The sequence below is a fragment of the Tyto alba genome, unplaced genomic scaffold (assembly GCF_018691265.1).
Source record: "Tyto alba isolate M040663 unplaced genomic scaffold, T.alba_DEE_v4.0 Super-Scaffold_16, whole genome shotgun sequence".
Classification (NCBI taxonomy): domain Eukaryota; kingdom Metazoa; phylum Chordata; class Aves; order Strigiformes; family Tytonidae; genus Tyto; species Tyto alba.
The window spans coordinates 1-70862 of record NW_024881278.1 but is presented as its reverse complement, the minus strand read 5'-3'; the positions used below and the strand labels follow the sequence as shown (position 1 = coordinate 70862).

Sequence of the window (70862 nt, the reverse complement as noted above, 5' to 3'; positions counted from 1 at the left end):
TGGTCTTGAACCTGATTTTCTCCTACTTCATGGTTCTTCATTCTCCCAGTCCCTGCCTTTGCCTTCTGCAACTTGGGTGGTATGGCTGGAGCACTTGCCAGTGAAGACTGAGACAAAAGTCACTGGGTACCTCAACCCTTTTCATATCCTGGGTGACCAAGTCTCCTGTTTTCTTCTGGAGAGGGCCCACATTTTCCCTAGGCTTCCTTTTATCACTGATGTACCTATAGAAGTTTTTTTTGTTGTTCTTGATGTCCCTGGTCAGATTGAACTTTATCAGGGCTTTGGCCTCCCTAATCCGATCCCTGTCTGCTTGGCCAATTTCTCTGTATTCCTCCCAGGTTACCTGTCCTTGCTTCTACCTTCTGTAGGCTTCCTTTTTGTATTTGAGCTTGTCCAGGAGCAAATTGTTCATCCACGCAGGCCTCCTGGCATTTTTGCCTGACTTCTGCCTTGTTGGGATGCATCACTCCTGAGCTTGGAGGAGGTGATCCTTGAATATTAACCAGCTGCATTGGGCCCCTCTTCCCTCCAGGGCCTTATTCTATGGTTCTCTGTCAAGCAGGTCCCTGAAGAGGCCAAAGTCTGTGCTCCTGAAATCCAGGGTAGAGAGCTTGCTGTGCACTCTCCTTGCTGCCCTAAGGATCTTGAACTCCACCATTTCATGGTTACTGCAGCCAAGGCTGCTCGTGAGTTACGTATATACTACCAGCCCCTCCCTGTTGGTGAGAATGAGGTCCAGTGTAGGTTGTCTCTGCACTGGCTTCTCTATCACTTGGCGAAGGAAGATATCAATGCATTCCAGGAACCTCCTGGATTTCTTATGCCCTGCTGTGTTGACCCTCCAACAGATATCAGGGTGGTTGAAGTCCCCCATGAGGACCAGGGCTTGTGCACGTGAGGCTGCTCTTATCTGTCTGTAGAGGGCCTCATCTGCTTGGTCTTCTGTGTTGGGTGACCTGTAGCAGACCCCCACTATAACATTACCTGTCCTTGCCCTCCCTTTAATCCTGACCCATAAGCTCTTTGTTGGCTCCTCATCCATCCCCAGGCAGAGCTCCAGGCACTGGAGCTGGTCACTGACACAGAGGGTGTCCCCTGTTCTTGTCTCCCCTGCATGTCCTTCCTAAAGAGCCTGTATCTTCCATTCCAACACTCCAGTCACAGGAGCCATCCCATCATGTCTCCATGATGCCAGTAAGATCGTACCCTGTAAGTGTGCATACATCTCTAGCTCCTCTTGTTTGTTCCCCATACTATGTGCATTTGCATAGAGACCTGTAAGTTGGGTCCCTGATGAAGCTGATTTACTGGCTGGAGTAGCTGGAATTCTTTTGTGCTGCTCTTCAGGTGCTCTTCTGCAGACCTGTGACCCCTCTCCAGGCTCTGGGCATCTATTGCTGGCACTGGCATCAAACTGGCGGGAATGGAGTCAGATTCTCCTCCCCCAGCAACTTGAGTTTAAATCCCTCTTCACCAGCTTGGCAAGCCTATGATCAAAGATGCTCTTCCCCTTCCCTGACAAAGGGACCCCATCATCCCTCAGTAGACCAACTTTCTCGAAGCAAGTCTCATGGTCTAAGTAGCTGAACCCCCACCTGTGGCACCTGTCCTGTAACCAATTGTTGTTTTGCCAGAGTCGACTGGTCCTTTCAAACCCCTCCCCTTTGACTGGGAGGACTGATGAGAAAACTTCCAGTGCTCTAGAGTCCCTTATTGCCATTCCCATACTCTGTAATCCTACTTGATACTCCTTAGCCTGCTCCTGGCTGTATCCCTTGTGCCCACTTGAAACAACAGCAGTAGATAACAGTGGACTGTACGAGGCTGGGTAGTCTCTCAGTGACATCCTTGATACGAGCCCCTGGTAATGTAGCAAGCTTCAATATAACTCCTCTTGAACTGGATCAAAGATTACAAAAACTGGTAATGTACTGAATGCACTTCTGCTGGCTCCAGCGATTGGTCTTTTATGAGGTGGTCAGGCCAGGAAGGAGGTAAAACTCCCACTCCTCACTTATGTGGCAAAGAAGAGCATAGATCTCATGCTGGGCTTTCACAGGTGAAGGAAGTGTCTCTTGGCTGTCGAATCCCAGATTTTTAGTATTCCTGCTGAGGATGTAATAAAAACATTCCCTAACAGTGTCCAAGCGTCTCCCCTGACTCTTCTTTTTTTTTTTTTTTTTTAAGGGAAAGAATCAAGACTTTGGTTTCCAGCTTTAAAACATTTTTTGAAAACTTTTTTTCGTTTTAAAACTCACAAAGTAAGCATGAAATATTACTCATGGCAAATATCCAAGAGATTGTAAAACTGAATCATTGACTTCCAACACTGGGAACTATTTTCAATCAATAGAACTATTTTTATAAGCAATTACACAATTACCTGCACAGTTATAGTAATGCAAAGCTGCTTAGTCATATTAAGAGTGATGTGGCAATTTAGGGTCATAATAGTATATTCAGTTTAACTCAAGAGGGGTGTTAATGGGGAAAAACAAAGTAATACAGGGTTTGGAGGCCTCTTAGGTCTTTGTATTCATATGCTGCTATTAGCATTGTCCATCTGGAAGGGGCTGCTGGACTGTACCCTCTGCTAACTGTTTCTTCCCATACCATCTGAATTTGCTTAAATGAACAGAAAAAAGGACAAACCATGATGCTGCTTTAGACAGATGGGACACGCAATAGTGCATTTTTACTAGTAAAAACTGTTTTTGAGAATTTTATATGTATAGAAAAGCTTGCATAAATATCAGGCAAGAGCTGCACCAATTTCCTGTGGCAGTGCACTCTTGCCCATGAAGAACGGCTGTTGTCTGTAGCTTTCCAGTTTCCTTGGTATGGTGAGATATTTTGTTTTCTGCTACAAGCCATGAATCACTATGGCTGTTAGGTATGTAAATCGCTGGTCATCATTGTTACAATTTTGGCTGTGATCTTTAGGCAAATCAATCCCAAACTTAATATGAGCCACTTGACATAGGAAATGGATAGGTTCCCAGTCATTAAGTGTTCAAGGCAGATGGAATGGCAGTGATAGGTAGTAGCTTTCACTATTTACAACTTCTGAAAGGAGCTGGTACAAATAGCACACTTGGGAGTACAGATTATCCAAAAAGCCTTGCTAAAGCAAAAGTATCTATATACCAGCTCCAAGGTTTCTAGGTGCACAGAGGTAATGGTAAATTAATTGTGTATGCAATCATTCTTTAAAGCAGACATTAAACCACACGTGTTGTGGGTGGTAATTTATCAAAATGAACTGCTTTTAAATAAAAATGGTTCTGTGCAATTGGTGTTGAACATTTTTTTTGTTGTTATTGAAATGCTTGGATCTCATATAGGTGTTATAAGTAATTCTACCTAATTAGAAGTTTTTTTTCGTTTTTTTTTTGTTTTGTTTTGTTTTGTTTTGTTTTTTTTTGTTTTGTTTTTTTTTTTCCAAATTCAAAATGGAAGTGCTTTCAAAATCACCATTTAATGAAAATTGGGATTTTCCTTAATAATGGGATTAGATAATTTTTGGCCTGTGTTATTCCTTAGTTTTTATTCAAGTTATCAGACCTCAATTCTAGAGGATCTGCTTCCTTTCTTAAAAAAAAAAAAAAATAATCCAAAAAAGCCAAACAAAACCAAAACCCCTTTGTGTTTTCCTCCTTGCGGAAAAGCAGTTTTTTTTAAAAAATAATTCTTATCACATGTTTACTAGTCTTGGAAAATACATCCTAATCCTTCATTCTAAGAAGAGGGAGGACACCATGCCTTTGAGGTGGATGTGGTTTCTGTTTGTGGGAAAGTTTCAGATTATAGGAAAGGTTACTCCAGTTTGCCAGAAGAAAATATTCAAATAGCTCTCCCTAACAGAGGTAGCCATTTAAAGTCTTTTTGTCAGGAATAAGTAAATGCTGCAAAATTTGAATCAACTCTAAACTTCAGTGAAACTCACATTTAGGATTCCGTTTCAGTACTGTTAGAAGATGCATATTAACCACAAAATCCTAATCTCAAATTATGTTCCAACTCTCTCAAAATTAAGAATTATTCAAATGAATCTGAAATTGTACTGTTAGAATGCTCTTTGGTATTGAAATACACAACTGAGTTTAATGTGCTTAAGTCCTGGGTATATAGTGTTTTGGTTTTGCTTTATTAGAAAAAGATTAACTTTCTATTTCCTTCCTACTTTTTCTATGTGTAAGTTTTTTTGCAGGTGTTTTGGTAGCTCTGCTTTGCTTGTGGTACTAATTCTTTCTCATAGGATTGGCAGTCAAGTCTTGCTATGTTCATTGCATTGAATTTCTTTTTCTCAGCATCAGCTAAATTTAATCACCCCCCTGAGCAGAGATGGAAATTGAACTTGCCTCCAGCACACTTCAGCTCAGTAAATACTGGTGTGATAGGAGTGAGAGAATTAAAAAGGCTGCAAAACCCACTGCACATAATCCCTTAATCCAATATTAAGGATCTTGTGTTTGTGACTATTGAGTACTGTCCAAGAACATGAAAGAAGCAGTTCAGCATTAAAAGAGATATGAGCACTGTTCTTTCTGGGGACATTATTGGAAAAGAAAATATTTTTCTTCCACAAAAACTAGAGGTGTGGGTGGTCAGAAGCTATTTATTTGTACCATTATTATATGAAAATGTATTTGATGATTCCATCCTAGTCTTCCTTTCTTTGGCCCACAACTGTCCTCTGGTTAGATAACATCTGCCTTCTAACATTTACAATTGCTTTGAGTTTTGAGTTTGAATGATCTGACTATTTCCTCCTATTACCTGTGCTGGTTATAGTCTCTCATCATAATTTAGAGCCCTAATTCTGCATAGGAGCTGAGGCTGAGAAGAAGAGAAGGGGGACAAGGAGATAAATTTTATTGAGGGTGGGAAATCAACTTGTAGGCAGATATTTCACATTTTTATCCTAATGCAAATTCAGCTTCTCTGCTTTGCTTATGTTAGAATAAATGATGAGAAAATTTGAAGGATTGTTAGGTAAAATTATGAAACTATTACAAAGCCCCTAAATGTATTCAGTAAACCAAGTAATTCTGAAATTACTGAGACCCACACCTAATTTCATAACTGTACATTCATATATCCAAGGATGAGTTGGAAATAACTTTTGTCAGCCATATGATGATCCTAAAATATTAAAGTCCAGTTCTACATTTATCTGCCCAGATGTTCATCTGGAGTAATTCTTTTGAATGAAGTCTAATCGCTGGAGTGTCGTGAGTATGGAGGTGGTGCAAGAAAGAAAAGAACTTGTTATATATGAGAGATCCTACTGTCTTTCCTCTTACATCGGTGTACTTATGGTGGGGGGCAGTTCTTTACCCTGAGAATGATCTAGGAATGCAAGGTATGTTTCCATTGCAAAGTTAACCTGTGTATATGGCTGGAGGTAAATCTTGTAATTCTTTCTCTGGGGATGTAACCTGTAATTCTTTTCCTAGGTAATTCAAAGGATCTTTTTTTTCCCCTTCTGTCAAATATTGGAGAAGATTTGTCCATGTTTTTCCTTTTTTTTTTTTTTTTTTTTCCATGATGGGGGATTTGAAGTTCATTCAGGGCTCTCTGAGCAATGGGCTCATTTTATTCAGGGACAAGGATTCCGGCCATATCAAGTTAATTTATGACAACATTAAATCCATATTCTAACCTACGGATCGCATGATTAAAAGTACTTGCCCAGTTTTTCTGTACCTTTTATGGGTGTTGGAGTCTAGGCTGAAGTCTAAGCCTATCCTGGAGCCTTTGTACTTGAAGAGACTTACCTTTTGTTTAGCTTTTAAAATGTCAGGCCCTATCTGCACCTATGAATTTCAGCAGTGAGTTTAATGTAACTCCATTATAGTCAACTCTGGCATAGCTAAGAACAGATTCTGATTCTGAATTGGCACAGAATACAAGAACACTGACAGAAGACCAATATAGAAGAAAGTACCCTCTTCCTATATTTTGTTTAAAAAAGAATCCATTTTGTATATGTTCTTTTTTCTTTCACACTTTTCCAGGTGAGACTTCATGGTGGACTTCAGTGGAGGGAAAAAGTGTGGTTATTGGTTGGTCTTGGTATAAGGTACGTTTTGAACTGCTTTGCTCATTTCTCTGCACGTATTGGACAGTAACCTGAAAGTTGCACTGAGAAATGGCAGCAGTAACATTACGTGTCTGCTGTGATTTTTTTTCACCTATAGTTTAAATTCTTTCTATTCACACTTTAGTTCTGAGCCCTTATTTTAGATCTGTTCTTTTGGTTTTATGGATACTGATATCCTTCACAAAGACACTGGATTTGTTAGAATGCTGGCTGAAAGAAACCAATTCATAAATTTTCCTGAGATTCACTAATTCAATCTTTCAGGATCCTAATTCTTTTGATTACTTGTTTTATGATTTCACAGTTTTTTATAATTTAAAACTCTCGATTTTCTTAATTCTGAAATTTTACTTTGTGTCCATTATGTTGTCTCCTCCTTAATTTAAGGAAATTGTAGTCATAGATTTTTCCACAGTTCAGATTTACCCTAAACTACACAAGCAGGTTTTTAGTGGTGGTAGATCATAGTGAGTCTTCAGTCAAACAGCTCATAAGCTTCTCGTCCTTCTGGCTCCTTTCCTTTAATATTGGAGATATAGTTTTAATGCTCCTCATAGGGCAGTGCAGCATGTAATTTTTAATAGCACAGAAGAGCATCAAACATTTTTTGAAAGGTAGCAATTTAAAAAATGTAGTTTACAGCCAAATGAATGATTAGTACTTATAGCAAGAAAGCTAATAGCATCATGAATTCCACCTCAGGAGTGACAGATAACTCTTCAAGACTTTTAAGGAAGGCTTTGCATCTGTAAAGTCTAGATGTATGTACAGTTTGGGCTGTGGAGCCAGATGTATGAAATCTAGAGTTCAGATCTGCAAGATGCTAAATGCTCTGATCTTAATCTAATACAATAGGCTGTCCATGGCATCATTTGCCTTGAGATGTAATCTCTCCCCATGTGCACTTCAAGCTGTCCAAAACAATGTACTTCAATGAGTGTGGCTCTGAGCCTGAGCCAATAACCCTTGTTCAGGAGTATACTGCCTATGGTCAAAAGCTGCACCCACACAGTTACATATATTACAATTGGCTGCATGTAAGCAGAACTGCCCAGAGAGCAGGTAGAATGTCAGCCTGTGAGAGATCAGTTAGACACCCCCTCACTTACTTAAATTTAAGCATAACAATAATTCCACTGACGCAGCATACTACAATGAACGTGTAATGTGCCACCATGAATATAGGTTTTGAATGTTTCACTGGAGTGGTCATAAAGAACACTGGACCCAGCAGGGTTATTCTCCAGTGACTACTTCATTTTGCTTGTGTGGGTTTTACTCTCTCCTTCCTTCCCTATTGTAAGTAAATCTGTCAGCCTTTTTGCAAAAAGTGGTTATTCATCAAAAGGAGAGGTGAGCTAAAAATTTTATCAGTACTTGGTTGTTAGTCTACCTATCCAAATAAAGCCCCGTATTTCCTATGTTACAAGGAATCTTGGGCAATTCTTCATCATTGTTTTTGTTGTTTCTTACGTTGAGCTATAAATGCTGTAGGGAAATTGTAGTTGTTATCCATTATACTATATATTATACTTCATCTTTTCCTCCAGAGCAGGAAATATAGGTCACCTTTACTGTTCTTGAGCTGCATACAATATGCATTTGTAGTTTACTTAGCATAGAATAGCCACTTAGTTGGAGAATTGGAAGCATGAAGAAAATTAGCCACATAGCATCCTTGGGAGGAGGAAGGGAAGTAAAAGGTATCGATTTCCTAATCACTAGCAAATTGAGATCTGGTTTTGGCTGGAACTTAGGTAACAGTGTAAAAAAAAAACTTGATAAGTAACATGCCTGTCATCCAGTTTTTCTGTCTCTCTCTTTCAGCCCAGACCAACCTCCCCCACCCTCTTAAAAATACTCTGAAAAATGAATGTTTTGTTTTCCAGAATGAGACTCCTGAATAGATCTGATGGGTTTTGGTAGTTTTTAGGCACAAAATAAAATGGAATGTTACTGAGAGGCAAGGAAGATACAAAATGAGTTTTCTCAGTAGAGCAGTGAAATGCCAAATAATGCTAATGTGCTTTTATCTGCTGTCAGCTTTCAGGTTCTGTACTTGCCAAATCTCCTTGTGTAAAGCTAGCAGGATGTTTGATCAAATCTGCAAATTTAGATATGCAATTTATCAAAAGAGCATGTATAAACACAACAGGTCTTTTTCTGTCTGTAGACTAGAGCCTTTTTAATTTGTCAGTACTTTTAAAATCAGCTATATGTATAAATGGGAGTAATAGAAACCATATTCCATTGCTTGCTGCTTTCACACAGATGTGTGGTTTTGGACTCCACACAAGGTGTTACTTGTGTTGTATTAGTGGTGTCAGGTCACCTAGAAACATGGTAGTGTTGCAAGATACAGTTAGTGCTGGTGATTACACACTAGCTGCTTTCTCATACCTCCTATTAATGAATTCACATTCAATGATGGTGTTAGGCATATGGAACTCAATGAGAGATTCAGCTGGAACTTGTAGATATGATGAGCCTTTAACAGTAGGTAAGCTGGAAAGATAATATAAAAAAGCCTGTGAGAAAGGGTCTCAAGAATGTTGGGCAAAGTCTATAAGAAAAGAACTATGAACCATATTTTTGCCAAAATCGGATTGGTATGGCAGCATTTTGCCACCATCCCTAGGTCTGGTTCTTAAAAATATTGTTGCATGCCACTGAAAGCAAAGAGTAGGTAATGTCAGTAGCTGTGTTAAACTGATCCAGGTGTTTCTCCTCACCCACTGAGCCTGATTTACTGCTTTCTCTGTTCCTCCTGTGCTGCTGTGCTTGACAATCAGGGACTTAGGAAAACTGTTTTATTGCTGTTTTTTTGTTTTCTAGAGATATGTCTGTGGACATTGTACTGAGATATTGTGATAGTTTTGTAAGCTTTGTTCCAGACTCATGAAAAGTTACTAATCTTTTACTGCATGTTGTCTTTGTGGGGTTTGCTGGGGTACAGAGGGATAGGAGAGCAGACCACTGTTTTCCAGCAGCTAAAAAGCCACATGAAACTAATTAGCAGCAGACAGGTATCTAACACATTTTGAAAAATCAATATACTGATTTATCTTTCTGTGCTCCCCTTGACATACTAAAATTGTGTCAAATAAGCACTGTCAACTTCAGATTGTATTATGCTTTCAAGCATGAACATAAAGTTAATACACCATTTTGGCTTCTTATTTTTCCAAATCAGTTTTCCTTTGTGTTAGACATGGAAATTGCATAATCTATTTAGTAGATTTGTCAGGCTTTGAACTAAATAAAAGCAAAATATAAGCAAAAGAATAGGCCTCCTAAGCCAGAGCCAGCCGCTTGACTCTTGGCATGTCAAAGCAGAGTGTACCTAATCTCCTGCTCAGGTTTTTTTTGCATATTTCATTTCCATATTTGAATGACTGCCTAACACCTCTTGACTTTAAGAAATATGCAAAGAAATTGAAGTGTTTGAAAACTAGCAGTTAGGCTTTTCCCTCACATTTTCAAGCCTCAATTCAACTTGATCAGAACAGCAATAAGATTATGCCAGATACTTGGTTGGAACCTTGCGTTGATTGTTTCAGAGCATGTGTTGAATGTTGTGCACAGTGATATATTAGTAACTGTGGTGTACCAGCAGGCAGCTATATGGCTATATATTTGGTGTATTGATTTGTATTTATCCATGGACAAAACAATGTGAAAATTTTATGTGGGTCTTTATCAGTGATTTATTAGCAATGCTAGTACTGAAGTATTTTTCAGTCACATTTTTTGTGGCTTTGTATAATCTCTCTCTCACTAGGTTAGTGAGAAAGGATGGAATTCCAAGTGTTTCACTATGCTCACACTAGGAGAGGTTGGATAACAGGCAAAAACTGGAGCTGACTATGATTTGATTTTACTGGCAGGTAAGGTATTTTAAGGTGACTTGCAAGGAGTTAATTTTAAGTGCAGAAAGATCACAAAATATAACTAATTATTGCAGCTCTTGCTTTTCTGTCTGCTTGGAAGAAGGGAAGATATCCTGAGAATCTAACATTTCCAAAAAATGTATATCTTACTGGGATTTTTGAATGGAGTAATTACTAGGAATAGAAATCTGTGCTGAACTGGACAAGGAGCTCTCTAAAACAACCAGACCTGGTAGTGGTTTCTGTTTCCCTACTAGAACACTCAGAAATCTGATAAAAATTTTGAAATAAATTAATCAGGTTCCATTAGCTGTACTTGGTAAAATTTAATCCATGGCATACATATATAGCTTTACTTTGCTAGTCTTTATAACCCTTCTGCTCTGTTTTGCTTTCTGACACTTTTTAGCTGTAAACATATTTAATTCATAAAGCTTTCAATAATATTATTTGGAAAAACTACTGTGAATATTTTTGATGTGGTAAACTTTCATTGTATTATCAAAAGACTATGCTTTTGATGCTTTTGTGTGTAATTATTTTAACATAATGCATGCTCTGTTTTTGCTTTCATTTCTCCTCAGTATATTTTGGCATGTTTTTTTTTTATACCCTGAGACATTGTTGCTACTTAAATGCACAAAGATTTTTTTTTAACTTGAGTTTGGAAAGTATACGAGAGTGGTCTCTTCGTGAATTTCTAGTCTTTTATCAACATATCCTTAGTCAGCTGCAGAGTTTTCCACACTCTAAATTTCTTCCAGATCTGTAGAGCTCAATTCCTAATTACACTCCCTCTGCTATGCTGAGTGCCCTAAAATTCCATGCTCTGTAAATGGCAATGTTTTCCTCAACATAATTATGGCTGGCATGCTGCTAATAGATCTAGGGGCTGTTAGCTGCAGACGCTGAAAGATCTCAGCCATGTATCTGAGGTATATAAGAAAACAAGCCTGTTAGTCACAGAAAGGTTTGGATAAGCACAAAATTGTGCTTAATTGGCTTCTCAGTAATCCATAGACTGGATTCACTTGGCTGTAGATTGTACCGCAGGAGAAGCCATGAGAAAGGATAAGGCTCCCTGGAATTTAGAAGCATCTCAGTTATGAAGTCATGGCTCTGGGCTCCTCTCTACTGACCTAAGCAGCTGCTACAGTCACCACACTGCACATTGATGTGGGTCTGTAGCAGTCTGTAGGTTAGAGTTGCTAAACAGGCAACTGGAAAGCATAGCAAGGGGAAGACTTGGTGTGTTTGTGTTGTCAAGGCACTTAACAACTCTGAAGTAAGGTATTTGCATTTAATTGTTCTCTTACTTTGTACTAAAGTGTGCCCTTAAAATAGTATCTTCAGATGTATGATGATGCTCCATCCCTGACTCCTTACTTTTCTTTCAATTTTTTTCATTGAAAAGAGGTAATTTGGAAAGTAAACACTATAAGAGTAGCAGACTAATGATCTATTATGTATATGAAAAGCAGCAACAGTATAAAAAGAGAAAGTAAAAAATCTTCAATGGGTCCTTATATACACAAACCAGCTTCATCTTGCAACAGAAGTTGAAGCTAGCTTGTATTTTAAAAGTATCACACTTGAACATGCAAATATGGAAGTCTTATTTTTCAGGTAGTTCTATTTTGTGTTCATTGGGACAAAAGAAAATAAAAGTGTTATGAATGAAGTAGGATAAAATCATAGCAAAGTGATTTGCACAATTGAGGATCCTGACTTGGAAGAGAGGGGGGAGGGAAAGCAAGGAAGTGCCTGAAAGTGATAGGTTTAGTTAGGGCCTTGTGTAGACTGTATTTTGAAAGGGTAGAGAAGGTGAGGGGCATGGGGTTGGTGATGAAAGGCTAGTGAAAGAACAGATGAATTAGCTTAAATTCAAAACCTTGTGCCTGATGATATAAACCAACCTGTAGGACTGAAGTAAGCATGTAGTGTCTGTATGTGGAGCCTACTGGATCATTGCATACTGTAGAGTTTCTTGAGTTGTGTCCAAGGCCTCATCAGGCAGAGAACTAATCCACTAATACATGGCAAGTACATTCCCATTGTTATATGTGGTTAAAAGATAATTTGCTGAATGTTAAGAATTTAACATTTTAATTTCTTGCTTTGCTTAGAAAGATCAATAGGTTGTTCTACCTATGGTTGGGGGTCCCTGCACAAGATGTTTGTTCTGTAAAACAGCTTGTGCTAACAAAATTTGTAGCTAACTGATTTGATGAGATTACATGGAGCAAGGAGAAGAAAGAAGAAGATAAGATTGCAGAAGAAGCTGGTAGGCGTGCTGAAGATGTTGAAACCGGTGACTGTGTAGATAAAAGGGGGTTTGAAACTTAAACAATTTGGTGAGCCTGGATGGAGCTGCGACTCCTCGGCCACCCCAGCGCTGCATTTGCTCTCTTATCTTAATAAAGATTCATTAATCCATATTTGGATGTGATTGGCCTTAATCTACCTATAATGTCATGAAAGAAATCATCATGTACAAAGCTATTAGAGCTTGTAAATAGAAGTTTCTTCTAAAGTGTTATAAATTGAGACCACAATGGATCATAATCCAATTATAATTTTATTAATTATAGCAAGTAGAATATGAGCAAAGACAGCGCTGGACGGCAGGGGAGTCTGCGCTCCGCCAACTGCCGTACTGATCAGTTCAAAACAGTTCCTTTTTATACATTTTTACATCCGTGGTTGTCTTTGATCAGTACCCCTTCTGCTTGCACAAGTATCTGGTTTGTGTAAGCAATTGCGGTTATCTTGTCTCACAGGTTATCTTGTCTCACAGGTTATCTTGTCTCACACAAGCGGCGTCTGGCAGCTATTTGCATAAGCAGTCTTTCTGTCTTTTGCCGCCTAACCTTTACATTGAGCTTAACATAAATTTCAATAAACAATACTCTTAGTTCATAGTTTCTTACAATCCCCCCTTTTTCTTTTATCCTATTATTGTTTATTAGATGCTACTTTCATTTTCGTCACTGCAAACAAACCTTTTTCCACAATTCCAACATTTATCATAACACTCTCAAGATAATACCTTACAATTACAATCATAGTTTTCACGTGGCATAACGCATTCACAACAATCTTTTCCACCAGGAAGCTCCTAATAGATCATCCCACCATTCTGAGTCTAACATTGAGGGTGTTTTCAGAGCACCATAGGTAAAACAGCTCTTATTCTATCTGCTATGTGCAGTTGTCGCCTTAATGTTTTTGCCGTGTGTTATTTATTCCTTGCTTTGTTCAGTTAATCCAACCAGTTGTGACCAACATGCAATTTGCTACTACTGTTTCACCTGTTGGTGTTAAGCAAATTCGAGCTGTGTGCCGAACTGCACAGTCAACCGTACTATCAGACACTCTGTAAACAATAATCAACAATTTATTAGCAAACAAGAACCTGAAATAATTAACTGTATAACAATCCAGCAAAGTCCCACGCGACACAATCAGAAAGAGAAAAAGTAAGAACCAAAGATATCAGCACTGTCCTTTGGATGTTGTCCTTCGATGTCTTGTTACCCTTACTCACGGGGCGATAGCGATAGAAAGATAGAAAGAGTCCAAGAACAACAGTTACATGCCGCGCGGTAACTCCTCTGATCAACAACATTTTCTTCTTTGAACTATAAGTCTGTTTCCATCACCTCATCAAGGTTTCGAGGGCGTCTTAGTTGTCTTCGTGATCTTGGAGGATTGGGGGGAGGAGGTGATCTCCGACACCAGCCACGAGACATTCCCTCGCATACCGCGATGGCAACGACAGTCACCACCAATATAATGAAAAATCCTAACAGCAGGGCGGCGCACACAGGATCGTCCCCTACTCCCATCTTCCCAAGATTGCAATCCAGCGGGATCAGTAAGATTAGTGGGATAGTCCAGCCCCAGGCTAGCGGCTTGACCGAGGAAGGTCCAAGTGCGCAATGAGCGGAAGTTTCTCTTCCACCCAGAATGCCTGTGCTGCCTAGATCTGGGCGGGCCTGGCAGTTGTTTTTGCCATCCGGGTATAGCCGAACTTTCGAGATCCTCCAACAACACATGCGCTTTGGACTGGGGGCGTGGAAATCCATTTTCCTGCTGCGTATGTGGACCCTGACTCCTGATCCCCACAGACCAGGCAGGTTCGCCACTCGCGCTCTCACTCTTGTACCTCCGATACCGCGAAAACAATGGAGCGTGCTTATGCATGGGCAGCAATTTATTGTGCAGCCTTGATGTTGGTAGCCCTCACTTTGTTTGCCTTTTTACTACATATCTTTTGCCCTTGTAAATGTTCCTCTTTCAAGTACCCATGTAGTTGTATCTGCTTATGTAAACCACCATCTCCTTTGGTTAACCATGTTGAAAATTCTGTTATAGGTCTTTTCGGCGGTTTTGGTACTGGCTGTTTTACTTCTGTCACATCTTTTACTTGGATTCTCTTCTTCCCACTAAAATATCTCCATCCACCCTTCTGTCTTTGGGAAAGCAAAGCCACTCTGATGTTGGACATAAGAGTAAAGCACTTGCTGCACAAATTTGCCACTATTAAAGCAAACCATACCAGGATGATTAGCAGAGGTCCGGTATAACATATACTCCCACCTCTCATGCCTATGGGGTTGCAGCCCACAGCTGAGAAAAAGGTCTTCTTGGTGGCGAGCACAGAGGTTAACCCGGTCTTGGCCTCTACTGTTTAACAAATCCGTGTGTTAAGAGTTAGTCAATTCAAGTGCAGCTCCTTTGTAGCCACTTCCTTTGTTTCTAAGCAAAGCAAAATTTTGGCACTTTCCGATAGTGTCCTCCCATCAACTCTCAGGGACATCACAAATTCTGGGGACTAACCTCTTTTTCCCCGTAAATCAAGGTTACAGTTCATGCCCCTTCCCTATACAGTTATAAGACAATTTTCTCCATCTGCAAGAAATACCACATCCGGTAACACATTTCACATTCACACAAAACCCACGCTTCATGACATCCATACATACACTCGAGACAAGGTATTACCCAATTAGGTTGATTTTCTAGCAATGCCTAATTGACTCCAAAATGCTCATAATCTCACATGTCTGTCAGTTAATGCTCGGTAAACGCCAGCTTTTCCCTGACAGTTTTTTTGTTTGGTTTTGTCTGTTTTTTTGTTTTTGTTTCCTTATACAGCAAGTAAGTAAATGAATAAGTAAATTTTCACAGTGTTACCTCTGAACCCAGTCAAAAACCCAGTCAAACCACTGGTTAAGAGTCATTCAATCCCCTCCTGATGAATTTACTTAGTCCTTTGAGGGTGACTTGTAGTTGGTCAGTTGATGGTACCACAGTCCACTCCTGAGGCTTTTCCACCAGTCCTCTTCCTCAGGAGGCAAGAGTCCACCCCTTTTCTTTTGTTCGGATCGCTGTCTCGGTGGTCAGCAGCACCTGAAATGGACCTTCCCACTCGGGAGTTAATGATTAATCTTTCCACACTTTTATCAATACCCAATCACCTGGTTTTACATTGTGGATATTAAAAGCCAATGGTGATATTTGAGGCAGAAGTCCTTTCTTTCTCAGTTTCATTAAAGTGTTACCAATTCTTATTACATACTTTCTTACATACTGATCTCCTACTTCAGGGATGACAATATCCCTGTCATTACTCATACATAGTAATCCAAACATCATTTCATAGGGAGAAATTCCCAGGTCTGTTCGTGGCTGAGTATTGATCCTTAATAAGGCCAACGGCAGGCATTTAATCCAAGACATCTGAGTCTCAATCATTAACTTAGTCAAGGTTTGTTTTGAAGTTTGATTCATTCTTTCTCCTCTTCCAGAACTCCGAGAATGCCATGGGGTGTGCCATGCCCATTCGATCCCTAAGGCTTCAGATAGCTGTTGTATAATTTTTAAAATGAAATATGTTCCTCCGCCCAAGTCTATTCTTTCTATTAATCCATATCTGGGGATAATGTTTTCCAGTAACACCTTGGATACCATGCTTGCCATTGCCCTTGGTGTGGGGGATTGCTTCCACCCAATGAGTTAAGTGAGCCACTAATACCAACAAATACTTTCACCCTTGTATTTAAGGTAGCTCTGTTAAGTCTACCTGGAGGCTTTGTATGGCTAGCTCCTGTTCCGCAGACACCTTTTTTTTTTTTTTTTTTTTTTTTTACCTTTTTGTTCACTTTTTAACAAATTAAACATCGATCAACTAGTTGTTTAGCTACCGTATATATTCCTATACACCCATATTGTCTAAGAAAATGATCACAAAGTGATTGCGTTCCCCAATGTATTTTCTAATGTATTAATGACAGAATTTCTCATGATCTTGTTTTGTTTAACATCTGCCTTCCATCTGCTAAAGTCCATTTTCCTTCTGAATCTTTTCCCCCCTTATTTTTAAGTATATCCTTTTCTTGTTCTGTGAAATTTGGGGCTAAATTCTCATAATCCCCTGGTATTATTACTAATAAAACTACCAATGATGATTCTGTAGCTGCTTCTCTGGCTACTTAATCTGCTAAATTATTCCCCCTTATTTCCATTGATGCTCCCCTCTGATGTCCTTTCACATGCACAATTGCAATTTCTGTGGGGAGCTTCAGGGCTTCTAAAACTTCTCTGATCAGCCGCTCGTGTACTAGCTCCTTCCCTTTTGTATTTATAAGCCCTCTTTCTTCCCATATTTTTCCAAATGTGTGGACCACTCCAAATGCATACTTTGAGTCTGTGTACACTGTCCCTTCCTTATCTCTCAAATATACCAATGTCTGTTTTAGGGCATAGAGTTCACAGACTTGTGCTGACCACCCAGCAGGTAATTTCCCCTTTTCAAACACTTCCATCTTCTGCCTCTCGATAATTACATAACCCAATATTTTTCCTTCTAGGCATCGAGAGGACCCATCAATAAATAGTTTTTCTCTATAGGGCAAAGGTTTATTTAACAGATCTTCTCTTATTTTCGTTTGATAATTTATAAAATCCAAACAGTTATGCTCTGGTTCTTAAATATCCTCCCCGATTCTCCTCCCATAATTCTAGTAATTTAACCACTAGTTTTCCTTCACCCAGCACCACACCTATTCCTAATTGCACTTGTAAATCTCTACCTAGCAAATTACATCCTACCCCTGGCATTAACAACAAATCATTAACAGCATATTGATCTTCCCCTTGTATTAACACATTCTTTATAACTGGGACCAAAAACCCCTTCACCTTTAGCCCCTACAGCCCAAGTTGTATCTTTTACATAATCTTCCTCCTGGGGTCTTAATTTCAAATTTATCAAGGGCTCTTCTGTTGGTATATCCCCCAGGAGGTAGAGTCCCTGACACCCCTAGTGATTACCACCCTCATCCTGTTGGGTTACTTCAAACACCAACAGGTCCCGTATTCTCTGGGGGCATTCTTGTTTATAATGCCCCCCCTTCCCACAATGAAAACATTCCCTTGTGATTTCCCTAGCCAGTGGTGCCTCTTGGTTCCGCCTTCCCTTTCATTCCCTTGCCTGTTTCAAATTTGTGATTTCCCGTCTGAGATTCCTTGTGTTTGTTTCTAACAGCTTCTTGTGCAGTTATCATAGTTTTAGCTTTAGTTTTAGCCTCTTCTTCATCCTTCCTAATATCTACTTTCTGTGCTTCTCTCAGGAGTTCCTCCAGACTCTTATTATAATGACCTAGAGTCACTCATATCTCTCCTCCGCTCTTGTTCATTCTGATTCCACTGCAGAGGGGTTACAGGGAGTTTCCTTTCCCCGGGTATCCCCTGCTGATTTTCTCTCTCCCATATCCACATTCCAACCGTTCTGATCATCTGTCTTTCTTCAGGAGAGAAAAAAAAATTCCCGTAATCGACTGCATCTCCTCCCATGTATATATATACTGGGTCCCAAAAATTGATCAGTCTTCTCTGACAGCCCCACAGGGTCCTCTAATAACCTCCTAAATTCATTCTTATACGCCCTCACTTTTACATTAGTGAGCGGCACATCCACAAATCCCATCCCCCCTTGAATTCCTGCCGCTGGGACTTCCCCGCAAGGGATTAACCCTAGCCGCCCCGTGCTCCCTTAAACGATTTCCCTTAAATCATGTACGAGCCGATATTTCCCATTTGGTTTCTTTACAGGCAGAATGGGGGTGTTAAAGGGTGACATACAAGGCTCTAAGATTCCTTGTGCTAATAATCGATCAATTTCTGGTTTTAATCCTCTCCGTCCGTCTAGGGAAATGGGATATTGCTTTACCCTCACAGGTATGTGGGGTTCAGAAACTTGGATTTTAATCGGTGGGATTTCCAGTCTACTAATTGTGTCCGGAGAGTACCAGACATCGGGGTTAATTTGTTTTTGCTCATCCACGGTCAAAGGATAAGTAGACACTGTTAGCTCTTGATTTTTCACTTTAATTTCTAATTGTAATTCAACAATTAAATCTCATCCTAGCAGATTAAATTCTGCTTCAGGGACGAGCAAGAGTTCACCCATTCCAAATTTATTTTCAGTTTCGAATACCACATTTTTGATTTTGTTTACTTTAAATGGTTCTCCTTTTGCCCCAATTACTTGTACTTTTTCCGGGGAAATTTTACATCCCTCAGGTATTTGTTTAATAGTCGATTTTTCAGCCCCAGTGTCTACTAAAAAGGTGAACTCTTGTTTATGGGGACCTATTTTTAATTTTATCAAGGGCTCATGATGACTCCGGTCCCCTAAGATATAGAGCCCCTGGCTCTCCTATTCCGTTTTCAATATTTCCTCATCCCTGATCCTTTCTCTGCAATTCTTCTTTATATGTCCCTTCTTTCCACAGTAAAAACAACATCTCTGTTCCTTCTTTACTACTACGTTCCCTTGTTTCGTTCCAGCAGATCTGTGTTCACCAGTTCGTCCTTTACGGTCCTCTCTGACCGCTGCTACCATCATTTTTACTTGTCACTTGCTGCTCTCTTTCTCTCGCCTTACATAGACTTTCTGAGCTTCTCTCAATAATTCATCCAACCCTCTATTCTGCCAGTCTTCTAACTTTTCAATCTTCTTTCTGATATCTTCCCATGATTTTGCCACAAACTGAGTTTTGAGGAGTGCTTGCCCTAAAGGGTCGTCTGGATTTATCCCAGAATACAGCTGAAGGGCTTTCCTCAGTCGTTCCAGCCACTCAGTAGGGCTCTCATCTTTCTTTTGCATTTCATTAAATGCTTTATTAATATTCTGGCCACAGGGTACTGCTTCTCTAATTCCCTGAATTACTATAGTTCTCAGGTCCTGCATATGAGTTCTATGCACCGGATCCTGATTATCCCTATTAGGTCTTTGGAGTGGCCATTTAATATCCGCTTGAGGTCCCTGGGCATGTTGAGCATCCCACAGTCTCATTCCTGCTCGTCTAATCATATCTCTTTCCTCGGTAGTAAATAATTGACCAAGGATAGATTGCATCTCATCCCAAGTATAAAGGTTTGGTCCAAAAAATTGATTTAATCTTTCTGCCACTCCGAGTGGGTCCTCAATTAAGTTTCCCATCTCGGTTCTTTTAAAATCTCGTAGGTCAGCCGAGTTTAGGGGTACGGAAATATATCCGATCACGGGTTGAGGTCCCCCCATGGGTATTTCCCTTAGGGGGTACATCTGAGCTGCCCCTTTTTGGCTTCTAGTTACACGTCTAGGAGGAGGGGGAGACTCTTGTTCCGACTCCGGTGGGGGAGTGGGCGCTCTGGGGACCTCTGGAGGGGCTGTGGGAGCAGGAGGGGAAATGTAAGGAGGGGGGGTTAGAAGGGTTTCGTCTAACCCTTCCTTCTTTTTCTTTTGTTTAGTTTTTATTTCATTCAGCGGGTAAAGTCTAGCTCCCAGTCTTTTTAGCCACACTCCCGCATACTGACTTTCTTCCGGGTTAAGGTTTTTTTTTTTTTTTTTTTTTTTTTTATTAACCCAGAGATTTAATTGTTGCCTTTATCCAATCTTCTTCTGACCCGCAGACTGGCCAAAAGACATTTTTAGAAATCTTCTTCCCTCCCCATATCTTAGTACAATATTCTATCATTTTCTGCTTATCTTTCCCTAGTGTTCCAGGGAAATATCTCCAATTGTCTAAGATATATGCCAGAGGGGTATTCTTAGGTACAGTGGGTACCCTTCCCATGGGAGTCGAAGGCTTGCTGCCCTTCGCCCCCATCTTCTGGATTATCCACAAACACACACTCACTTGCTCCCCTTGTTCCTGGCCCAGTCCCTCGCGGGAAATGGGAAACGCAGTACTTAAGGGTCCGCACTCGCTTGGTTCAGTATATCGAACCTCTCATTCGTTATAATCCAGGAAACCCAATCCCGCCCGAACGGTAAACCCGCGAACAAATTCGCAATATACTTACGCGTCCTGCGTCTTCGTCCGGACTCCCGTGCAAAGAATTTTTATGGGATTTTACCGGTTTCTCCTTTGCTCATTATTCTAGAATTTAGGTTCGTCGGTAAGGATGGGGTGGGCTATCAGTCGCGGGGCCGCGGATTGCCGCGGGGCGCCTCCCCGGAGGACAGAAGCCCACCGTTCCTTATCCGAGTCACGGCACCAAAATTGTTATAAATTGAGACCACAATGGATCATAATCCAATTATAATTTTATTAATTATAGCAAGTAGAATATGAGCAAAGACAGCGCTGGACGGCAGGGGAGTCTGCGCTCCGCCAACTGCCGTACTGATCAGTTCAAAACAGTTCCTTTTTATACATTTTTACATCCGTGGTTGTCTTTGATCAGTACCCCTTCTGCTTGCACAAGTATCTGGTTTGTGTAAGCAATTGCGGTTATCTTGTCTCACGCGGTCATCTTGTCTCACAGGTTATCTTGTCTCACACAAGCGGTGTCTGGCAGCTATTTGCATAAGCAGTTTTTCTGTCTTTTGCCGCCTAACCTTTACATTGAGCTTAACATAAATTTCAATAAACAATACTCTTAGTTCATAGTTTCTTACAAAAGTGATCCCTGTCCTGCATTCTCTATCAAAGAGGGAATTAACATGTGTGGAAAGGCTATTTTAGCTCTTCAGTTGAATGCTTCTTCCTGGGGGATTGTTTGTAATTCCACACCCAAAGACACTCTCTTCTAGAAGAGGATGAAAAATATTTCGATGCACCAGAGAAAACTGTTCTTCATCCATTCTTATTTTTAAAAAAATTCTGCACAAAATATTGCTTTCTACTTAACTCTTAAGCAGTAATTCCTGTCACATAATAACCATCTCATTACCGCATCACATACCTAAAAAGCCCATGAAAGCTCAGTGCTTCAAGTTCCAGTTCATGCCACCGTTTCAAGTATAAAAAGGTATGTGCTTCCTGCTGTGTCTCTTTTTGAAAATATGTCAAAACACAGGTCATATGCCCAGGACAATTAGCAGTTTCTCATCCTGCTGGGCCTAATACTGTATAAAGAAACACCACGCACACTGCAGACTGCACCAGGTACTTTTAACGCTATTTACATTCCTCTCCAGATGTCTGGGGGCTATGAAATAATAAACCTTTTATTTCTCTTGTCTTCCCAGAGGAAGAAAAATCCTCTTGATTAATAGCTTTCTTTTAAACAAAAAGTTCTTTAAAAATGTTACCTGCATAGATAACAATCTCTCATTTGAAATACAAAAAAAAAAAAAAAAAAAAAAAAAAAGGCTACTTTTCCTTCTAATACTCCCTTCCAAATTCCCCCCAAAAGCAGCAGAAAGGGTTTCAGTTAAAATATTACCTTTTCACTGGTACATCCAACCTTTGGCTGATTTGGGGGTGGGGTGTAAGGGGAGGGTTGGTTGCGGCTTTGCTCCTATTCTGACCTGATTTTTTAGTAGATAAGTAAAGTTAAGCATTTTTTATGGAACCAACTGCTGATACCCGATGGTTAGTCTACAACAGCACTACTCTTTCAATGCACTTAAGTGACTCCTCCAGCTTTGCGTTTTGGAGGAGAAAAGATCACTCTTCTCATCCATTTCCACTTAGTGAGTCACCCAACTGTTACACTTCTATACACAAAATGAGAAGATGGGAAAAAAAAGCAAAAGCAAAATCTGCATGCAAAATCTGTTTGCAAGTTATACTGTTTAATAACATGACCTTCACACAGAGAGAAGAAAAACAATGTAGAGATTGTCATTAAAAAGCTTCATTAATAGAGCCAAGTGTGCCTGTGAAATGTTTTTATGAAGGTGTTCAGATGAGTTCCTGTAACTCACACTGCACCACTGCTTTTCGCCCTCACTTACCTATTTCGTACATGTAATTTTTCAAGGCATCTGTTCATCCAGCCTGTCTGGCTTCGGTCTCCTCTGGGTCCTCTCAGCTTATTATTCCAGCTGGGTGGGATTTGATTTTTCTCGGTATTTTTGTCAATGAAGCCGAAGGCTTTCAGGACAGGTATTTTGTTTAACAAGACAGTTTAGCAGTGATGTCTTGCTTAAACCTGCCTCCCGGCTCTTTTGTTGCTCCTTTTTTATCCAGAGTAAATCTTACAGGTAGTCACTTCAAGATTGTTATGCAAATAAGTTCTTCAGCGGTTTACAAACTCTTCAAAATAAAAAAGTTTTTTTTTTGTTGTATTTTGTTTTCTTCCCTGAGTTTCAGATTTTTTTCCTGAGTGACTATTCTTCATCTCATGTCCCATGACAGATTTATCACTGTGCATATGTATAACTCTGTATACACACTATACATATAGTGTGTGTGTGTATATGTGTATACTATATATATACATCTGCTAGTCAACAACCTGCTAGACTATGAAGACTAGAGTGCATGAGTACTCTGGTCCCTGAATTTAAAGGAAATACAAGCAAATTAAACAGAGCCCAAAGGAAAAATTAATTTAAGAAAAAGGAAGAAAACCCTGCAATACTTTAAATTATTTCATTAATCCTGTTTCCATTCCCTGCAATGCAATTCCTGTTGACAAATTACCCTGTAGATAAAAAAAAAAAATATCAGTTATGTAGTGGTCACTCACCCATTAATCACAGCTGTTTTTCTCCATCTGAGTAAAAATGGATACATCAGCTTTTGTAATCAGCTTTAACTCATTCCTTTTATTTTATTTTTTTTTTTTAAATCACCCTCCAACTACAGAAAGGCAGGTATTTAAGCACTGATATAAGTGCACTCTTCCTTTCAAAAAGATCTACTCTTTACTATACAGTACATGACCTTTTAATTAATTATGCTGCTCTTATACTAACTATTTCCCAAAATTCAGTGAAGAGCTGGTGTGAATATGTGATGAGACTGGCTGTATTACCCATACAGCAGAGAGGAGTCCTCCCCCTTCTTGATGAGAAAAGAGCATGAATCCAGGTGGGAGTGTGTTGCTGTTGGGAGGAATGAAACTGGATTTGTCCCCAAGAGAGATGGAGGAAAGCATGGGATGCTGTGACTGCTCTCTCCCTCTTTAACACCTTTCCTTCTGCGTGCACTCAGTCTGTTGACTTGTGTAAGGAAGTAGAGCCTAAATCCACCCTGTTAAAATCCATACAGTGGACTACTGACCATCAAACTTCTCTGTCCCAGGATGGGAGGCTTTTGGTTCTGCAGCAGTGACTGAAATCTTCCTTTGTTTCTTTTAAACTGGGAGGTGTTTGTAATGGAGGGCCGATCTTAGCAGGTTCATGGAGAACGGTGAGGTGCTTTTGTCGTTTCTGTCTCAGCAAGGGAACTGAATCTTCAACCCATGGGAGACACCTGTGGTACTACTGACCCGTACAAATTAGTTGATATAATTATGTCTGCATAATTACTGAAACAATGCCAAATTGATATTTTTAACAAGAATGGAAGCAAACTAAGGTGTTTATCGCTGTACTGTGGAAAATGATGACAGTGAGCTCGGATTAAAAAACATTTCACTGTTAGGAAAGGTTTTCGTTGACAGGATACAGGAGGGAAAAGTCTTTATCCAATGTTTTTACTTAATTTAAAGGAACGCTGATTCAATGTTAGTTTTACTAATAGTAAACTGAGGTGACAGTTAATCCATTGTAGCATGCAATGTAGGACAAACTTTCTCGGTGGCAGTGGCAAGAGTCATGTTCCAGTTTCTAGTACCTGATGCCATAGGCATGGCTGATGCTGTTTGTCAGGATGCTGCCTCATTTGTGGCTGAAGTTTCTAGCTTTCTTGTGCTTTTCTGGTGTGGGACCTGAAGATGATGTAGCAGGTGATGGGCACCTGCTAGACGGCTGTCACTTGTTCAAGGCCATTTAATGTTGCCCCTGGAGTGGGTTTCCAGCCTTTGCCAGCGACCTGAGTGAGGTGAGAAATCTGAGAGAGGGTCACTAATCACTTGTCCCTGATGACCTGGTACCTGTCTTGAACCCCTGGAGCCTGGTTGGCAAAGTCACCATGCTCTCACAGTTGAAAATGAGCTGTTTAGGCGTGTCGTGGTTTAAGGCATCTGAGTACCACCCAGCCACTCCTTTGCTCCTTCCCCCTCGGGAATGGGGAGGAAGAAATAATAAAAAAGGCTCAGGGGTTGGGACAAGGACAGTAAGGGCTCACTCACTAATTATGGTCACGGGCAAAAGGCATACTCAACTTGTGAAAAATCCCGGTCAGCTTAATTTGAACACCACCACCACCACTAATTTACCAATCAAAACAGAGTAGGACAGTGAGAAATACAAACACATCTTAAAAATACTTTCTCCCCCTCACACACATACACATCTTCTTCCCGGGCTCAGCTTTCTCCCAATTTCTCTCCCTCCTCCCCCACCAGTGGCACAGGGGAGCAGGAGATGGGGGCTGTGGTCAGTCCCTCACGCCTTGTCTCTGCCACTCCTTCCTCCCCAGGGGAGGACTCCTCACACTCTTCCCCTGCTCCAGCATGGGGTCCCTCCCACGGGAAACAGCCCTCCATGAACTTTCTCCAATGTGAGTCCTTCCCAGGGGCTGCAGCTCTTCACAAACCACTCTAGCTTGGGTCCCTGCCGTGGGCTGCAGTCCTCCCAGCAACAGACTGCTCCAGCACGGGCTGCCCTCAGGGTCCTGCTCTCCTCTGGGCATAGACACCTCCTCTGGCTTGAGGTCCTCTATAGACTGGAGGTGGTATCTGCTCCACCAGTGACTTCAGTGCGTGCAAGGGACAGTCTGCCCTCTCACCACAGGCTTCAGTGGAGTCGTTTTCTCCTCCTCCTCCCATTGACCTTGGTGTCTACAGAGGTATTTCCCTCGCTGGTTCCCCTTCTTAAATACATTATTACAGAGGTGCAGCCACCATCACTGACTGGTTTGCCCTTGGCCAGCAGTGGGTCCAACTTGGAGCCAGGAGAGCTTCTAGCAGCCTCTCACATGCCTCCCCTGTAGCCCCTCCCCTGCTACAAACACTCTCCCACACACAAACTCAATACAGTGTGGTATAATTTGAATATTGTAATGGTTTATGAAGCAGCAGGTGTTCCCCAAAATCAAGACCCATATTGTTTACACTACACCTGTGGCTACTATCTATTTCAGTGTGTTTCAGTTTCCACATGTAAAAAAAATTAGATGACAGTGTTCTATAACAACCTGTCTACCTGCTTAGAGAGCAATCTGGATTGCTTTTCAGATCAGAGTAGGATTCTCACTCTGCTTTCTTTTGGATGAGTGCTAATTTATCATGAAACTCAACCAAATTTCAAGCAAAACAGCCTCCTTATCAGAGCCTCGCACCCTTAGTGCAGATGCTTCTTCCCTCATTCTCCCAGCTGAAAGCTCTCGTCTCTTCTATCTGTCACACTCAGCCCTTTACAGAGAGCACCTCATGGTTTCCTGGCTGGAGCTGGTGAGGTTGTTAAAAGGCTGACCGCTGCCCAGTCCAAAACAAGCTACCTTCTTACCCATCGTATCATCTCACAGGGGTGTTGTACAAACAGATGTCATTAATATTTGAGAAGCTCTCAGATATTACATTGTGAGTGCCAGAGAAAACCCTTTGAAAAAATGAATAATTCTGTCTTCAGAGCAGCATGCAATAAATAAGGGATAGAGCAGCATACTGGATCTCTAGGAGAAAGTGAAAATATGGAATTTCTGCTTATTCAGGGAGCAGTGTCCATTTGGAGAGACAGAGGGATCCTGTAGGACAAAGTGAATATTCATGTCCTGAAGACTCTTCTGGACTGCATATACACAGGAGGCGGGAGCAAATTGTCATCATACAAATAAGATGAATTCTGGCATTTTCTAACTTTTCCAGGGCTTGGATTCACTGCCTTAATAATGCTGGTTTATTACTGTTTGTATGATGGCCATGTGCACTCGGTTCCCTCTGTGGTCTTCTGTTCCCATAATGTAGTTTTGATGGAACCATTCAAGAGAGCTGTTGTCTTTCCTGTGGGCCCTGGTGGAGCCATGCTTATTATAAATGTATTTACGTAACGAATAAGGTTACTTTGGTTTGGGGTAAAAATGTTTTCTACGTCAACAAACCATTCCAGGCAGATGCCATGGTACAGCTGAGGAGCAGTTTCGTGGTACAAAGCACCATTCCCATGTGAAGTGATAACTGGGGCTGTTCTGTCAGTCCTGCAGTCACATCACCTGCTCATATTTCAGGGCATCATAACTGTCAAAGTTTTACGTCTAATTACCCAGGTCTCCATAGATTGAAACGTTGGAACGTAATTAAAGGGCGAGTGCAACCCTTGGAGCGAAATGCAGGTGCAGTGTGCTAGCCAGCTGTACGGCTGGCGTGGGAAAGCTCCTGCCAGCGCCGGGCAGCTGCCGGGCAAGGAGCTCTTCTGCTGGATAACTGCCCCTGGTGACTGCTGCTCTTGCTTGGAACAGGCATGCTAACAGGCTGATGAGCAAAGCGCGCTGCACTTCCAGCCTCCGAGCCCCCCAGGAGAAAGTTGATATGTATCCTGCAGATGTAGCTTTGCACTGCGCCAAGTGCACCCTGGAGATGGAGCTGCTCGGCGGAGTTGCTTGTGTGGAAAGCGAAGGCACTTTGTGCTCTCTCCCCTCCCGTTGCAGCGGTACTGCGACAGTGTGGTTCACCACAACTTCAGGTGCGGTTTTGTCTTTTTCAGGGCCTTTCTGTATCCTTGCCCTGGCTATGTGTCTTACATTTTGAATCCCATCAGTAATCGTGCTTTACTTTCCATTTTAACAAATTCATCCTGATCTTCCCTGTCAAAAGCCATCTGTATCTGCTCCGTAACATCTCAGGCTGAAGAGTTTCTGCCCGGTGAGACTGGCCCAGGCTAATCACATTCCACGTAGGGGAATTTGGATTTGCATTAGAAAGCAGCAGTGGTGCATCTGTTTCAAACACTGGGCCAGGAAGAAGAGGTTGAGATGTCTCTTCCCAAGAAGCAGATTCTGAAATACCTGCTTGTAAAGTTTAGCTTCACTGAACAAGTGCACAGGTAAAAGAGAGGCAGGCCAGTGAAATGCCACGTGCGGTACAAGGTCTGTGAGAGTACGGAGCACTTGAGCTAACTTGGAGTTTGAGGAATATCTAGTGCTTGGGGCGTGTTTTAACAATTTAGGAACTATGTGATGTTTACTACATTAAGGTAAAATTTAAGATTGATTGTCCTTCACAGTAAATAGCAACCTAAAGTTTGCCTCAGTAACTGTTTGGCTTACACACACTGATGTTCACCAAACCAAGAAATCAGTACATGTATTTTAGAAATACTCTCACAGTGTTAAGTCACGAGCATGCAGCTATTCTGCTACAGGATTTAAGTACTATAACAGATTTTACCTAGTGTGAGATCCAGGAGAAAATTACTATTCGCCTTCCGAGATGCGATTTATAACTTTCCCTTGATTTATCTGCAAGACCCATCATGTATTTTTCCCTTAGTGTCACTTGGCTAATTGAGGCGGTGTTTCCCACTCTAATATTGTATGCTGGTGTTGGGTGGAGTGGAGTTAATTTTCTTCACAGTGGCTGGTGTGGGGCTGTGGTTTGGATTTGTGCTGGGAGCAGTGCTGATAACCCGGGGATGTTTCCGTTCCTGCTGAGCAGGGCTCGCACAGAGCCAAGGCCTGTTCTGCTCCTCACCCCATCCCGGCAGCGCGGGGCTGGGGGGCACAGCCGGGACAGTGACCCCAACGGACCCCGGGGACGTCCCCTAGTGTACAACGTCATGCTCAGCATGTAAACTAGGAGAGAAGTTGGGCAGGGGCTGCTGCTCAGGGACTGGCTGGGCATCAGTTGGTTGGTGGTAATCAGTTGTTTTTCATTTACATCTCTTGTCTTTTTTGGGGTTTATTTCTCTCTTTTTTTTTTTTTTTTGTTATTTTCCTTTTCATTACAATTTTTACTACTAACATTATTATTATTGTTATTATTGTATTTCATTTATTAAACTGTTATCTCAACCCACAGGTTTTCTCACTTCTATGCTTCCAATTCTCTTCCCCCTGATCCTGCGGGGTGGAGGTGGGGGGAGAAATGAGCAAGCAACTGTGTAGTACTTAGTTGTCAGCTGGGGTTAAACCACAACATATTGCTAATCTCTTTGGAGATGAAAAGGAGACTGAATAATATCACTTGATTATTTTTGGCCATTGCTGTGACAGGATTTTACTGCAGAAAGAAACCACCCCCATTTCTTTGCAGTTGTATTTATTAACTTGAGAAGGAGAGCAAGAACAGTATGGTCACATCTCCTGCAAATCGGGCACACTCAACAGACAAAAATGTTATATTGACGCAGCCTGAAGTAATATCGTCATTTGGTTTGTCTCTGAAATTACCTTAACAATATTCATTGCTGTCTGTAGTCATTTAGACTTGCAGTATTACAATTAATATGATGCAATTTGAGTAGTATCTGTGAGACTTCAGTACCAGATTCACGAACCAGTAAAATAAAGAAAATCTATGTTATAAAAAGTCATTAAGATACTATATTTCCTTAAGTAGATAAGGCTAAATTTGCATGGGCTTGCATAGCCATTTTTCACCTCTACCGAGTGAGGATAAAACATTAACCTGTCAGGCCTTATATGTGACCTTTCGGTTTTACTTGATGAAAATCACTGACATACTTTTGCAGTTTAATAGGACGAGTGCATGAGGCTAATGCTAAGCGGGTACGTAAGACTAGGGGGAGGGAAGGGCAGCTGTGGTTTTGGTCTGCAAAGTCTGCTTAAAGAGCGGGAAAGTGGCTAGACAGAGTAGGAGGTGCTGGAGTGGTACATACCTTGCTCACGACAGCATCACTTGGGCTAGTAACTTGGAGTAGGTTTTTTACCTTTATTGTGAAATTGCTTGAGGGCCATGCATGAGTGCATGTGTACACTGCTCTGCTGCCTGTGAATGCTATGTGAAAGTTGGGGTTTAATACTGCCTGTTCTTTCTATTAACTACTTTTAAAGTTTTTAGTGTTCTGTAAGCAAGACTCAAAAAGAGAGATCAGGAGGAAGCACTTCGTCAGAGGAGGCTCCTCAGAAGGTTAGTGCAATATGCAAGAGTACCATGTTGCTGCTGGTATGATTAAAGAACTCACTTAAAGCCTGCAGAAAAAAAAAGAGAGCAGCTTTCCCAGTTTAAAAACATCAAAAATGGAAAGAAAAAAAGAGGATTAGGAAATAAAGCTGGAAGGCTGTAATAAACAGATTAAAAAAGCATAAACTTTTAGTGAACGGAAACTTGCCAAGGAAATAAACAGAAACAATAAGATTATATTAAGTGATCTGTGTGAAAAGAGTGGCCAGCAGAGAGGAGTGTGTGTGTGTGTGTGTATGTGGCAGGGGGATAAGTGAAGAGGAGAATGGAGAGAGAGAGAAATTAGAAATTAAAATCAACTTCTCTGTGTAACTCTTGTTGTCTTTAATCTTTAACACCCAGCTTTTCAATAATGTATGAGAAGCCACTGGATACTTTAAAAGTATACCATATTATCTCCCTATTAGAAAAATGATAAAACTGTAATATATATCCACAAAAATAAATTAAAAAAAAAAAAAAAAAGAGCAGATACTACCTTACACAGTCATTCTAGTGACCATCATTGGACAACGCTGCCAAATACAGTGCCATATGCGATTTTAAATTCTCCTTCTTGTGTTGTTCTAGCTCAAAAGTAAGTCAGATAAATGTTAATGAAGGGCATGTTCTGTGCTAGAAAGAAATTATTCTCCTAAATTAGGAATCTTATAACAAGAGAGAATTAATAGAAACATGCCTTTGTTTATCTTAATACAAGATTGGTACAGGGCTTCTGCATATGGCAGGGTGCTCAGACTTGAATAGGTATAAAGGGGTAAGTATAATTTAATGATTTCTTTCTCCTCAGACTAGGTCTGTCATGGATTGATTATTTGACATGGTTATGATTTAGCAGCAATTTGGGATTTATTAATGGTGTGAGGTGGATCAAAAGGTTGAATTTTAGCAGCACTTAATGATTGACCAGTTTAAAGATCAACAACGTGTTGTGGTTTGAGCTCAGAGGGCAACTGAGCACCACACAGCTACTCACTCCCCCCTTCCCCCCCAGTGCTGAGAAGGAGAAAATAAATATGGGCTTGGGATTCGAGATGGGACTGGGAGGGATAAATCTGAGAAGTCTGACTTTGCCCTCGCCTTTTGTTGGCTTTGTCAGCAGATGGTCTTCAAACCTTGAGGCATCTGTGCCTGGGAAGTGTCCCAGTTCAAGGGACATGCTGGTCACAGCCCGCTGCCATCCAGGAGAGCTCAAAGGGTCTCACTTAGGGTTGCTATTTAAAGGGTCCGAGATAATTGACTTTCATCAGGTAGTTTTTCATTTCAGTCCAACTCAGATGACAAACTACTCTCATACTTTCCACTAGATGCACAGCCCAGAACCTGCTAGATCTTGAGGTTCTGGTATCTCCCCCTTTGGGCCACGATGAAGGTGCAGAGGTATGGGGCTGGCAGGAGGTGACTGATTGTCATTCCCATTCCCAAGTGGCAGGGGAAGCAGGAGCTGGGTGTATCAAGGGGGTGCCTTAATGCTCTGGTCTGCTGCCTTCCCCAAACCATCTTGGGTTGGTGTGTGGCCCGGGGTGAGGGAATCGCACCAAGCACCGAGTGGCCCAAGAGCCAGGGGGATTTGCATTACCATAAGGCCCAGAGGGAGGGGAGAGCATCTTGAAACGCTGGTGACTGCTTGCTTCTTCAGGAAGCTCACTAAGCCATGTGCTTTAATTGAGCTGTAATGTGGCAGTGCCTAAAAAAAGCTCAGCTTGTGTGCCAGGGCACAGAGACAAATACTAACAAGATGCACTCTTTGCTTTGCAGCTCAAGCTTTGTTTTTTTCTACTTTGAGTACTTTGTCCTCACAATGAGTCTAAATAGCACAGACAGAGATCTTGTTGTCCTTTTAACTACCATCTCACACAGTTACCTTCTGACTCATATCTTCTGCAAGAGGGTGGGGAAAAAACGGAGCAATAACTAGAGAAATGGTGCTGGTAAGTGTCTGTGTAGAAATTCTGTGGACAGAATGCTCTCACGCTCTCAATTGCTCTGTGCAGTAGAGGTAGCCCAGCACATGATAGTCTTTTTTTTCAGGTGGGTTCAACCAGGAGCCTTAGGTTTGGTGTGTGTATCCTGGATCTGTTCTCTAATCATTAATGAGTAGTGAATTAAAGCACAAGAAGTGTGAAATTCTGCAGGGTTCTACCTACTGTTGTGTGTCTCACTCTTGGTGTAGGGTCAGGGTTTGGTGAAATAGTCATCATCAGTTTTCTTAGAGCTGTCAGAAAGGAAAATGGTACAAAAGCTAGTTTTTCACCAAAGACATATTGCCTGTAAGAGGGCAGGTGGGTGGTCATCACCAAGATACCTCTCATTCTTTTTCCTCAGTTGTCTTAACCACATCGGAGATGGGCTTCTTCAGTGTGACAGATTCCTGTACCTTTCCTGTCAATAGAGTTGCCTTTCCTTGTAGGAACTACGATGAAAACAATCATATCCCAGTTTTTCTTTTCCTCCTCACTTTACACCTTTTTGCCAAGACATTTTAAAAAAAAAATATTTAGCCATGCAACATGCCCTCTTCCCCTTCCAGCTTGACACCAGCAATGCTTTGGCTAAAACATCATTTAGCCCATGTTGACTGCTGCTGAAGCTACAGCTAGAATTAGGTCTTTCACAGATTTCTTTAGTAGCTCTTATTGAATGTTGGGGACAGTAACAGAGTGAAATTTTACAAGTTAGACTAGCTCCTTCAGTCCATATTACATCTTTGTCCTTATGAAATAGCTGTTAGAGCTGGTATGTTGCCATCTGTTGAAGTGAACTTCCAAGTGATTAGACACTAGTGGTGTCCCCAAAAGCACACAAGGAGCTTCATTCCTTTTAGTAAATTACAGGAAAGAGAGCTCTCAATGATCATCAATTACACTAGCCTCTTTGAAGTGCAATTATATGACATTTCTGACTCATTATCAGGTAGAGGTAGTGCAGATCACACATAAGAAAGAGGAAGGAGAGAAAGTGCTTAATACAGAGTGGTGATAGCACAAGATCATCTTAAATTTTCACCTCTCAGGCTATTGTTTGAGGCTCTAATACAGCTGGTTTTCCCCTTGAAGGCTAGAAATGTCTTTCTTATATGCAGTCCCACGTTCACTGATTTGAATGGTGTCCTGACTAACACCCTTCTGATCCTATTGACTTCAGTCCTCCCCCAACAGAAATTTATGCATCCACTTTTTAGAAGGATCAAAATGTGGCTTTTCTTACTTTATAGACACCAGGTAACTTTTCTCTTAAAAATGTTGCACCATCTTACACAGTCAGCAAGTTCCACTCCTAACCTAATTAATCTACAGCCATTCTTGTACTCATGTTTGCTCAGGAAATCCATCAGGCTTTTCTGCCTCACTCATCCAGTTTTCCAATGTAAGGAATGTCCTTTGTCATGGCCCTTCTCTGATGTTTTATACCTGTAAGGTATATTATTTTATTTCTATTCGAATTAATGTTTCTTAATTTAGTGACTAGCAATTGTCTGTAAAGATTTTACCAGATTAGTCATCCAGATTACAATTGAGATTACTAATCCTAATAAAGACCAAATCAATGTCAAGAAAGTGGCAAACTGCTCCAAGTGATTTAGCAGACTATTTTAAATCAGTTGTCGGCCCAAGTTCTGGTAGTTTAGTGTCCAAATAATAAAGCAGAGCAAAAGATGTTATATTTGGTGATGGATATAACTGAGGCTATAGGAGTCTAACACTGTCTCTGGAAAAAGTTGTCTTGCACTTTGTGAGCCTTAAACCAGTCCAGCATAGCTGTTTGTGAGAGCATTCAGCTTTTACAGAAGAATATTATTTTTCTGTGCCATTCTTAACAGGTGCAACACAGTATTTACTTTCATGATAACAGCAAGACTCCTTGCTTAGGTGCTGATGATTGAAAGATTAATCTGGACAGTAATGGCATTACTAGGACTGCTAAGCAGAGTTTCTCTAATACAGTGCCTTGCTGGCATAGCCATTAATCGAGAAATGGTGGAGAAGTAAGAGATTTTACAACCACGGCAGGGAAATCTCATTTTTTCACTGAGATTATAATGTTGGTACCAAATTATTCTCTTTCACTTTGACACAGGGCAATCTAAGGGAAGATTTTGGAATGCTCTTACATGAGCAAACAGGCAGAAAATACAGAGGAAACGACCCACAGAAAAAGTATTTTCTCTTCAGGCAGAGTCTATGTCATTGCATAATTAGCTAGATTACTCTCCCAGGTTAGTTTTATTTTTCTTCCAGGAAGATAAATTGACTACTTGTGCCACGAGGAGCCCCCTCATAACTCACATTAGCCTAGAAAGGCTTTAATTTCCCTTCTGGCTCACTTAATGTTCTCTGTCCCTTTCCTTTCCCACGTTATGGCCCAGCCGTTAGTTTCCACAGCCCTCCTTAGCCCAGCATCTTCACCCATATCCTTTGCTCTCTGCTTATTTTCTGTGACAGCATGTTCTGCAAAAGCTCAGCAAACCTCCTTCAGGAGCCAGGCAGCCAAGAGATCTACCGAGTGTTGCACATGACTGATTTCCCACATTTCCAAGTCTCTGGGCTGATCTATCAGAGTCAAGAACTACAGCAAGATTAAGTGCTTTGTGCAAATACCTGAGCTGGGATTACCCTAGCTTTACGGTGCTCATTAAATATTATAGGAAACAGATGTTGTTTAAATTATTTCACAGAGAGTAACAAAGGAGAGTGTTGTAATATTCTCGTGGATTTTCAAACTGTTTTGCCTTCCATTAATTCTTCTGTCTTCTTTTTTTGCTTTTGTTAGTATTAACATTTAATTCAAACCAACCTGGTAACTCCTCTTTTACATTTTTTTTCTCAGCACTTTCTAAGTACCTGATTATTTAGAAATTAAATATTTACTCTTTGGGAGAGGTTACAAACATCGAAACATTTTCCAAAATTGATTACTCTTTTTCTTCCTTAACATGACCTAAAACATTGGAGACCATGGCCTTCAGCTGTAAATTTTATCTATTCTCTACCTTCAAAATAACATCTAGGATATTGACTTTTTCATTCAAGTTTGAGGAGCCAGCATTTAAAAAATACTTCTTTGGATAATAGAGTAAATAATTGAGACAGGAACTGAGTTACTCAGTGATCAGCCAGCATAAAAACTGGATTTACAAATTGCCAGTTCTAGAATGGGAGAGATGTGATATTTGCCATTTTCTTAATTGCTGTCTTTTAGTGTTTCGCCACATTCACTCGCAACACAGCATGCTTCAGTTTGTTACTGAGGGAAGCGTAATGACAAACTAGCTGTTACTAGATTCTTCCTGATGATACTCTGTTGAAATCAGTATAGTAGCAACAGGGACAAATATGGCTCAGTGGGAGGGAGAAGGAAAATTGCTTTTACCAAGAACATGTCTGTGCTAATAGAAAATTCTAAACTCAGGAAAAGTGTCTCTCTTCCTCTCTTTTTGTCAAGTTAAAAACTGTTCTCCTCCTCATTTGTGATGCTTCAGTTCAATTGTGCACACATTAACATGAATTTATCTTCTCCATTTATTTACTCAAAACAGGCTTCAACTCACTGTTTAATATATTCAGTGGCATTCTTTTTTGTGTTGCACCTTGAGTTCTTGCTGGGCTTTTCTGAGCAAGACATTTTACAGCACATAACAAAAAGACAATCCCTGCCGCAGCCAGACTTTTTGTATCATTTAAATTGACCAGAATTTTTAATGTAGTTTCTTTGTGTGTCTGATGTATTTGCCTGTAAGCAGTTAATGGCTTTGCATGAGTCTTACAGCATTGCCTCTGGACTCTGGCTCGGACTGAGGTCCTGCTGAGCAAAGTGGTGCCAGCACTAGGAAAGGCAAGTGGTTTGCAGGTACAGCTGCTGTACAGCAAGCATCTCTGCTCTGCCCTGACGGCTGCATCAGGGCAGAACTCAAAGCGGGGAGGTCCGCAGATGAAAAGTGGAACCGCTGAAATTCACCCCTTTTTTATTTTTTTTTTATTTTTTTTTTTTTTCTTTCTGCTGACAAACCAGATACCGGATTTCCAGCATGACATATTAACTGTCTTTTTTGCTTTGTCATCTCTTGTGCAAGACAATATTGCCTTAGTCACCTGGTTCTCAGGATTTAAATGGCATGCTTTGTCATCATGGAGATCGCATGCTTATGTGGGATTTCCTGTGGTTCCTCCTTTTTGATTCATCTTCCCAGACATCGCAGAAGAGGCTATTGCCCTCTTAGTCTCATTCAATAGTTGTTACATCTCACTGTTGTTAAGAGCTAAAGGTTCCAAAACCTTGAACCTGGGACCAGACCTTAGAAATTTTTTATTAACTACTTATTCATACACCCCACCACTGCATAGTGATGCCAGAAGAACCTCTTTCACTTTTTAAACATGGTGATTGTTGGTTTTATCCAGAAAATTAAAAGTACAGTTGACATTATATGAGACAGCCTTGTATATGCATATCCAGTGTATGACAGAGATTAATAGTGGAATGTAGATCATGATCATCAGCAAGAGGCTTGAGAGGCAGGCCTGTGCAAAACTCATGAAGTTCAGCAAGGCCAAGGGCAAGGTCTTGCCCGTGGGTTGGGGCAATCCCCAGCACAAACCCAGGCTGGGCCCTTGAGGAGTGGCTGGAGAGCAGCCCCAAGGAGAGGGACTGGGGGGGTTGGTGGGGGGAAGACTGCCCATGAGGCAGCCCCGTGCGCTGGCAGCCCAGAACCCACCCGTGCCCTGGGCTGCAGCCAGAGCAGGGGGGGCAGCAGGGCCAGGGAGGGGATTCTCCCCCTCTGCTCCGCTCTGGGGAGACCCCCCTGCAGTGCTGGGGCCAGCTCGGGGGCCCCCAACAGCAGAAGGACACGGAGCTGCTCGAGCGGGGCCAGAGGAGGCCACGGAGATGCTGGGGGGGCTGGAGCAGCTCCCCTGGGGGGCCGGGCTGAGAGAGTTGGGGGGGTTCAGCCTGGAGAAGAGAAGGCTCCGGGGAGCCCTTCGAGCGGCCTCCCAGGGCTTAAAGGGGGGACAGGAGAGGTGGGGGGGGGCTCTGGGTCAGGGTGTGGGGGTAGGACGAGGAGTGACAGTTTTAAGCTGACAGAGGGGAGATTTAGATGAGATCTGAGGAAGAAATTGTTCCCTGTGCGGGGGGTGAGGTGCTGGCCCAGGGTGCCCAGAGCAGCTGTGGCTGCCCCCTCCCTGGAAGGGTTCAAGGCCAGGTGGCACATCCACATGCCATCCCCACAGGGTTTGCAGGCGGGGGCAGAAGGAGCCACATCTGGCTCGAGTGAGGGGTTTCAGGATTAACAATTCTGCAAGACCTAAGGCAATACACCCAGGTGCTTTGAGCAACCAGCAAATGGCATTTTTTTTTATTCTCTTTCTCATTTTCTAAAAGAGAGAAATTTTTGCAAAGGGAATGAGAAAGACCACTCTGCAAGGAATCTTTTTTTTTTTCAATGTTGTGACAGCATTTTAAAAAAACAACATGTTCTCACGATTTGTTTTTTACAAAAAACAAAAAATAGCAAGTCACAGCAATTGGCAGATCCCTGCTGTCAGTATTTGGTGACACCAGCACTAGCTGCAGCAGATGGAAAGATGCAAACATTCTGGAAACTCAGTCAAACTGATCTTCTTGAGCTTCAGAAAATAGCGCTGTTAGATGCTTCTTCTTCCTCAAGTGCAAGCTTTCTTAATAAGTAACACTTTCTGAGGAAAGGAAGTTGGGATGTGTCAGTGCTTTTGGGACCAAGCCAGATTTCTATCCAGCAAGCTTCTCTTTCTGTTGATGGTGGCTATTTATGAAGTATATGCCAGGAACATTGCAAAGGCAGCAGCAAAAGTCAGTTTGCTTATAGTTAAAGGGAAGGAGTGTGTTGCTTTAGTAATTGTAATCATTGCAGAATCTTAAAAACACAGACCTCTGGTGTCTCAGATTGGTACCACTTAAGAGTGAAGTGAATGTTGATGAACTACCATATGAAAGACAGCCTGAGAAGCCTATAAAAAACATCTGCTCCTATGGTGTTTCTCTAGTACCGTCCTGACTTTCTGGGAAGTTGACTGCCATTTCTATAAGATAGCAAGTATGGTGGGGGTATCAGAGAGGGCAAAATGAGGAGGTTATTTTTACTTTAACAAAAGCACCAAAAATAGACAATGTTTATAGACAATTCTGTTTGGAAACTCCTTCTCAGAGACTGTAACATGACTTTGTTTGTTCTGTAGACCCCCAGAGATCTAACCCTAAAACCCAGGTGATTTTGGGGTTGCTGAAGGTGACCTGTTGGGTTGGAATGGAACATGATATAGGACTAAGGGAACTTGACAGACCAGACCACTGGTTACTGGATCTGCAACGTTACATGCAGAGTCCCCTATCACAAGGAAGCACATAGGTCCTCTAATCCTAGAGTTTAGCAATAGGGAAAATGATCTGAAAGTGCTCAGATCAAACTAAGCTGGAAATACATGAGATCCTACTCACTGGACTAATTTCAAGTGGGCAATGGCATTAGTAAAAGAGTATCAGCCACCTCTGTAATATTTGCATGGGGTACTGGACTGGTTGTCTCATTCTGCGTCGTGCAGTCCCCTGGTTCATCTTTCTTAGGAACATAAATAAGTGAAAAGACAGAGTGAAAAATCAGGGGAAAGTAAATTAGAGCTGAGGAATACTTAACTTTTCAGTAATGCCCTAACAGAAGTGATGGAAGTCCTTAAAACTGTCACTAATAAAGCTTTTCTCCCATATCCAGGCAGTTCGTTTCTCTGTGTCTGGAAAAGGTGGTTTAAATATGTAGCAAAATTTGTCTCCCTCTTTCCTGTGTATCTTAATTTTCTCACCCAGCAGGGTTCTGACTCCATGAGGAAAATGAAATTCCTTGTGCTGGTTAAACAGCCAGCAGCCACGGAGGATATATGGAGGATGCATGGGCTTATCTAGTCATTGCTTTCTCTTTCAGGGACCAGCCATGGACATATTTTATTTTTTTTACATATAATTTTTATATTATTGCTTAAAGCTCGGTTTGGAATGTGAATATAGACTGAATAAAATAAATATTTACATCATCATTATTAATGGAGATTACTGCTGCTTATGCAAAGTTGTTTTTGCTTTCTGTTATAGAACTCATCCATGTAATGGTTCTTGTCATAAACTAAGCCATGATCCCACATGTGTTTTAGTTCCTACAGACACCAGTGACAATGGGAGAAGCTCTCTGGTTGTGTGCTCCTATCCCTACAGCCACTCATGAAAGTGCACCAGAATGGATGTTTGCAGGGCAACCTGAGGAACCAGACAGAAGACCTAAGGAGAACCAGAAATATTCCCTCTTTTTTAAGGTTAGTTTTAACATGGACCAGTGATGGCAGGCACTGCTGCTGGAAGAATATCTGAGTCCATTGGGGTAGAATATGGAGCTTTTAGTGAGCAAATACTAGCTTTTTTCAATTCTCTCTAGTCATATTGGTGGGATTCTTACTGCTGAACTATCCGTTACATGATTCTGTATTACAGAGAAGATGAAAAACTTACACGTTTTAATGAAACCTACATATAGAAATAATATATATGTAGGTATGTAACATATACATGATGCCTTTTCATTAACTTTAGAAAGATTATTCTCCTTTTTGTTGGAGCAAATAGAGAGTTAGGGATGATCTGCCATGAACTGCTCTATGTGAATAAGATTGCTGTGGAGGAACAGTGAAAGACTTGACAGCTAATTATTATAAACTTTTGCTGAATACTGGCCAAGGTGAATAAAACTTTATTGGATCTTCAAGCAAAAAAAGGATGTAGGTGACCTGACTTTATGTGTCAGGACAGAACAGGCAAAGCCGCAATCCTAGGGCACTGTCAGTGAATTGTGCTGACAGTACTTCTGACTACTTCGGGCTCTTCTCTCCTGTTTGAACTTGATGTATTAACTGAGTAAGTGCCAGTGACAAGTAGAGTACTGTAGGAGGCCTATGCTGCAACTCACTCTGTTTAACATTTCTATCAGTGACCTGGAGGAGGTGAGGGAGTGCATTCTCATCATAACTGTGAATGACAATAAACTGGGGAGGTGGAGGGGTTTTACATCTTTGAGGGTTCTCAGGATTTGAGTAGGATAAAGCCCTGAGCAGCCTGGTCTGGCCCCAGAGCTGGCCCTGCCTTGAGCAGGAGATTGGCCTACAGGGCCTCTCAGATCCCTTCCAACCTAAATTATCCTATGAGCCTGTGTCTCTAGATGCAGTGCTCCTGTCTTTTTAGAAAGGCTGATCTGTGCCACTAGAAATTTCCATTCTTTTCCGGTGGCTTGGTGCTCTTGTATGACACTCTGAACTGCAGCAATGTGACCTGTGGTGCTGAAATCAAGAGTAAGTTGTAAAGTAGGAGTACTGGAAGGCTTTGCTTGTCTGATGTGGAAAGCCAGAGCACAGCATTCAGAAAGGCATGCTCCCCAGGAGACAGGCTGAACCTGAAATACCCTTCCCAGGTCCTTGACAAGTAGGTTTTACAGTCTCAACTGAAGCTGACATGGTTAAAACTGCATTTTTTATTTTGTCCAGGGTTATGTTGCCACAGTCAGGAGCTTTTCTTAGAGCAGTTTCTGCCTCCTGCCCTCTGGGGTCTGTAGCTGCATTTCTGATGTACATAGTGTCCCCAAATGCTAAAGCTGTCATGGCACAAGAATGTGAAGAAGTTTAGAGAAAATTATTGCAATCTTGCTCTTGAGGGTTTCAAAAACAGGGTCTGAGAAGAGGCAGGACCAGACAGCAGAAGGAGTGAGAACCAGCTTCAGCCCACCGACATTTGATAGATAGAAATATATTTACGGTTTATTTTACCTAAGAGTTGGGAAACCATAGACTATGAAGCTTGCAACTTTTTTGTGATTCTGTTCTTTACGTTAATAACTTCTTTGGCTTTTTCTATTGAGTTTTATGATTAAGATCCAGTCTTAGGCTATTTTAACTTACCTCGTAGTCCCTTGTACTATTAGGTATCCTTGTTTTTGTTTAATGTTTTCTGGTATTAATGGTGAAGGTGATGTCTGCTGGTTAGCAGTGGGATAGAACAGTAGCAAGATCTCAATTGTTGTTTTCTTTTTAAAATGCTTTGTGTAAAAAAATTCTTCAAGGTCAGAGAAGAGCTGTACTGTCTGGTTTGAGCAATAAACATAAGCCAGTTTGTCTTCAGAACTTCAACTGATGTGAATCCCTAATGTTGTCAGGTGTTTATGTTATTGCTCTCCAACAAATTCTTCCCAAGACACAGGAGCTGCAAACTGGACAAGACCAGAGTTGCCCTAACCTGTCTCAAATGGCAGCTGATAGCAGCCTCTGCAGAGGGATACCTGGAAAATCTCTTATGCATGCTTCTGGAAAAGCATCTACTTGGAGGCTCTTTACTTCTGGTCTGAAATAGAAGGTGAATTATTAGACAGACTAAAATTAAGAGAGCTTATGGATAGTTGATGGTAAGTTTTGTGCCTGTAGTAATGTGATGAAGAGAAGGAAAAGAATATGAGAAGTATAATTTTGTGTTATGTGGGGAACAGAGCTACATATCTCAGTGAAGAGCGACAATATTAAAAAATAAACAACTCATTCAGCATCTTTAAGGAAAATATAAAGCATGAAAACTTCTCAAGACTTTGGCACAGGTTCAGCATTGTCTCGAGTCACCATAAATATTTTGAGTCTATCTATGCAAATTTGAAAATATTCTTTTTTATATTCTTGGAGAATTTGCATTGAAAGGACTCCTCTGACATACGTGTTCATCCTTATCTGCATGGCTTTTGGTGCATGCAAACAAGTTGTCCCCCATGGCTGTATAGATTTTTATAACCTCTGGGGGACTTGCTCTCCAGGAGCTCTTCTGTACTGCCTTGTGCTGTGCACTTACCTGTCTGCAGCGCTCAGGGTGAGGGAACAGAGTGGGTGTTTGTATAAATGGAGCTCTCTGTTTGCGTAGAGCTTTCAGTTGCATCTTCAAAGAGCGGTGAAGTGCATCGGATTGTGTGTTCATGCACAGATGAAATAGGCCTAGTCAACTTTTGGAAGACGCCTGCTTTATTTATTTTATGTTTGACTGTAATGAGCAATTACCTCATTCTTCTCTTGTTCAGCACTTCACCTGTCTCACGTTGATGGTAATGGCTGATCTTAAAATGTTACTAGTTCACAAGCAATTAGGGAAAAGATATATCAACAAAAGCAACTTTTTTGTGTGTTAAAAATTAGTTACAATTCAACCCAAATAGTATTAGAGAGAATGGAAAGTGTTGAGAACATGACTTTTGGTTGCTTTTCGTCAAAACTATTATACAGTCTGATTGATTTCAACTGTTGAGTGTGGTAGGACTGTCTACAAATGGCAGAATCACAAGAAAAATGAACTTCTAAAAATGCTGATTTTAGTTGCATGTACTAATTAGGAGAACAGTGAACTCTCAGGCAGATAACAAATCATGGCACATCCATCATTTCACACCTATTTGGTGAGGTACTAATGAAATTTGAACACTACACAGGTCTGGTTCTGGCCTCTGCAGCGAACCAGACAAACACTTCAGAAACATTTATTCAGTAGCTATATTAATTCTTTGTGATATCAGTTACTCCTTTAATAATGCAGCTTTATGTTTATTGTACTGGATCGCAGACCTGCTTCTGTATGCAGAATCTTTTCTCTTGCCATTTTTTCTGTTGGCAGGCCAACTTATCTGGTGCTAGTACATCACCAACCACCTGCTGTGGGCTACGTATCTGTTTTTGTAATTGCAATGAAATCATTTATGGCAAAAGAATGCCGCATTACAACAGCAGAATTTAATTTGGAGCTGTTCATTATAGTTTTATTACCCTTCAGCTTTGGCACCCTCCCGGAAAAGGACCCATGAGTAGCAGGTTAGACAGTTTCCTGAAGTGATAAAAATGCACCCCACACAGCTTGCTGCCAGGTCTTTTCTGCTGCAGAATTCTGGCATAATTACATTTCTTGGGTACTGCTTGTGTCATGCTAAAAAATAGTAATAATAGCGGGGATTTTTCTTGGCCCTTCAAGTCTATATTGCAATCTCTTGCTATTCTAACTAAATCATTCTGTACTATGAAAAATAAGGGGGTTTAAGATACATTACAAATGTTGCTTCCATTTGAACAGTGTGGTTTTTAACTTAAAACTTGTACAGAATTATGCTCTACATTAATAGACGCTAAGGCTAGAAGAAGTTCAGGGTGCTTCGCAATTATTCCCTAATGAGAATTGTAATGAAAGTTGAACTTGTGAGCACTTGGCTTTTTGTAGTACTTTGAATTTAATGTACCTGGTTTAAGGCATTTGCTCCATTATAATTTAAGGTATTACCATGCAGAATGTAGTTGATTAACCATTCCACTGTTTTCTAAAGGAGGTATTTACAGAAAACTTTTTACAATTAATCAAAAGCAGACATTGTAAAAATGAAAATCAGATTTATTGCCAAGTTCATAAATGACAAGTATACTGTTATGCAGGCTTTGTATTACTTCACTTGCAACTTTAAAGAACATTTTAAGTGATTGGAAAAAGGAAGTTTATTAAAGGCTCAGCAGGTCTTCTCTGCACTCTACTGTTATTAATGTAAATCATTGCATCATGTGGTAGAGGAGCAGGCAACATGGTAGGAGCAGTTTTTAATCAGGTTTTCTCTGTGACTGCCAGTGCCTTCAGGAAGAAGGACCCTGTTTCCTCTGACAAACAAATGCAATGAGATTTCAGAAGAAAGGATAGTGCAAACTAGCCAGGGTAGTTAATTGCTGAACTTGTCTTTGAATATATCCCCATATATTCAAGTAGCAGCTGGATGGTTAAAATATACAGACAGGTTTCCCATTCACAGCCAAAATATTCTGATGTATTTCTTCCCTATAGCCAGTAACTCAGGGTGGGGAAATCTCTGCCAGAGATCTTATCAGAGATTTTGTGCATTGTTCTTTTGGTAGTAGAGTCTTGCTCTGTCTGTGGAGAAAACATTGGCCCATACCGAGGATTGCTATTGCAGCAGTTCCTCAGAGCTGCTGAGGAGCACTTGTGAAAAGGCAAAAGCTTCACATGCAGAAAATGTGTGATGTCCATGAACCTGAATGAGCAGCTGTATTTCTTCCCCCGCCCCATACTGGAAGCCTTGCAGTTTGATATAGTTTAGTGCTGTGAAATGCATCTATGAATAAACCACACAGACTAACACAGTACAGTGAACTGGAGAGCAGCTCTTTGCAAAGACCGGAGAAAACAGCTGAGCATGAGAGGGGGAGCACTCACTGTCTATAAAAAAAAGCAGTTTAATGACATAACTTGGTAATAAGCCTTGTAATCTGCATGGGTATTAGAGGCTGTGGAAAAGAACTGTGACTCTGGTGGACTAAGGGAATAGTTAGAAGGTGGACCTGGAGAAAATCAAAGCAGTTGATGAGAAACAGCATTACCTTCTAGGACAGTAGGTGTACAGCAGCTGAGGAAGTTGTAAAAAAGACTTTGGGAGATTGCTTACCTGCATTGCTACTCCATGTAACATGACCTGAAACACATATATACACCAAGGAGAGCTAAAAAAAGAAGCTATAAATTTCTTACCTTGCACCATGGTCTTGCACACTGGGACACAAGTTAGCAGACAGACTTTGTGATGTTTGTAAGGAAATTCAACACTCCCAACTTTTTTCCAGTTTGTAGTTGGCTTTATCTTCAGTCCAAGATAGTTTGTAATGCTTGAGACAAAGGTTGCTTGCTTTTCTTAGGCACCACTAATATGTTCCTTTAGCTACTAAGCTAGGGAAAAATCCACTAAGAAAGTTGAATGATTTTAGCACATGATCTAAACTGGAATTCTGGTTGGTAGATTTTTATTACTTCTGCCATGATGGAGACATGATGAGGACTCAAACATGACCATAGCACAGAAGGCCCTGGGCTGGGATTCTGGCTCTGGCCTCAGCCTCTCCATGTTTCATTTTATGTCTGTGAAATGTGGGTAAGTGCCAGCATCTGCTTTGCGAAGATGCTAGTAGATTAAAAATGTCACTGAAGAAAAGGACATTGTTTTACTGTTTATATGCACTTAATTAAGTTATATAGAGGACAGAAGAAGGAAGTGAACAAGTTTTCCTCCATTTTTGTGGCTGTGACTTCTAAGCAGGAAAGACTTGGGATAGGTATAGAAGGCTAGAGAAGTACTGTGATAGCTCTCCTGTGGACATTTTGGAACCTTCATCTTTGAAGGTCTTTAAAATTATAACTGTCTGAGAGATGAATATAAAGGATCCTGTTCTAGAGCTGGGTATGGATTGATGCATTCTTGAAATTGGTTTTAGTCCAGCTCTTCCATGAAATACAAAGTAAGGTAAGAAGGTAAGCTGAGGAAGATAGGTAAGACACAAAGAATAAATATTTAGGTTAAAGGCAAAGCTTTTTTCAGATGTTTAATTCCTATAGTAATGTGTGCTTTCAAAATATTGTAGTCCATAAGATGATTTTAAGTGCCTTTCTGCTTTGGAAAGCCACTGATCATTTCCATTGAAGTGTTAAAGACAGTTATTTTCATTATCTGAGAAGCTTTATCACTAAGAGATGTTAACTAACATTAAAAAGTGGTTTTGCTCTGTCAGTGCAGGGAAATCTACTTAAAGATGGAGTGAGCAGGACACATGCAAACAATCCAGATTATTTGGAACACTCTTACCATTGATTAAGCTGATAGGAAAAGCTGCTAATGGGTCAGGGAAGTAAAATGGATATTTTACTGATATTTTGCCTGTTACAGAAAAGATTCTGGCAAGTGATACATTAAGTAGTTTTTGACACTGTCATGAGAAGTCCTAGTGTGCAAGTGATAGCTGACTTCTGCACACCTTGGAACTCTTCCTACTCACAGAAGCTCCAAGGCCTGACCAAACCTGTGTCTGACTTATCAGGTTTTGTCTCAACCAAGGTGTTCACCCCTTTCTCAAATACACACAGAGCACCGCTTACAAACCAGCATTGCCAGGTGATAAAATGATTGAAGCCAATCTTTATAAAAAGCATATAATTTTATTTGGGTTTAATTAATTTAGGGTGAGAAGCAATGGGCAAAGCAGCGCTGGGTGTGTGGAGAGCTGCAACTCTGCCACACACACACACGAGTTCTAAAAGCAGTGCCTTTTATACTCTTTCACAAGCATCTCAAGCTGTCCCTTTCCATCAGATAGTCATCCTGCTCCTCTTCTATTGGGTTATTTAAATTGTTGGAGTAGCGTCCTCCTCCCATTGGGTCCTTTGAAAGTCTGAAGGTTTCCACCTCTTGGCGCGCTTTCCTCTTATTGGGTCCTTTGAAAGTCTTGGGGTCTCATCTTTCGGCGGGCTTTTTCTAAGCAGCTATTGCATCAGCTCTCAAGGTGGGGGGGGTTTAAGGAGTGTTTCTAAAAGGTGTCGGCTACATTGTTCCAAGCAAAAGGTACGCTTTATATTCCTACACGTTCTCGATTTGATTCCAATATTCATCACAATTATTATATAGGTTATAGCGATCCCAATTCAGTTCAGATCCATACAGAGTACAACAATTACACTTATCATGCCATATTCCATCTTGACACAAATCATACCTATGTTTTTCACATAGGGATGTAAATAAAACCAGCCCTGTAGAACAGATCCATTCCTGGCACACCACTTGGTTGATTTTCTAAATGGTGAATACCCGTATCAGCATTAGACTTGACTTGGAGTTGTGCTTAATCAGCAAGAAGTAATTTGGTTGTGGCTTTCCACAATGCCATTCTGCACCCAAGTAACTCACCTGTAGAGTCACTTTTTAAATATCTAAATGGAAAGATATGAACAGGTTAGGTTTTAGTTTGAAGACTAATTTCTTCATAATTCTACCTGTTTAAGATGATATTTAGAAGATTTAAATAGGAAGTATCAAGATTTTTAGAGTTTCCCTGGCATAGAACTACAGCCCTGCAGCAAGGCCTTAGCTCCAGCCCTTTCCTCTTTTACTTAGGTTCCTACAAGGAAACATAATTAAGTTGAATTCTCCTTGATACTTGTCTTGCAGTGAGAAGCTTTGAAATGTCTTACAGATTCTAGTTGTGACAAAATGAGTCAATTTGGACTTTCAGTCCTTCAAGAGGTCTGTAGCATTTCAGCACCTCTTTTCATGTAAATTGACCTCAACTTCTGCGTCTGATGGGGCAGTTGATGTCACAGCCAACCCAAGCTGACTTCCAGTTTTCTCTTGGATTTTCCCTGTAGGTTTGCTGACTACAGTTCAATTACCTACAAAGAGAGGTGTCAGCTGAGATGAGTAGAATTGGAAGAAAATGTCTCTGGTTGTCTAAGGTACACTGCCATATTTCTAATCTGTGGATAAGCAGCAATCAGCAAAACTCACAATAAGCGGTAAGTACTCTAAATGTCATAATGAGCTCAGTCATTGAAATCTGAATGACATTTATGTTGCCCTTTGGTAATAATTTGTGATTGCCACTCAAGAAGGCAATCATGTATCCAGTACAGCTAAAAATTCAATGAATAACCCAGGCTTTCCGTTACAGTCTGAACTGCTGTGAAGTATACTAAAAAGATCTTTGCATTCATATTTACATGGCTTACATCCATGTCACGTATTAAGAGAGAAGGGAATCTTAAATAACAGAATTTATTTGGGGAAAATGTGTGTAGATTACAAGTGTAATCAAGCCAAAACACCTCAGCAGTCAGCAATAAATAACTAGAAAAGAAAGGAGGAAGAAATTAAAAAAAAATCCATCCCTCCAAATGAGGTACTTAGTACGACAGATCTGGATTAGCAAGATCTTCAAAACATAAGAACGTGGGCATGAAAGAGACCAGATGTTGTTAGCATCGTAACATGTATTTTATGAGCTAGAATATTATCTGTAGAGACAGCCTCGTAACTGCAGGCACGCAGACCGATCCTAGCGATGATGGCCACAAGGAGTTGCGGGCGGATAAAGAATCTGACTGTGAGACTGTGGCTTCACAACAAAGTAACTAATCACTAAGGTCGAAAAAGGGTATCAGGCATTCTTTGCGAAAAATGAATTATGACAGCAGCAGTGAAGCGGAATACATTCAAGGGGCTAGAAAGACAAGAGGCCGGAGGAGAGAGTCTATTAGGGAAAGCTGGAGAAAAATAAGAATGGATGGGTTAAAGGATGGAGAGAAGATAGACTTGGCATTTCCAGTTACTCTAAAACCAAACCAGCCGCCTCAGTTTCAGGCTTTTGACTGGCAATTAGTGAAGGAACTAAGGAAGGCTGTTGTGCAGAATGGATTACAGTCTCCATTCTCACAAATGTTACTGGAAAATGTTTTGTGTGGGCAATTAGTCACTCAGTATGATTGTCAGCAGTTGGCATCACTAATCTTAACGCCGATACAAAAGCTACTGTGGAGAGACAAATTTATAGAACTCTGTCAAGTAAAAGCAGTGGAGAATTTGGGATGCCAGCAAGGGGATCCTTTGCTAGGAATTGGCATGGATCATTATGCCGGTATGGGTCAGCTTACAGACCCTCAATTGCAATCAAGAATGCTACCGGATGTTTTGAGAGAAACCGGACGGATGGCTTTAAGGGCATTTTTAACTTTGCCTGAAACTGGCAAGGCACCAATTTCATTTACTTCCATCAAGCAAGGGCCAACCGAACCTTATATGACTTTTATAGATAGGCTATGTGATGCTGTAGACAAGCAAATTGAACACCTGGAAGCCAAAGAATCGTTATTGCTAAAATTGGCTTTAGAAAATGCTAATATCGATTGTAAAAAGATATTGATTGCTCTATCTTGAAATGCCACCTTAGTAGAAATGGTAGAAGCAGCCATCCGGGTGGGAACTATGGAACAACAAGCATCAATGTTAGCAGGAGCTTTTTTGGCTGCGATGAAGCCCTTAGGAGCAAGGAGGTGTTATACCTGTGGACAGCAAGGGCACCTGAGCTTTCAATGTGGTCAAGGGAAGTGTCAGAACAGACCACAATGGGGTAGCATGCCAGGGATGTGTCCACACTGCCACAAAGGACGTCATTATGCCAATCAGTGTTGGTCTCGGTTTGATAAGAATGGCAATCCTATTAATCATCAGCAGGGAAACGGGAAATGCAGCACGGACCAGGGCCGCGCCAAGACACAAATGCCCCTGAAAGTTTTAAACCAGCCTCCATCTTGGGAAAACAGCAGTCAGGGTGTTTGGACCAAATCACAGACAAGACTAGTGGAAGCACCGGAGTGAATGTAGTAAATACTAAGGATTTTACTTTAACAGATAATAGTGTACATAGAATACCAATAAATGCCCATGGCCCCCTGGGACATGGCCTTAGTGCCTTACTATTGGGATGCTCTAGCGTAACTGTACAAGGAATTTTTGTTTTACCTGGAGTCATCGATGGGGATTACATAGGACCCATACAAGCAATGGTGTGGACACCTAGCCCCGCTGTTGCTGTTCCAGCAGGGACATGTTTGGCACAACTTGTACCATCTTATAATAAGGTGCCTTGTGTTGAAAATAAAGAATGAGGGAGTGGAGGATTTGGATCAACAGGACAAGAAAAACAAATAATGTGGGCTCTTGAAATCCAGAATAAAAAACCAAAGATGACTGTCATGCGCACCTTAAACAATGAATTAATTCAACTTGATATGTTGATAGATACAGGAGCTGATGTCACTGTAATATCGGAAGCAGAGTGGCCAAAGGATTGGCCTGTTACCCTCCCTCGAGGAACTTTGTCAGGAGTTGGAGGTAATGCCACGACAAAAGTGAGTAAATTTACAGTTGCATTTATCATGCCTGATGGATTCACATGCTGGACAAAACCTTATGTGGCACAAATTCCAAAGAACCTTATGGGAAGAGACTTGTTAGCTCAGTTTAAATGTGTGTTATCAACAAAATCAGTGAAGCCTTTTTAGCAATGGCTACTGATCAGAGACCTATACTCAAAGTGAAATGGAAAACTGACAAACCGGTTTGGGTGGATCAGTGGCCTTTAACAGCAGAAAAGGCTGCCATTTTACAACAGTTAGTACAGGAACAGCTTCAAGCAGGACATATTCAGCCATCAACTAGTCCTTGGAAGACACCTGGTTTTGTAATACTGAAAAAGTCAGGAAAATGGAGATTGTTACATGATTTATGATGAATCAGTGAAGTCATGGAAGATATGAGACCTTTGCGATCAGGATTACCATCATCAACTATGATACCTGAGGGGTGTAATATTTTAGTCATTGATCTAAAGGACTGCTTCTTTACCATACCAATCCATCCTGATGATAGTGTTAGGTTTGCATTCTCAGTGCTTACAACAAATAGACAAGGACCAGTGCAATGGTATCAATGGGTGGTCTTGGCTCAAGGAATGAAAAATTCACCAACAATGTGTCAAATCTATGTGGATATAACATTGAGGCCACTCAGAGAAAAATATCCACAACTACTAGTGTATCATTATATGGATGATATACTAAATAGCAGGGAAAGATAACACTGACCAAATTAAACAGGAATTGTGTCACATATTGAAAGATTGTCAATTACAAATTGCACCTGAAAAAGTGCAAAGCGTTGCACCATGGAAATATTTGGGTTGGAAAATATTAGACCACACTATCGAACCTCAAAAGGTGTCAATAAGGGTGAATGTTCAAACACTTAACAATGTGCAAATATTGTTAGGAAACATTAATTGGGTAAGGAATTTATTGGATATTGATAATCAGACCTTAAAACCATTGTTTGAATTGCTAAAAGAAAATACAGAATTGACAGCGCCCAGATCATTAACAAAAGAAGCAGAACAGACCTTGCAAAAGATAGACCAAATTTTAAGCCAGAGACAAGCATATCGTATTGTGTATGGACATCCTATAGAATTATTAATCATTAATACTGACTTTCAACCCATAGAAATGATAATGCAATGGGTAGATAAAGAGCCAGAAACAGAAAAATGAAAAATTTTGGAATGGCAGTTTTTATCTCACCATCCTCAAAAAAACAATTACAACCGGATCAGAAATGTTCACACAGTTAATTATGAAGGGTAGGAACTGAATTGTGGAATTAAGTAGAAAAGAACCTGAAACTATTATCATTCCTATGACAGAGCAATATTTGCAATGGTGTTCACAGAATAGTCAGTTTTTGCAGATTTCTTTAGCAGCTTTTAGTGGACATATAAAGGCGCATCATCCAAGTCATCGGCTAATTACTTTTATAGAGCAGCAGTGTTTGGAACAGAAGCCTAAGTGTAGTGCCACTCCAATAAGTGGGCCAACAGTTTTTACAGATGGTAGTGGAAAAACTGGGAAGGCAGCCCTGACATGGCTCAAGAATGGACAGTGGAAATCACATGTGGTGATTTTCCAGTCCTCTCCACAAATTGTAGAATTGCAAGCAGCAATTGAAGTATTTAAAAAATGGATGAAAGAACCAGTTAATATATCACAGACTCGGCCTACGTAGCTGGAGTGGTGCAGCGCTTGGAAAGATCATTTTTAAAACAAATTAATCATGAATTGTTATTTACTCAAATGAAGGAATTATGGTTGTTATTGCAGCAACGAGACCATGAAAATTATGTATGTCATCACCATAGTCATACCAACCTGCCAGGATTTTGTGCTGAAGGAAATGCGAGGGCAGACAAACTTACACAACCAGCCTTTATGCTACCTGTACCTGATACATGGAGACAAGCTTGCATATCACATGAATTTTTCCATCAGTCAGTGAAAGTTTTAAAAAGGTGATTTAATTTACCAATTTCAGAAGCAAAGGCAATCATACAAGCATGCCCAAACTGTCAGTAAATAACAAAAGGACCAACAATAACAGTTAATCCAAGAGGATTGCAGTCACTACAATTGTGCCAAACAGATGTGACACATATCCCAGAATCTGGGAAATTAAAATATGTGCATGTATCCATTGATACATATTCAATGGCGGCCTGTATGACAGCACTGAGTGGTGAAACATCTCGGCATGTACAGAATCATTTTAGACATGCTTTTGCAACATTAGGCATCCCCCAAAAGATAAAAACAGATAATGGCCCAGCATATGTTTCAAAATCGACAGAACAAATTTTTAGCAAATGGGGAGTACAACATATTACTGGCATTCCACAATCTCCGACGGGCCAGGCAATTATAGAACGTATACATCAAACATTAAAACATTATTTGCAAAAACAAAAACAAGGGGAATCTGGAGAGACACTAGTAAACAGATTAATGAAAGTACAATATGTCATGAACTTTTTATGATTAGCAGGGGAAGACACTATTCCTCCCATTATGAAACATATGCAAGCTATGTCAATAGGAATGTCAACATATAAAGAACAAATTAAGGTATTAGTGAAAAACAAGGAAGGAGTATGGGAAGGACCATTTCAATTAGTAACATGGGGAAGAGGTTATGCTTCTGTCATTACAGATAGTGGACCTACGTGGATCCCAGCAAAACAGGTGAAACCGGCAGTAGAAAAGGAACCTTCATTGGATGGATCATCTTTGGAGCTGCAATCATCACAACAATGACAGCAGGACCATGGGCCATCCAAACAAGACAAAACTTATGGGTGTCTTTTGCAAACTTAACAGGGCAAGACTCATTGTGTCTGTCATTAGCCACACCCGGAGATCCATTCAGAACATGTCTTATTGGGAAGGCGGTAAAGGACTTTAAAGATTTTTGGGAGTATGTGAATGATGCTAGAGTCTTAAATAACGTGCAAAATGCTAGCGACATTCAAAAGATCATTCAGGCATTAAATCACATTGGGCCAGACCCTGAAGAATTAAACATTCTTGCATCAGGAGGAAATAATAGTTGTGTGAGATTTAGTAAGAGAGGAAGAGGCAAAGTCACAGTGGAATCATTGGGGTTAATGACTCAATTTCTCAGTACAAGGATCAGGACAGAAAGAGTTAGGGCATGGCTGGACGATTCAGACATGCAAGTTTTAGACCCACATAATCCTATATATCAGAATACATCTTGGTGGTATGGAGGACAAATTAAAATAGTTGAATCAAAGTTAATTGACAAACCAAGGATGCCACCACCAGGAGTATTTTTGATTTGTGGTGATAAAGCATGACCTGGAGTCCCAGCCAAACCAACGGGAGGACCTTGTATGTTAGGGAGATTAACTATGTTAGTCCCATCCATGATGTAGTTATTCAAACAAACAAAACAAAGGCAAAAAAGAGATTTAGGATATCAGCAAGGTTGTAATTTGAAGGTGGTTAATTGGGGAAAAGCAGTAAGAGTATTAGTAGCTTTGTTTGCTCCAAATGTAGGTATAGGTAAAGCTTTAGGTAACATAGATAAGTTGTCATGTTGGGTGGTGAAGCAAATGAATTTAACCTCAGCTTTAATATCAGAATTAGCAGTAGATGTAAATTCAGTAAGGCACGCAATGCGTCAGAATATAGCAGCCATAGATTTTTTATTGTTAGCTCAAGGGCATGGATGTGAGGATTCTGAAGGAATGTGTTGTATGAATTTGTCAGATCATATGGAGTCCATTCACAAACAATTAAGACAATTAAAAGATTTGACCAAAGATTTGAAGAGTAAAAAGGATCCAGAATAGTTAAGAGGGCTGTTATATGGATGGGGGCATCATGGGATGGTTACAAGAAGTAATTCTCTGGGGAGGAATGGTTTTATTGGTGATTTTGATTGTTGATGTTACCTTGCTTTTTGCAGTGTATTCAAGGGGTGATTCGATGACAATATCAACAACTGCTTGCCTTGGTTGTTGAAAACAAAAAAGGGGGAATTGTGGAGACATTTTGCATCAATGAAGGCCATGATGCTCTTGAAGGCTTTTGAATAACAGAAAAATAAGGGCTTTGAATAACAGAAAAATAAGGTCACAACAGACCTTGAAGTTTTGTGAATAACAGAAAAATAGAGTTTCTGAATAACAGAAAAACAAGGTAACAACAGACCTTGAATAACAGAAAAATAAGGTAACAACAGACCTTGAAGGTTTGATAATAACAGAAAAATAAGGTTTTGGAATAACAGAAAAATAAGAACATTATCAGTGAACAACAGAGGACTTTGGAAGAACGCCTGGAGCAAAAAAGTTATTGTGACAAAGGAAAAAAAATATATGCGTAGTTAATCTAGCCAATTAAATGTTAGAATAGGTGTGTGAGTAATGTATGTTAGCCAATAAGCACTTATGTTGGGGGGATTGACAACTTTGTAGGGGGATAAAAAGGCAGCTTTCTGAATAATAAAGGGTCTTCGATCTTAATATCGGAGTCCGTGTCGTCAATATCCTCAAGGGAGGGGGGCTACAGCAGCGGCCTCTGTGAAAAGTTTCTCGAAGCTCCCCTTGCTCCAAGTCAGACCTGCCTCTGCACCAAGGCTGAGCCAATTAGTAACAGTGGCTGCGCCCCTGTCATAATGTATTTAAGAAGGGAGGAGGAGTGGGAGGTGTGGGGAAGAATTGCATCACCTATGTGAACACCGAGGTCAGTGGAAGCATAGAGGAGGAAAGAAGGGGGAGGTGTGCCAGAGCAGAGACCCCCGTGTCCTGCAGTGAGACGGCAGGGCATCCACCCCTGCCACCTATGGAGGGGTACAGTAGTGAAGACACTGATATGTAGTCTGTTGGGGGGCCCCACATGGCCTCAGGTGAATGTACCCAAAGGAGACCAGGACCCTGTGGGGAGAAGCAGCCCCCGCTGTTGTAGTTTGGCACTGGGAGGATTGCAGCATGCAGGGTTGTCCCACACTGGAGCAGATCGGGAAGGGCTGCAGCCGTGGGAGGGACTCCAGTTGGAGAAAAATTGTGGAGGACTGTCTTCTGTGAGAGGGGGACCATGCTGGAGCAGGGGGAAGAAGTTCCAGAAGCTCCCCCCACCGCAGATGGCAGAAGCGGCAGCACTGACTGCACCCCCTATTCCCTGCCCCTGCACTTCTGGGGGAGGAGGTAGAGATATTGGGAGCAGAGCTGAGCCTGGGAAGAAGGGAGGGGTGGGGGGAAGGTGTTCTCAAGATGTGGCAATGCTTCTCACTGTCCTACTTTGTCTGTTAAGTGTTGTTGTTAGTGTCTCTATTAAAATTATGTTTTGGTTTTGTTTTTTTTTTTTTTTTTTATTTTCCTAATGAGTCTGTCTTTTGCCAGTGGCTGTAACAGGTGAGTCACCCCTCCCTGACCTTATCTTGAATCCTGATCCCGTGTTTTTCTCCTTCTCAGTTCTGGGGGGAGAAGGGAGGAGTGAGCAGCTGTGTGGTACTCAGTTGCCCTCTGAGCTGAAACCACAACACAGAGTTATGGCACTCAACCATTCCTTCTCAAGGCACAAGCAACAAACACCAGGACTCCCTGCTCTCTGAAAGTCCTGCTACACCAAACCTGGTGGAAGCATGTTTAGAAAGCCTTTGGCTAGCATATTAGAACAGTGTAGCATACCTAAATACAGGTATTTAAGGCCTGAGCTGGTTGCATTTTAACAGTTCAGGTACAGGAGGAGGTGCAGGATCTCCTGCCTGAATTTCAAAACCTGCTGCTTCCACAGAAAAGCAGCACCTCTTGACAAGTTTTTTCCTGCTTTATTTTATTCTGTTGGAATGGGTTAGTCTAACACTAGGTCATTAAATATACCCTTCTTGGGTTTCTTCATGCTACTGCAGCTGTCAATTTTCTTGCTTCCTATTTATAAATAATGCTTCCTATTTATCCTAAACAGCAACTCATTCTGCTCTCCAACTTCACAAGCTGTCAATTGCAAACACTAATATAAAGCCCAGTCTCTTAGAGTTTTAAAATAAGCATAAGAGAACACTGCAAATTAGCCATAATGCACCTAATAGTTCTGTAAAACACTCAGGTGAAAATTAACACTTCAGCTGCTAAGAAGCTTGATAGAAAACCTTGCCTGTTGTGCTCCCGCTGCAGCCGCCGCCTCACAACAGTCCCTGTGAACTCAATCATACCGTTAATGCAGGGTGGGGGATAGTAAGAGTACCAAGTACCTGTGCATTATCTCTCATGCAGAGCCAGCCATCTGCCTGTGACAACAGCTACCACTTGCAGACCATTGCTCAGTCAGTGCATGCTGGAGCAACGCGTGCATCAGGTTCCCATGCAAGATTTCCCAAACCCAGGATTTTTTGGATACCTCTGTGCAATTTATCTGAATGCAATCTGTGCTGTGAGTGCAGCTTTAAACACGCTCGTGTCACCTAACTCAGTGGGTCAGAGCACACTGCATGAGAGATGCTGCCTTTCTCTGTGAGGAGGATGCTGAAAGCGACTAAGTTAGCTGCCTCAAACAATGCTGACTATTGCCCCAAACTGATCCAGATGGGACTGCAAAATCAACACTTGGCTGAAGAAAAAACATTCAGCAGTCAATACTGTAACATAAAACCCTTAGTAATTTAATCCCAGTTTGTATTTATTCAATCAGCTCTGATGAATGGAAAAGGGTTACTTGGCTGAACAAGAATCCACTTGGTGAAAGGTTTTAATTAAACTTGCATTGACAAAGTGAGACATGGTAATATAGTCGTGGGTTTGTGTTTTTTGGTTTTGTTTTTTTTTTTTTTTTTTTTTTTTTTTAATAAAGTACTGGATCAACCACAAGTCTGTGACTGTTACGGATTTACAAAAAACAATGACTAGGGTAAACTGGTGCATGAGAAATCGTTTTAGTGAGACTGAACATGTCACTGAGGGTTTTTTTCCCTTCTTGCTGTTCATAATTCATGTTCCCATGGCTACCTGGACACAATATATAGCTGATGCAGATGCCCAACATCAGCACAGCAACACACCTGACTAAGCTTTATTAATATCATGATTTATAGGCCAGGCAGGCTATAGCCCAGAACCAGCCTCTCAAACACCAAAAAAGCAGTTTCAGGTGGATCAAAAGTATTTGTGAATACTTTACATTTGGAAAACAATTATTGAAAAAAGTCTGAAATAAGCAAAACATTTTAGTTTTTCAATTTCAAGCATCTTGTCTCAAAAACTAGTTTCAGATAGAAAATTTGAAATTAAAGTTTATTTAATTTTTGAAGGCTAAACCAATCAAAAGAAATCACATCAAAACAATTCTTCATGGATTTTTTGGGGATGAAGGGGGAGGAGAAGACAAAGAATGGTTGGGTGGTAGTTAGGAATATAAATTTTTGAGTTTATTTTTCTGGTTCAGTCATAAAAGTAGAAAAAAAAAGAGCTCAATTTAAAGTTTGATTTTCGGTCACTAGTAGATCAAAAAGCAGATTTCAGATATTAACTAGCAAAATAAAACTTAGAAACTTAGTAAAACAAAAACTTTGTAAATAAGATTTTGTCTTTTAAGACAAGCACAAAATGATGAAAATGTGAAAAGAGTTACAGGAACCAGTTAAGTGTTTATTTCCCTCCTCCATCCCACTTGCAATACTTGTCATGAGAAGGGATTGTTTTCATCTCTTGTTTCAATTTTGCTAGAGTGGAAGGTATCTGAATGTTAATACCCGCATTATGTACTGAACTACAGTGCTGTTTAGAATTGTTTTGACCTTTTCAATATGCTTCATTTTGAAGGACTCACCCTTTCAGCAATGTACCAGCTTCCCCCATTTAGTATCTCACCAGCTGTGAGGGAAGCAAGGGAATGTCCAGTGAGAACTGAAAGAGTCTGTGAAAATACACTTCAAGAAAAAGGAGAATCTACTGAAAAAGGAAAATCCAATCCATTCCTGTGACAAAGATGAAAGAAGGATGGAAAATGTCATAAAACTAATTCATGCTCTTGAGAAAGCCAATAAGAAAAAAGCAAAAAAAAAAAAAGTGTCTTGTTAGACTCCTCTATTTGTAATTCCCCTAGACCTGTCTTGGATGATCCAATAAAAACACTAGAATGTACAGCTTTTGAAAATCTACTTGTAAATCAGCCAGGCTTATGATAACTTTCAAGGATTTTAAGTTACTGCTCAAGAAAAATAAAGTATGATAAAACTCCTCAAATATTCTTGATTTGCACTGTTTTTAACAGGATGTACTTGAAGTGGGCATCGAAGAGGCATAGCTTCTCTGAGACAGGGAGCTAGCCTGTCACAGTGCCTTTTCCAACACACAAAGTGCTCACTGGCATGGAAACTAACTGCAGGAGGCAATCCTGGCAGGCTGTACAGATGCCACTGTCACCTGTTACATCTGAAGGCAAAGGTCCAAATAGTATTTTACAAATAACAGAAAGCAAAACCTACTTCCCCTTCCACCGTCTCCCTCATTCTCACAGACATAGAGCAAAACATTCTGTAGTACAAAGGGAGAGAAAGAGTTTCAGATCATAACTTGGAACATGATTCTCTGAGGTTCCTGTCTGTTCATTAGAAAATTAGTTAACCCCTCACTAACACCTTCTGGAACACGCTCACTATGTTTTTTCACAGGCAGGCTTCCATGTCTAGACCTGACATTGGGTGTGTGATGATCTAATAATCTAGTAATGATCTAATAATCTAATCACATTAGTGATTCAGATCAATATTCACACACTTTTTGGGAGCTTCTTGTCTTTGCTGCTGCACCTCGTACTAGTCAAACTTGGTGTAAGAGCCAGACTGTTCAGCTCATCCCAATGAATCACATCTACAACATGCTCTCAATATTATTCTGAAAAGAGTTGTGTTTCATTATACAGCTGCATGATCTAGTATCTTTAATAACTAAAATCTAGGCTTCAGTGTAAGCTGGGTACCATGTCTAACTACAGCGTTTTCATCACAAATTGACAAACTGTCTAAAATATTCACCTCCTTCTACTTGAGATCTCGTGTTCTCAGTATTTAATTTATTCCTTTCTAAAGTCTCTTTTACAAAATACTGCCATTCTCACCCTCCTCTTCTAAAATCTCTTTCACGGACATTTTTCTTTTTTGTTAACAATAATCATGCCTATTTACATCTTGACTGCAGCCAATTTCTGTTACAAAAGGTTTAAATAATCTCCACTGCAGTCTATTTTTTTTTTTCAGCCTTCCTGCAGTTTAATGAAACTGTTTGTCTTGCTTTTATTTTATGTTCTCTTACCCTTCCTAGCTTGACAAACAAGATTCACAAACTATAGTTTCAGAAATCTAAATTACTTTGGTTCCTTTCTACCCAGACATTTGTAATAGCAAGAGCTCTATGTCCTAATGAAAGGCCCTCACTACAGCAAATCAGAATGGAAATGGAGAAAACCTCCCCCCACCCCCAACCACACAACCCTCACCACAGTTTCCTCACCTTTCTTCTTGCTTTCTGAGAGAGTTCCAATTGCTCTCCTTTCTGTTCTCGTCCTACTGCTTGTCTCTTTGCAGTCCTTCCTCTTTAAAATTCCCAGCTGAGCTCCTGTTTATGGATTAAGTTCTTTTCAGCTAGGTCTGTGACTTTTTCCTGCTGAGGTAGTAATTTTAATTATCTGCTTTTTCTCACTTATTTGCACAGTCTGTAACCATCACCAAGTCATTAATGCATCTATGCATTGGTAAGCGTCCAAAAAGATACTCTATTTCACAGCATACATTTTCCCTGTGAATATTTTTGTTCTTAAAGACTATCTTACTATTATCATCACATTGCCTGTATGAGGACGATGCAACTCAGATTGTCCTGTTTTTCAGTTAGTCAATACTAAAATCAATACAAATGTGACACTATGTCAGAAAGAGACAAATGGCATGTGAAAATGGACTAAATATCAGATTGATCTAATTTCTGAACTCAGTGATTTATAAAACCTGTAATTAATATAACATCACAGACCTATAAGAGGCAAAATATTCTGATACCTCCTTACGTTTCATGCCTGTCCACATAAACTTTGTGACTCCAGGCCACTAAATAAAAGAAAAAGAAATGCAATTTAGAAACTTTTAATACAGAACTGGTGTGATTAGAAACATCATTCTGCTAGAAGAAATGCACTTTCCATATGCCAAAATCCATGTAATAAAACCAAAGCCTCCTCCCAACCTCAGGTAAGAGAGGAGTAACAAGGCGCAAGAGCTGCCTTTTGACGTACCGGATGACTGTGGCCCACATGTGCTATCCCCATCTCCACGGTCGTTTCTGCAAACAGACATGACCCTGCTGAGGGGAACTGAAGAGGGAAGAGCCTATTTCAAAGCACATCTCGTACTGTGCTGGGCATAAACGGAGAGACCTCAACGACAGCGTGAGCTGTGAGGGAGGTCGCCATGATCTGCCAGAGGGTGTCAACCTGAGGCACTGCAGCCAATCAGAGAAGGGCATCTCTGTGCTCCAGCCAATCAGAGGAGCTTGTGGTGCTGCTGCTGAGGTACAAAATGGCGGGTGCTGGCAGGGGCACAGGAAGGGATCAGGAGTGTGGGGAGGGGGACATGGCTGGTGGCGGCTCTGGGAAGGAGGAGGCACCTCTGTGGGGACTGCAGGGGATTCCCTGACTTAAGACTGTTTTGTTTGCAACACATCCCATGTGAAACGATGTGGAAGGGGCTTCTTTGGGGCTCTCCTCTGTGGTAGAAAAGGAACAGCTCAAGATAAAGTGGTTAAACAAGTATTTGGAGAATTTATCAGTTCCAGGACACCTATCTCCCACTTTCTTTACAAACACAACCAGTATATTTTCTATACATTCCCACCTTTTCAAAACGTAATTCCCTCAACTTTCACCAAGGGCCAAAATTTCAACTGATAGTTACTATATTTTTTCCCACATCGACTACTTTTTCTTTTCCATAACATTAGGAAAGGAAATCCCGTGGCAGATACAGTGATCCTGGCTGAAGAAGAGCACCGGTACAGGTAAACATGTGAACTTCAAAGGGGATTGATTTTAAAAAGAAGAAAAACAGACAGTCTAAATAATTCTTTTTTTCCCTCCTCTCAAATATAAGTAAATTTATGAATGCAATCTTAAGGTGCATTTAATTATCTGAACATTTGTCTTTCCCTGTTGAAAAAAAAAAAAAAATCTAATTCCAAAAATTACTAACAAATCAAAACAAATTTCAGCCTCCTGCAGTTCACTTCTGTACGCAGGTGGAAACAAGACAAGACTTCATGCTTTCATGGCCAATGTTCATCACATTTTTCCTTTCCGTCACTGGGGTAGAATCAGAAAATGCTAATGAAGAACTTTTCCAGAAGTCAGATCCAGGAAGCTCTTTGTACCCTAGCATATGCAATTGTCATCATTCTGTATAAATAAAATGGTCAAGGTATAAACAAAAAGAGACTCTAAAGACACATTACATTTTTTCAGTAAGTGTCATTTTCACTAATTCAAGAAGCATAATTGACTTTTCCGGACCCGTTTATTCTTTGTTATCAATCTTATATCATGCCAGATATGACAGTTTGTTCAAGAAGACAAATTGACATGTCAACATATTTTCCAATTTTGAGTGTAAATTGTAAATATTTAATGAGCAGGTTTAGTAACTTGACTTCTACATCTGTATTTGATTTATTTGCTGATGTTGTCATTATGTTTTCCTTATAATTTATATTAATGTATTGAGCATCCTCCCTCACTCTTTCCAAATTTCTTCAGCCTGCCAATGCTAGGACTAAGACACCTCATCTATAAAGTCTCAGGCAATGGTCAAGAAAATGAATGTCTCCTCTCCCTTCCCTCCCTCATGCTAAGCCATGACATTTTTATATATCTCAAGATAAGCAGATTATACTTCAGTAAACCAATTTTGCAGAGCATCCATATTAAACCTGGAAGGAAATCTTCCTTAGACCTTTGTTTTTCAGGGGGGTTGCATAAAGTTCTTTTTCACTTTTTAGACTGGTCTGGACATTGCTTTATAATGCATTACACTAAGTGATCACTTGTGGTAGGATTTCTTGAGGATCAGGGACATGCACTGATTCTACAGGGTTTGGACAATCCAGGCTGGGCCTCAGAGCAGAAAACTACCACGTGATAATCTTGTCCTTGAGGTCACCTTGAAAGGCAAGAATGAGGAAGTGAAGCTAGTGCTTCCTTCCTGTTGAATGCCCAGATACACTAACCGCAAAGTAGATTTAGTTTGTATACATGTACTAACGATGCAGACCTATCACAGCACTTCCAGGTGTGTGATAAGTGCCTTTAGCCAATAGATTGTAAAGCATAGAGCACGTGACCGTCTGGCTCTGTATATCTTGGGTGCTATTTGGGCAAATAAAGGAGAATGACTTTCATCGCATTGGTGTGAGGTCGTCACTCAGGTCTTGCCTCCGTATGGGACCCTCCTACAATCACTCTTCTTGATGTTTTAATTTTATGAAAAAATCCAGTGGCTAGATTTCAGACATGAAGACATTAATTTTTCAACTCACTAAATAATCCTAAATTAAATTTTCAATTACTCACTAAGAGCCAGAAAGTCATTTGTTCATTGAAGGTAACCACAAAAAGCAGGGCACACACAACAAAGAGTCTACCATGTGGTCTGCTGTTTCAGTCAGTTAATCAGTCTGTTACGTGATGGCACCATGGTGAATTGTGTGTGATGTCCTCATGTAGGCTGTGGCTTCTGGTCATGCCATTTAGGGTCTGCTTTGCCTAACTAGCCACCAGGGCCACAACAGGATGTCACTCAAAGTTAAGACCTCATTTTAATCTTTGCGGTCCAAAATATGACTTGGGATGTGTTTGAGTACCACAGCTATGATGTTCACAGCTGCAATAAAACAGAAATTACCAAGTGTATCAAGGGAAAAAGAGAAGGGAATCATCTCATTTTTCTTTTAGCATTAGCACAAATAAATCACACCTTTCTGAAGGACAAATTACCAGCTTAGCACCAAATCTTCCAGGCTTACCATAGTTATTTAAAGAAATTTCATGTATAATAAAAAAACCATGGTATCTTTAAAATTCAGATTATGCATATTTTTAACAGTTGGAACTCCTGGAAATAGGATGCGTGTTTGATATTCTGATCAGTTTGTTAATGGAAGCTATCTGTTCAAAATTTATTCGCTTAACTACACAAAATATTTAAACAAACTATTTAGTTTCTTGCAACATAAGCTAAAGAAATGACACAATATCATTTTGAACTCTAAAGCAAGAGAGCTATTGAAGCAAGCTCAACATCAATTACTGTCTCAGAACCACTTCAGAAAGAATTTCTCCTTGTCTCCAGCAGTATCTTTTATATAATTTTCTTTGTAAAAGTTTAAATATATTTTAACTAGCACATTAGTGATTCCTACTTCCAATAACTCAACTCACAAGACAGACAAATACCTTTGGTGGCATACTGAGAGCTGAAAAACTTAAGCATTTGCTAACTTGGATGTGCATATACATGAAGAAAAATTCTATGGGATATATAGTTTTAAATAAATGATAGGACTACACAGTTCCTAGAGTATGAAGCACTGAAAACTAGAGACAGTGCACTGAAAAATACTGCTGGCATAAAACACATGGTTTGCCTTAGCTGTTGGCACTGAGGAGAGATTCTAGCACACAGGATTTTGAAAGAAATAATCCTAAAAGCCATTGCCCAAGTCTCTTCACTAATTTTCAGTTTCAATTTAATTCTTAGAGCAAAATCCTGGCACTGAAAGATCACTGGAACAACTTCCCTTGGCTTCAGTAGTAACAAAGCTTCCCCCTACATCATTAATCTAGAATATCATTCATTATCATCATAATTTGGAACAACCTGTCAGGAAATAGGAACAAACCCTGTAAACAGTTTTCATAAACTATGTGTTATTTCCATGTTATTCATTGCAGCAACAAATTAAGGATTCGTGTTATAAGAACATAGCATGTATGAACCAGAGGAGAAAAAAGACAAAGAGAAAAGAAGCTTCACATTTAATATTTTTCACTATTATGCAAGTGCTGAGAGAGTAGATGGTTAGGAATATTCAACAAACAGTTATCTGTGAAGTTAATTTAATTGCATGGAGACAAGAAATGACAAAAAAAAGAAAAAAGAAAAAAGACCCTCCCCAATCTTTAGATGTACATGGTTTATTTTTTTCTGAAGTGAGTAATGGCAATATGGATAAAGTGTTCATACAGAATTTCAAAGATCTCTAGTGCAACACAATTGTCATGGTTTGAGCCTGGTCGGCAACCAACCACCGCAGATGATCACTCTCTCTTCCCCCTCCCCACCTGGGAATGGGGGAAGGAATTAGAGGGGTGAAGGGAGACTTGCAGGCTGAGATAGGAACAGTTTAATAATGGCAATAAAATGCGAACAGTGATGAAGATAGGAAAAAAAAAAGAAATATATAAACAGGCAATGCACAACGTAATTGCTCACCACCTGCTAACCAATATCCAGCCCGTTCCCGGCTAGCGACCCTGAGATACCAAGATCCCACAATCGCAATCCTGGAAGAGAGGGAGCTTCTTCCCCACCACCCCTCCTCTATACAGTGAGCATGATGTTCCATGATATGGAATATTTCATTGGCCAATTAGGGTCAGGTGCTCTGTCTGTTCTCCCTCCCTTCTCCCTGTGCCCTTGCGCAGGGGCAGAACATGAGGAGTTGGAGAGTCCTTGAAGTCTCGTAGCAGCTGAAAACATCAGTGTGCTATCAGCATTCTTCCCATACCAAACCCAAAGCTAAATCCAAAACACAGCACTCATCTAGTCCCTGAAAAGGAATATTAACTCTATTTCAGCCCAAACCAGGACAACAATGCAGAGTCCCGCCCTAAACGGGCAATGACATGCAGTGAGCACATTTCTTCCCAAGTGAGTGACTGGGACTCATTCAAAAAAACTTATTATTATCATCCACATCAAACAGATGGTTCTGATGACCATCAGACCATAATCATCAACAGGAATCACCAGGAGACTTTACAAAGCTTGGATGTTGTCTGTGTTATTATCAGTGACTAGGAGGGGTGAAAACCAAAATAACTAGTGAAAATGTTTGAGGTTGACACAAACAGTGGTGCAACAGCAAATATCAGTGGATGAATCACTTGTAGAGAGCATCCTGGATGACTTTGTAAGGTGAGGACAAGGAAACAGTATACTTTATAATATAGGCAAATATTAAGTCAAACAAAAATCAAAAAAAGGATGCCCAACTTCCAAAATGGAGAATTCTATCTGGAGAAGCAGTAGTTTTGAAAACAGCTTGAGAAAATTGTTGTGAGAGCACAGGATCTCTGTATTTTTTTTTTAGATGATAGACAATCCAAAAATTAAAAGAAATTTTGCTCAGCTGGACTCACAATATTATCTTAAACCCAAATAGTTTACCTTTAGATTCTTCAGTTTTTTGTGTTTCTTTTATTAATTTTCTAATGTTAAGTCAATCTCAAATGCAAATGACCTTTTAAGAAAATCCCAACCCTATGCCTCATCCCATCACTTATTTTTCATCTGAACTATTCACTAAACTTATCTTGGATTTGCAAATATCTTTAGTGCCCTAAACTTTCTCCATTCAATTAATATCAGATATAAAATACTACTGTGTACTATTCATTCACTTAGTTTACCAAAGGGAAGGTGAGCATATGGGGACCAAAATATAGGTCTAAGATGAGGAAAAGAGCCTTGAGAATTGGCTCTTCATTCTAGAGGAGCAGCTGATGCACTCTCATAAAAATGTCAGAGAAGGGCAGACAGCAACTTTAATGTAATAGAACTGCTGAGAATGGCTTTCTTTCCTCCGCAGCACACATCTGTTTAAGAGCACACAGCAATCACTTCACTTGTACTTGAATTCACCAACACAAAAGCTGTGGGTGACTTGAGATCTCTCTCTGCTTGTTCCTTTGTTTTGTTCTTTGCTGTGCTCTTCTATTTTTCTGTGTCCCATTTTCTATACAAACAGAAGCATTATTTTCTTCTCATTCCCTATTGCTTTCATACGCTACTGAGTCTATTACTTGGTTATTATACTTTCTGTTCCCCATGTAACAGTTTCTTGTATTCCTGGTATGCAGTTCTTTCCTTCGGATCCTCCACACTGCTCGTTATTTCTTGCAAAGGTAATTTCCTCCTCTCTTCCACACTGAAACCACGTCATTCAACTTTTGTTCTTATTCCCTGCTCATCCCCCCTTCATTTCTAAGGGTTCCTGTTCTTTGTAGGAAGGATTGACTCAAGTGCTCTGACAAGTGTCTTCCTTTTTGTCTCTTCTTCTGGCTTGCCTGCCCTTTAGTTGCTTCCAGCCATACACCATCTTCACCTTTACTGTGTGCTCCCCAGAGAGTGAAAGAGCAAAAGTGACAAGGTATCCTTTGAATTCTGAATGCCTTCATAGTTGAGGGAGCATTCTGATGTACCTGAGATTTGAGTTTCAGGGATGCTGAGAGCCCTTTCTTTCCTCTAAACAAACACTCAATTTCTTGATCATATAAGAACAGAGAGGAAGAATATGATGATTTATTTTTATGAGTGAAACACAATTATTGGTGTATGAAATATAGATGTAGTAATATTTTTTTTTTCTAACGTGTTTATGATGGCAAGAGAAATATATTATCTAGGCAAAAAGATGAAACATTCTAAACATCAGTCTCAACTTCTTACGTAGGAATTGCCAGCAAAACAGGAGCAAAGGACACAGTCCATGTGCAGACAAGGAAGCCAGTTCCTTCTTTACAGCCACTTCACCTGACTCAGCAGATACAATGTGTTTTCATAAGAGCCTCCTTCAGCTCCCTTCATGTCTTTCCTTGAGGATTATTATCACTGGGCTAGATGTTGTCAAGGACAAAGTAAAAGCAAGGTGGTATTTTGAACAGCAAAGCTGTCATGGAAGACTTGCTAGGGATGATATGAGTCAGACTGAGTGTCCCGATCTGATAGCGGGGAGGGTTCTTAAATGATCCCAAGAACGAGATTAAGACACAAACAAGGTCAGATGCCGTACAACCTTGTGAACTTTATTAAACAAGCAACTGATAGTAGCAATAGGACAGGGAGAAAAAGGAAGAGAAAGTCAGAATCCCTAAGCTAGAAAGCGATAGAGATACAGCAAGACTAAGTACCACAACCACGACTCCAGCGATGTTCTGCTGGCTCGGTCTTGGTGCCGGTGATGGTGTTCCAAGCTCTGTCGAAGTCTCCGCTCACCCCGGAGGCCCCCAGCCCCACTTTGAGGCAGTCCTGTTACCTCAGTCCCCACGAAAATTCCGCCCATTTCCACAGAGCTCATTGTCGCCCCCTGGTCTTCCATGCGCACATGTCCAGGTGTTCACGGTGGTCTTGCTGGCGAGGGTGCACATCTTCCTCACCTCCTCCACACGGCTCGCGCGCAGGTGCAGCTTGACAGGCACTGCCAGGGATGTTGTTGTTTTAGCTTTGGGTGGACTTCGTGGTTTTGTCAGGGACTATTCGTCGCGGCAACAGGATGCTGAGGCCAGGAAGTGGTAGTGGTGCAGCAGAAATGTCAAGACAAACAAAGTCCAACACAGTCCCTTACACTGAGGCAAGTCTTATTAGAAGCCGAAACAATTTAAGAAAGCTACATTCCAGACATAGAACATAATTACAGAAGAACAAGAGAAAAAAAGGTAAATTTTAAAATCTAGGGTGTTTATAGCAATTTAGGAGCAGCAGGTGGGATAGGAGAATCCCTTATATTTCCTCTCCATTCCAACTCTGTTGCAGAAAAAACTTCAGAGGCATCATGTTGTCACACCTGTCGCAAATAAAACATTGTTGTCACAAGCCAGAAGCATCCAGTCTATATCAAAATAAACAGTTTTAACTTATTTCTGCTTGATGGTTCTGTTACCCACTCTGTTTTAGTGTCTAGAGGCTTAAATTTAGATGGAATCTAGCTGCATTAGGTATTTACAAACACTCAGAGAGATTAGCACCTAAAGAGCTGAAACACTCAAATGGCTGGAAACAAAAATAACATGAATTCTGTGGGGGATTTGTTGGTTGCACAGTAGAAAACACAGGGCAGACAGACAAAACCTGTTAATTAAGACTCCACATTTTACCACAGCCTATTTGTACATAGTTGAAAACAACCGAATCTGGTTTGTGAGAAGTTGGTAGAACCATACAAAAAGACTTCAAAGCTATCTGCTCACACTGGGCTATTTTCAATTCTAACTACTTGGTCATGTTTGGAAACCCAAAGTTCAACTGTGGTATTAACCCCTCTCCTACAGAGACAGACACAAACAAACAAAAAAACCCCCCACACCTATCTTAAAAGCAACAAATCTCCCAGAAAGGACACAAAATTATTAAATTGTAAAAATAATTAAAGGCCACCTCAGCTTCTCATGGGAAGCAGTAGTTCAGCTCAATAGGCTTTATTAATGATTTCTTTAGGAATTCAGAATTATGCTTTAAATTTTTAATTACACAAAATACAGACTAGTTAGATCTGCAGGTAATAAGGTTTCACAGCCAGAAAGCATCCACTTTCCAATTAATTTAGTGGGTTGTCTCAAATCTTTTCAAACTGTTATGATTTTCCCACTGCTGACACATAGCTCTGGGACAAAAATGTGCTATTGTCATTTGAAAATCCTGCTGATAGCACAAGATGTCCAATGAAAGACAGTCAATACAAAGTCTGCAAGAAAAGCTTGGGGCATTTAATTTCTGCACATCACAAATGTGTTTGAAATGTTCCCTTGAAGATTTGATCATTACATTGAAAGCACTCTGATCAGAAACATTACAAGATATCAAATTAAGTGCATTTGCCATTAAAAAAAGCCATCAGCATCACTTTATTGTTGGATAATCTGTGGCATCAGAGAGTTGTAAGGCTAGGAGTGACTTTGATACAGTCACTTTTGAACGGCCGAGGGGGCGGGGCTAACAGTCAGGTGGTCTGGTCTAACGGCCGAGGGGGCGGCGCTAACGGTCACGTGGTCTGGGCTAACGATCAGTTGCTCTGGGCTAACGGCCGAGGGGGCGGGGCTAAAGGTCGATGGGGGCGGGGCCAACGGTCACGTAGTCTGGGCTAAGGGTCGAGGGGGCGGGGCTAACGGTCACGTGGTCTGGGCTAACGATCAGGTGGTCTGGGCTAACAGCCGAGGGGGCGGGGCTAACGGTCGATGGGGGCGGGACCAACGGTCACGTGGTCTGGGAAAACGGCCGAGGGGGCGGGGCTAACGGTCAGGTGCTCTGGGCTAACAGTCAGGTGGTCTGGACTAACGGCCGAGGGGGCGGGGACAACGGCCTAAGGGGGTGGGGCCAACGGTCACCTGGTCTGGGCTAACGGTCATGTGGTCTGGGCTAACGGTCAGGTGGTCTGGGCAAACGGCCGAGGGGGCGGGGCTAACGGTCAGGTGGTCTGGGCTAACGGTCGAGGGGGCGGGGCTAACGGTCACGTGATCAGGGCAAACGGCCGAGGGGGTGGGGCTAACGGTCAGGTGCTCTGGGCTAACGGTCAGGTAGTCTGGGCTAACGGTCACGTGGTCTGGGCTAACGGCTGAGGGTGCGGGGATAACGGTCAGGTGGTCTGGTCTAACGGCCGAGGGGGCGGAGCTATCGGTCACGTGGTCTGGGCTAAGGGTCGAGGGAGCGGGGCTAACGGTCAGGTGCTCTCAGCTAACGGTCAGGTGGTCTGGGCTAACGGCCGAGGGGGCGGGGCTAAAGGCCGAGGGGGCGGGGCCAACGACCTAAGGGGGCGGGGCCAACCATCACGTGGTCTGGGCTAACGGCCGAGGAGGGCGGGGCTAACATTCGAGGGGGCGGGGCCAACGGTCACATGGTCTGGGCTAACGACCGAGGGCGGGGCTAACGGTCACGTGGTCAGGGCAAACGGCCGAGGGGGCGGGGCTAACGGTCAGGTACTCTGGGCTAACGGTCAGGTGGTCTGGGCTAACGGCCGAGGAGGCGGGGCCAACGGTCCCGTGTTCTGGGCTAACGGCCGAGGGGCGGGGCCAACTGTCAGGTGGTCTGGTCTAACGGCCGAGGGGGCAAGGCTAACGGTCAGGTTGTCTGGGATAACGGTCAGGTGGTCTGGGCTAACGGCCGAGGGGGTGGGGCCAACGGTCACGTGGTCTGGGCTAACGGCCGAGGGCGGGGCTAACGGTCAGGTGCTCTGGGCTAACGGTCAGGTGGTCTGGGCTAACGGCCGAGTAGGCGGGGCCAACGGTCACGTGTTCTGGGCTAACGGCCAAGGGGGCGGGGCTAACTGTCAGGTGGTCTGGTCTAACGGCCGAGGGGGCGGGGCTAACGGTCACGTGGTCAGGGCAAACGGCTGAGGGGGCGGGGCTAACGGCCTAAGGGGGTGGGGCCAAAGGTCACCTGGTCTGGGCTAACGGTCATGTGGTCTGGGCTAACGGTCAGGTGGTCTGGTCTAACGGCCGAGGGGGCGGGGCCAACGGTCAGCTGGTCTGGGCTAACGGTCAGGTGGTCTGGGCAAACTGCCAAAGGGAGCGGGGCAAACGGCCGAGGGGGCGGGGCCAACGGTCACGTGGTCTCGGCTAACGGTCAGGTGGTATGGGCTAACGGTCAGGTGGTGTGGGCAAACGGCCGAAGGGGGTGGGGCCAACGGGCTAAGGGGGGGGGGCTAACGGTCACGTGGTCTGGGTTAATGGCCGAGGGGGCGGGGCTAACGGTCGAATGGGCGGGGCCAACGGTCACATGGTCTGGGCTAACGGCCGAGGGGGCGGAGCCAACGGCCTAAGTGGGCGGGAACAACGGTCACGTGGTCTGGGCTAACGGCCGAGGGGGCGGGGCCAACTGTCAGGTGGTCTGGTCAAACGGCCGAGGGGGCGGAGCTATCGGTCACGTGGTCTGGGCTAAGGGTCGAGGGAGCGGGGCTAACAGTCAGGTGCTCTCAGCTAACGGTCAGGTGGTCTGGGCTAACGGCCTGAGGGGGCGGGGCTAAAGGCCGAGGGGGCGGGGCCAACGACCTAAGGGGGCGGGGCCAAACGTCACGTGGTCTGGGCTAACGGCCGAGGAGGGCGGGGCTAACATTCGAGGGGGCGGGGCCAACGGTCACATGGTCTGGGCTAACGGCCGAGGGCGGGGCTAACGGTCACGTGGTCAGGGCAAACGGCCGAGGGGGCGGGGCTAACGTTCACGTTGTATGGGCTAACGGCCGAGGGGGCGGGGCTAATGGTCAGGTGCTCTTGGCTAACGGCCGAGGGGGCGTGGCTAAAATCGATGGGGGCGGGGCCAACTGTCAGGTGGTCTGGGCTAACGGTCAGGTGGTCCGGGCTAACGGCCGAGGGGGCGGGGCTGACGGCCGAGGGGGCGGGGTCAACGGTCACGTGCTTTGGGCTAACGGCCGAGGGGGGCGGGGCTAACTGTCGAGGGGTGGGGCAACGGTCACGTGGTCGGGGCTAACGGCCAAGGGGGGCGGGGCTAACTGTCAGGTGGTCTGTTCTAACGGCGAGGGGGCGGGGCTAACGGTCACGTGGTC

The 70862-nt window shown here is 41.6% G+C and overlaps 2 long non-coding RNA genes across 2 annotated transcripts; one reads left to right on the top strand and one right to left on the bottom strand.

Annotated features, from left to right (window-relative positions):
• The first annotated feature begins 38656 nt into the window (after positions 1-38656).
• Positions 38657-53408, top strand: LOC122153205. The gene is made up of 4 exons (XR_006165073.1): positions 38657-38801; positions 46735-46881; positions 49163-49272; positions 51959-53408. It is a non-coding gene; the product is annotated as an uncharacterized LOC122153205 (long non-coding RNA).
• Positions 45818-55629, bottom strand: LOC122153206. Its single transcript, XR_006165074.1, has 3 exons — positions 55619-55629; positions 51176-51179; positions 45818-45852 (listed from the first exon to the last, which is right to left on the bottom strand). It is a non-coding gene; the product is annotated as an uncharacterized LOC122153206 (long non-coding RNA).
• Positions 55630-70862: the final 15233 nt, after the last annotated feature.